This window comes from Peromyscus californicus, unplaced genomic scaffold (assembly GCF_007827085.1).
Source record: "Peromyscus californicus insignis strain IS unplaced genomic scaffold, ASM782708v3 Scaffold_13__1_contigs__length_99412109, whole genome shotgun sequence".
NCBI classification, from domain to species: Eukaryota; Metazoa; Chordata; class Mammalia; order Rodentia; family Cricetidae; genus Peromyscus; species Peromyscus californicus.
The window spans coordinates 29,300,521-29,372,609 of NW_026294424.1; the positions used below are offsets into that span (position 1 = coordinate 29,300,521).

At 41.8% G+C, this 72,089-nt stretch overlaps 1 pseudogene; it reads left to right on the forward strand.

Annotated features, from left to right (window-relative positions):
• The first annotated feature begins 38,810 nt into the window (after positions 1-38,810).
• Positions 38,811-39,297, forward strand: LOC128109029 (vacuolar protein sorting-associated protein 29-like; annotated as a pseudogene).
• Positions 39,298-72,089: the final 32,792 nt, after the last annotated feature.

Sequence of the window (72,089 nt, forward strand, 5' to 3'; positions counted from 1 at the left end):
TTGGCTTAAGCCACAGAAATATAGGATTCCACAGTGTTAGTAGCTGTAATAGGATAGAGTCTGTTCTCTTTGTCAAAGTTGCATGCTAAGAAGTATGGATCTTAAATTGAGAATGCACAGGATTTACCTCCCCATAAGCCTCATACAAATAAGTGGAGGCCTCCCTAACAAATCTTTATCCCTTTCTAAGGTCCAGGGAAGCACACTATATGTGGAAGCCGTGCTTTCTTGCTGCAGGTAATAAAGATCTTTCTTTACTCTTGTTGCTGGCTGTGGATTTTGGCTTTGCACTCACAAATGTTTGAACTCTATGTGTTCATGTAGAGTAGTCTGGGGAACTGGAGGTCAAAATCAAAGCAAGAGAGCTGGTTCCTCCTGAGGCCTAAAGTTGACTTTGTTCATGCCTTCCCTCCTAGACTCTGGTGTTTGCTGGCAACCTCTGATTTTCCTTGACTTGTCACATCATCCTGCTCTGTGCCTTCATCTGCAGGCAGCTCTCTCTCTCTCTCCGTGTTCTTTCCACTTCCGTGTCTATATCCACTATTGTAAAGATAGCAGTGATATTGGACTAAGGTCCACTTTAATGATTGCATTTTAACTTGATTATCTTTTTAAATGCCATCTTTAAAAAGTCACATTCTGAAGTACTGTGAAATAGGTCTTTAATGTATTGGAAGGAAGAGCACCAGTCAACCAATAAGAGACAGAATGAAAAACCCATGTCAGGAGGATATTAGTTTAGAGCCTGTGGACACTGATAGAGAAAAATCCAGAAGCAACAGTTATAGAAACCACGATCTGAGTTTTAAAAGTATCTCAGTGGTAGACAACTTTGCTTAGCATGGCCTGGAACCATTCAAGGGTTCCTTAATTATTCTTCTGATCTTCATTCTCTTCACATTTCCTTCAACCCTCAACATATTGCCAAGTTTATTTATTTTTTTTTTACCATATACACAGGTAATCACAGTCACACATACACTCAGAATCACCTATGGCCACCTGCTGTTACTCTAAGTATAAGACATAAGGCTATTCTGGGGGAACAGCTGTCCACATTTTGCACATCAGGGAGCTCAAGCCTGGTGACATCAATCAACTTGGCCAAGGTCTCATTTGCTAAACATATCACTCAAGTCTCAGTCTTCTCCCTTGTCTGTCTTACTCCTTGATACCTAACAGGAAGAAAATTCTAAGCCAGAATGGTCAGAATTGTTCAGTAAAGTTAGGGAATCTGAGAGCAGAAATGTCTGGTTAACCCAACAAAATGAACCTAGGCAGCAAGGAACCCCCCCCAACACACACACACCCAAAAGGCAGCACATAACACTGCCTTCCTGGTCTTGTGTTACATTTCCGTTGGGCCAACTGCCCCATGGAGTATTAAGAGGCTATGCCTGGTGGCTAATAGAAAGAGAAAAACGGAGACATGAGGTCCAACGGTGATTTACTAGGAAAACATCTGTGCAAATTACAGGCTAGGAATGTGTCTCCTGTGTCCTCCACCAAGAAAAGAAAAGGAAGGAAGGAAGAAGGAACCTGCCAGTACCCTCATTACATTTTATTTATATCTTAAAACTTTGAGGATAATATAGAAAGTGGAAACAACCTTGACTAATAGGGAACTGTCATTGTAATGATTTCTTAGTGGCGTCTATTTGAATTTCAGGTGGGCATGAAGAAGGAACAATGCTCATGGTTCAACTCCAGTACCACAATCCATGCATATACAGCACATCTCTATTGGCCTCTAAGCACACACACACACACACACACACACACACACACACACACACACACACACAAATTCCAAGACAAATTCTGCTTTGTGATGGGGCCAGGTACAGAGTTGGCCCTGAGAACAAAGCCCATAGTTCTCCCACCACAAGCTCATTCAGTGTCTGTCATACAAATGGGACAGAAGAGGGCCATAACATTTCTGGTTTGCTTATCTTTCCCCCTTCCTCCTTTCTTCCTCTGCTTTTGCCTCAGGTGTGGTGATATTGTGTTCCCCAATATATTGTGCACCCTAATAAATTTATCTGGGGTCAGAGAACAGAACAGCCATTAGATAGACATAGAGGCCAGAAAATGTTGGCACACACACCTTTAATCCTATCACTTGGGAGGCAGAGATCCGTGTGGAACTCTGTGAGTTCAAGGCCACACTGGAAACAGAGTCAGGTATGGTGGCACACACCTTTAATCCCAGCACTTGAGATCTCTTGTCTTTGCTTGGGAAAGACACACGCCCTTAATCTCAGGAAGTGATGGCAGGAAGCAGAAAGGTATATAAGGTGTGAGGATCAGGAACTAGAGGCTTTTTAGGCTTTTTAAGCTTTTAGGCTTTTAGCAGCAGTTCAGCTGAGATCCATTCGGGTGAGGACTCAGAGGCTTCCAGTTAAAGGAAACAAGATCAGCTGAGAAGTTGGCAAGGTGAGGGTGGATATGGCTTGTTCTGTTTCTCTGATCTTTCAGCATTCACCCCAGTACCTGGCTCCAGGTTTGTTTTTATTAATAATACCTTTAAAGATTCATGCTACACTCAGAACTGTCACTTTTTTTTTTAATCAAAACTTAGGACATTATTTGGGCCAGCACTGTTTCTAATCAGTTAATTTGTTCCAAAAAAAAAAACCTCACCTAGCGATGTTAGTCAGACTTAATAACACAACTAATAGCTCAAACTCACGGAACAGCAAACAGGGAAATTATGAGAACCTAACCTGACAGCCAAGTTCAGAGCATGAATTACATTTGCTTTTATGTGAACCTGCTGTAACAATCAAAGGAAGGCAGTACACTATCAAGACCGGCCAAGAGTAAGATCTAGAACAGCTGCCAGGACTACCCTACTGTAAGGCCGACTCCAGCCAAAGGTCAATCAACACATTTGTCTCTTGTTCACCTGCTCCAGGAAGGTGAGTGCATCGCAGAAGACAAACGATTCTACTGTGCTGACTAGGCTCCACTGCTGTCTCCATTTAGAAGCAATAATTAGGCCAGCTAGTCTTTTAATGTCAAAATTGGAAAACATGACTTCATGTGGATCTTTAAATGTTAATGACCAATAAAACCAGCTGTAGCACCACATTTGGTTCAGCTTATTAATGTGCTATGTTAGATGAGCTGAAGTGAAAAGGGATTCCATTACCCAGCTTGAGAAGCCCTTCCCTGTATGAAATGTTTGTATCCAAGAAGAAACACAGTCTCAATGTATTGATCCATTTTAGGTCTTAGTGGTATTACTGCTATTTTTTGTTTTTATTTAGGTTTAGTTGGGTGATTTGGTTTGGATATGGATTTTTTTCCTCTGTTGGTCAGGTGTGTGTGTGTGTGTGTGTGTGTGTGTGTGTGTGTGTGTGTGTGTGTGAGGAGGGGATCATTTTGGCAAAGACAAAATTAAGTAAAGATTCTAGGGGCCCATTACATCTCTAGGTACACAGTCCTGGCCTCCTGGAACTCAGACATTCACCTAGACTTCTTGCTAAAGACCTACAGTTTTAGCTGAGCATAGTGGCACATGATTGAAATAGCAACACTCAAAAACTGAGGCAAGAAGATGGCAAGTTTGAGGTCGCCCAGGCCTACATAGTTTGCAGATAGCCTAGGATATATGGTAAGACCCTCTCTCAAAAACTAATCCATATTTTCAATTAGTCATATTAATTTTCCTGATTCACAGAAAAAATAGTTGATGTGCACTAAGAGCTATTCAGGGTCTAAACAATTAAAGAGCTAATCCAGAATTGCTTGAGAAAATGCTTAGGAATTACTTAACTGTGTTAGCCACAGAAGCTATAGTGCAATTTAATAAGCAAGAATGGTTCAATTAGTTTTTTTTTTTGTTTTTTTTTTAAATTTATTTTGCAATACAATTCAGTTCTACATATCAGCCACGGATTCCCTTGTTCTCCCCCCTCCCGTCCCCCTCACCTTCCCCCCAACCCCCCCCCCATTCCCATCTACTCCAGGGCAAAGCCTTCTCCACAGCCACAGACTGAGGTCAACCTGGTAGACTCAGTCCAGGTAGATCTAGTCCCCTCCTCCCAGGCCGAGCCAAACAATCCTGCATAGGCCCCAGGTTTCAAACAGTCAACTCATGCAATGAGCACAAGATCTGGTCCCACTGCCTGGATGCCTCCCAAACAGATCAAGCCAATCAACTGTCTTACGCATTCGGAGGGCCTGATCCAGTGGGGACCCCTCAGCCATTGGTTCATAGTTCATGTGTTTCCATTCATTTGGCTATTTGTCCCTGTGCTTTATCCAACCTTGGTCTCAACAATTCTCGCTCATATAAACCCTCCTCATTCTCGCTAATTGGACTCCCAGAGATCCACCCAGGGCCTTGTCATGGATCTCTGCATCCAGATCCCTCAGTCGTTGGATGAGGTTTCTAGCACAACAATTAGGGGGTTTGGCCATCCCATCACCAGAGTAGGTCAGTTCGGGCTGTCTCTCGACCATGGTTCAATTAGTTTTTACCTGAGCAAGTATCTATAGACCTATTGTGATAGTTGATGTTAATTATCAGCTTTACAAAATCTAGAGTCACCCGGGAAATGAACCTTTGGGCATGCCTGTGAGAGTATCATCTTAAGTATATTAATAAATGTGGAAATAGCTATTTCAACTGTGGGCAGACCATTGCTTGGGCTGGAGATCCTGACTGTGTGAACAGAGGAAGGGTATTGAGCTGAGCTTTGCCTTCATCTCTCAGTTGTTGACTGTGGATGTGATGTGACCAGCTGTTTCAAGAACCTTCTGCCTTAGCATCTTTGCCATGATGGACTGCACCTTGAGCTGCAAGCTAACACAAGTCCTGTCTTATACAGCTTTTGCCGTACTGTTTCATTACAGCAACGGGAAAAGGAACTAAGGTGTCTGTTGTGTTTCCACAATGTTCTATATGCTGACAGTAGGGAGCAGAGTAAAAGAGATGAACTTCTGCCTCAAGGAGCTTATTTCTAGTCCATAAAAAGTCACAGACAAGATAGACCATAGGCAAACACATAAAAACCAGGCAGAAAGCTAGTTGATAATAGCACGCGCACACACACACACACACACACACACACACACACACACACACACACACACCAATAAATCTATGCAAGAGGTAAGAGAGTGCTTTAAATAGACAAGTTGAAAAGGAGAAGCCAGACAAAGATTATAGAGTATAATTTGTTTAAGGAGAAGGTTATATTATGCACTTGTATAAGGAAAAGGTGAAAGATTCAAGTGACTAAGAACATAGCAAATGATAGCTGGGACCATACTCATTAAGAAGCCACTGCAGACTACTGAAGAGTTCAAGAAAGTGTTGAGAGTTTAAAAAACAATTTGCACTGTAAATAGGTGAAGGGAGACAGGAATAGAAACAGGAGAACAATTGAGAGATCTCTAAGCAAGAAATGACATGGCAGCTGCTATGGTCTGAATGTTTGGGTTTCATTCTACCCTCAGATCGTACGCTGAAACCCTAATTACCAAAGTGATAGTATTGTAAGGTGGCACCACTGAGAGATGATTGGGTGATTCGATTGAAGCCATCCTAAATGGGATTACTACAGGCATATGCAAAGGACTCCAAAGGCATAGTAAATAATGGCAAAAGTCGGCAAATGGGTCCACATGAAATTAAAAGCTTTATTCTCAAAAAAAAAATCAGCAGATTAGAAACGGCCTATAGCAAGGCAGAAACTCCTTGCCAACTATACATCAATAGTAGATCAATATGTAGAATCTAGAGAGATCTCCAAAACCATATACTGAAAAGCAAAGTCATCAAATTAATAAACAGGTTAATAAATTAAGTAGACTAGACTATCATCAAAAGAAGAAATGCAAATTTTCAACGTCCTAAATCATTAGGAAGACACAGATTAAAACTGTACTGAGATTCCATCTCGCCCTAGGCAGAGGCTATCATCAACAAAGCAACACAAGTTGACACGCACATGGGTAAAGAATAACCCTCACATACCACAGGTAGAAATGTAAAATGTGCAGCCACTATGGAAATCAGGATTGAGATACCCCGAAAACTAAAATAAAGCTACCATGAGTCAGATGTATCACTCCCGAGTATATATCAAGAGTCTACATCAGAACCAGAGAGATACTTGTACACCCAGCTTTACTGCTCCACTATTTACAATAAGTGAGACATAAAACCTGCTTAGAAGTCCATCAACAGGTGAATAGATAATGAAAATAGAGTAGCTATACACAATGAAATTTTATTTAGCTCTCAGGATAAAATAAACACTTAACATTTTCAAGAAAATACTATAAATCATTATGTTAAGCAAAATAAGCCAGATTCAAACAACTATCACATTTCATCTCATATGCAGAATCTAAATTTAAATATATATGGAATGTGTGTAAAATATATATGTGTGTGTGTGCACATATCTGTATATCACATGTATGTGCAAGATCAGAAAAAAGAAAGGGGACTATGAGAGGGCAGAAAGAGGTCAGAAAGGAGGATGGGGAAAATAAAGAATAATAAAACTTATGACATGAAAGGAACTATTTTTTTTGGCAGGGGGAGGGGTTCAAGACAGGGTTTCTCTGTGTAACTTTGCACCTCTCCTGGATCTTGCTCTGTAGACCAGGCTAACCTCCAACTCACAGAGATCCACCTATCTCTGCCTCCTGAGTGCTGGGATTAAAGGCTCGCACCACCAAGACCCGGCTAGGAACTATTTTGTAAATGAAGAGCCTAGCAAGAGAGGTGGACGGAGATGGGGAGAGCAGCATGGAGGTGAATAAGAACAAAATATAACTATATACATGTGTGTGCATGTGGGTGGGCGTACACTCACATGAATGCATGTGTGCTTAGTTTTTGTCAGCTTGATACAAACCTAGACATGTCTAGGAAGAGGCCATCTTGAGAAAACGCCTTCATAGGGGTTGCCTGTAGGTAAGTCTGTAAGGTATTGTCTTGGTTGATGATTGATGTGGGAGGGCTCAGCTCACCATCGGAGGTCCCGTTCTAGACAGGAAATCTTGAGTTCTAAAAGAAAGCAGGCTGAGCAAACCAGTAAGCAGCATCCCATGGCCTTTACTTCAGTTCAGTTCCTGCCTACACACACGTTCCTGCCCTGACTTCTCTCAGTGATGGAGTGTGACCTGAGAGTTGTAAGCTAAAACAAACCCTTTGCTCCCCAAGTTGCTTTTGACCATGGTCCTTATCACAACAATAGAAACACTAAGACAATATGTATGAAAATGTACCATGAAATTATGCCAACTAAAAGCATCAATTCAAAAGAGATCTTACAGAGCTCATTTGTCCCATCTACCTCCTGAGATAACAGCAAAATGTCTCCCATCTAGGGAGAAATGGCCCTCAGCAGACCTTAATTCTGCTGGCATCTTGACATTGAATGTCTGAAGTGGTGAAAAATAGTTTCTGTTCATTGCATGCCACCCAGTCTGTGGTGTTCAGTTATGGCTATGTAATGGACTGAGGTAGTGGCTTAGCCAGGGTGGAAGGGATCATAAATGGCTGGACTAACTCTACCTTCCTGTGGTAACACCAACGGGAGGTGCTGCTACACTAAAAAAAGGGGATAAAGATCAGAGTCTTCTCTGGGAAGGAAACAAGAATAATTTAAGATTTATCAGTGGTCTGGTCTCTCAGTTTACAAGTCACTTCCCCAGGAATTACCTCATTTCGAGTCATAAAGACCTCACTTCTCACAATGTGATGATCAGATGAATATCATCAAAACTGCCTGGGACCCTGTTAAAAATAGGGTCTCGGGCCCTCTCCAACCCCCACTCCCTACCTAGCCATTTTTCAGGGAAGATAATGGTGACAGTGTTAATGTTGAAAAGGATGACATCATAACGATGACAATGGTGACCATAATAATGATACAATTATCTCCACAGGTGAAATAATTTTTTTTCAGAAATCACACAAACCAACACTCTTCCCATGTCTCCATGTTCCTTAGCTAGAAGGTCCTGAAGAACGTATTGCCTGAACCTACACCATGCAACAACTCTCTTCAGAAACTTCACAGTTCATTTAGAGTTACAATTTAGAAATGAAAGATATGCTTCTGGAAGGAAACCAAATTCATCTAGACTGTGAAAGTCGATAAAACTTAGATGAGGAAAAGAATAGAGGAAGAATTGCAAAGCAAGAATGCACTCTCTCTCTCTCTCTCTCTCTCTCTCTCTCTCTCTCTCTCTCTCTCTCTCTCTCTCTCTCGTGTGTGTGTGTGTGTGTGTGTGTGTGTGTGTGTGTGTACGTACTATGGAGAAGAGAACCACATGGAACAAAGGCCAGCCTCCCTCTTAGTGATAAATCATTCTCTCCATCACATTCTGCCCGCAGACATATTGATCCTGAGCTAATCAAGTAGAAAGAGTCATTGGGGGATAAAAAACAACGGTCTTAAAAAAATAAATCCCCTTTCACACAACTACTGTTCCGGAGCAGCAAGCCGTGCCCAGCTGAGGGCAATTTTCTCAAAGGGCTAGCTGGACACGCTGAACGGAAAAGGTGGGCTGGGTGGGACGCTGGGGGTGGGAAAGGTAACAAGGATGCGGGAAGACAAAGCCTCCTAGAGCAGACCTGGTGCTCGCTCCTGTTTGTTTTTCAGCCCGCATTCACTGCACTTGGATCAGTGTAACATCTGGGCTCCGTGCAGGCCTGATTTAATAATGTGTTGGGAGCTGGCATTTGCTTCAGTCCCCCAGCAGCAGTAAATAGTGTCGGGAAGACGTGCACCAGACCTAATTTGCCCCCTTCTTTTACTGAGAGAGGCACATTAATATTTAATAGAAGAAAAATAATTCATGCAGATTTGAAAGCAAAACCCATGAAAAGGCACATTAAAGATCTGGGGTGGGGTAAGAGGGACAGGTTGGTTTCAGGAAGGCTTCATTTTTCCCTCTAAATGAACTAGAACTCACAATTTATTTGCATGGAGGCAACCTAGGCAAATTTCGCCCACCTGTCTCCTCCTGTGTTTTGGTTCTATGGCTATAAACATCTCCTAAGTTTCCACTCAGACCATGTTTATGCCTCCTCAGTCTGTTGATGGAAACTCAGCAGCAAAGCTGAGGCTAGGGATAGGCATGCTAGGAAGAGTGTCAGTAGGAGCTGTCTTCCTGTCTCAGAGCTTCTCAGGATGACTTCAGAGTCTGGGGTTAACCGCCCCCCATGTCTGTTACCTAGAGAACAGGCAGAAGAAGACTGGGTGCTTGGGTTTGGTCCTCGTGGGAACATATTATGTGGGGACACTAGCCTATGTGCTACATAGCAGTACTCCACCCAGCTAGGTCCTAGAGAGAGAGAGTACAATGTGTTTCCAGTGGTTCCTCGTTTCTCAGCTGTCTATTCTGCAGCTACTTGGTGGCTTGGGCTCTCCAATTGAGTTTCCAACCTAGACTTGACATCCATAGAAAGAAAATGTATTCCTAGGCTTTTTCCACCCTCACTATGGCCATCAGGAATTATCAGTTGTATATCCTTGTCTAGGCTTCTTAAGAGCTTGTTTGGGGGTTCTAGCAGGGTATCATAGCTACCTTTGACCAAAGACCCATCCTCTTCTTTTTCCCTATTTAGGGAAGGTTCCCCTCTTCCACTGAGTATTGCAACTTCAGGAGGGACACACATTGGGACAGAGAGCAAGGGAGGGGACACCTGTATACCCAGCCAGATCCACCCTGGCAATCAACAGGGTGACAGATGTTACACACAGCCAGATCCTCTTCACATCCTTGTCTTGGCTGCTTAAATGTACAATTGCCCATTAATCTACCCTCTGTGTTCATCAACTCACTGGAGTGATTTCCAAGGGAAAATGCTGTTTTCTTTTTAACAAAGTCCCCTCGGCAATCATGCTGACCTTTGCTGATAGGCTCACATGGTAAGACTTTCAGGCACCTGTCGGGGTCTCGGTATCCTTTGAATTATACCATGGTGAGTCCCTGATCCTGCTTCCAGCAGCATGTCCTATAACATGTTGTAGTGTCTCATACAAGGCCCTCCATACTGTCTCTTCTCAACTCAAATCACTTGACAAAGGGGATTCCATTCCTCTGCCACACCACTTCCTAGAAATTACCTTCAAAAGTGTCTTTCATCCAGGCATGGTTGCTGATGCCTGTTCCAGCACTTGAGAAGTGAAGGCTAGAGGATCAAGAAATCAAGGTCATGCTTAGCTATATGGCAAGTTCAGGGATATCTTTGGTTACAAGAGATCCTGTCTCAAAAAAAAAGAAGAAGAAAGAAAGAAAGGAAGGAAGGAAGGAAGGAAGAAAGAGAGAGAGAGAGAGAGAGAGAGAGAGAAAGAAAGAAAGAAAGAAAGAAAGAAAGAAAGAAAGAAAGAAAGAAAGAAAGAAAGAAAGAAAAGAAAAATACTAAAGATACCTCTTATTTCTAGAGCTTAGAACTTCATTATGCTAGTTAGTAGCATGCACCAATGTGTTTGGGAAGAAGACCAGAGAGCCCTACTTTGTTCCTTGAGTCAAAGAGCAAATCAGCAAATCTCCTAGGCTAAGAACAGAACTAAGCATGGTAGACTGTTCAGTCCTCTTTCAAGCGGGCAGGAAATCCTCAGTTTACTTCAGTACATCAGCAGCTTTTGGTTTATGTTTTGTTTTGTTTTTTTTAAGATTTGTTTTTTATTTCTACGTGTTTGTGTGTGTGTGTGTGTGTGTGTGTGTGTGTGTGCATGTGTGTGTGACACACACACACATGCACACACAGAGGCCAGAAGAGGATATCAGTTTCCCTGCAGCTGGAGTTATAGACAGTTGTGAGCCACTCGAGGTGGGTGCTGGGAACTGAACTCCAGTTCTCTGGAAGATTGCAAGTACTCGAAACCACTAAGTGGGGCCATCTCTCTAGCACCCAGCAGGTTTTCATAAATTAAATTTTACCTCATTTCCTATAAAAACAGTTACTGTAAAGAGTTCATGTTCAGGCCTGAGATCCAGACATCTCTTTCTCTCTCTTTCCACAGTCTACCCTCTCTTCAGGACATAACTGAAATTGCAGCATGGTGGCCAGAACCATTTAAATAATCGTAAGACAACAGGGTGTTACAGAGTGAAAGCATGTCTTTATTTTTTTTTTCCACGTAGACTATGTGATTTTGGGAGGAAGGGGCCTTGGACGTATTTTTCCTGTGATTAGACCCACTGTAAGCTGCACCTGACCAAGAATGATTTCCAAATTGTTCTTTCCAGGGCTTTCCACTTAGCAAATATTTCCTGGTACTAAATCACCATAAGCCACACTTTATGTCACTGTGAATTTGCTCAAAATTGGTTCTCCGCACCTGCTAGACTCCACACGAATGGTCTCTCAGCATGGATTGGACTATTGAATGGTAGTTCGTTCATTAGTTAGTCAGTAATTCATTGTTTACTATTTAAATCTAGGATGATGTCAAGAGAAATGACTCAGGGACGTAAGGTAGAAAGAAAAACCCGCATCCTCAGTGAAGGTTTTTTGCCATTAAAGCAAACCTTATTTGAAGTTTACTTATTTTCTTAAATCTAACAAGAAAAAATTGTGCTTTCAGAATGGGCTGCTGTCCAGCCAGAGGCCCAGTGGAACAATTTGCTGGGAGACTAGACCATCTCAGCTTATCTCTGCCTCTAAACAAATATTCAAGAGAGAGCTATAGATCCTCTAGGGCCCAATGTCAGCAGATAACCATGGAAATGGAGGATTAATTATCCCTTCCTGTGTTTTATACTATCAGATTTAATAGACATTGGAAACCCAGACATTGATAAAAATGACAGGATGTCAGGTCTAACATCTGTTCTCTGCACCCTGCAGGAATGCATAGCATTAATATTTAATAAAAAATAATAGCCCTGGTTTAGACTCACCAGCCATTTCACACTGTTCTTCCAGGACATTCATTTCAGATTGTATAGACTTACAAACCTTAAATACATATGTCTCTCCCATGAGCCACACTCCTCAGCATTCACAGGAAGCTTGACATTTACCCTTGGTGGACCGCATGCTTTCCAGTCACATGACATTCATCACTGCCTTCTGCTCAGTGAAGGCAGCTGTCACAGATTAGCAATGGAGCACATGAACCTCGATAGAAGGACAACACGTGAGAAGTCCATGTGCATTTCCAGGACTTTGCCACACCAACTGTTCCTTGTTCTTATGGTTGTGAGTTCTGGGTTGGGTAATGCTGGTCTCCCAGTTTGTCTCTTAAGCCATCCTTTCCATCTACGTCCCAGTGAATGCAGTGAGCCACGTAGGATTCCCATGGGCACCTGTCACCAGAGTGCCCCTGCTCATATTGTACACCCACTTCAGCATTTTCCTCTCGGCATCTGCAATACAATGGGAACTCTAAGCAAAGTCCATGGAGAAATAAATAAGTAAATAAAATTGGATAAATAATTTAAAAGGAAATGAATTGGAGGGGGGATATGAAAGTGGAATGAATCCAAGCATTACATGCATGTATGATTATTAAATAAAATACTTAATAAAAATGCTAAGGGAAATGAAGAACTCCCCTGAGAAGATGCAACACTTTTTCCCACAGTACCATCACCTTTCTGCTTTCTTTCTTTCCTGGGATTTATATTGCTGGGCAAATTTAGGCTCAGTCTTACGCTATTCCTAACCCTGGGATTTTCTAATGAAATTCCTTACTTCCCAGAATGAATGCAAAATATCTTTCCCTTTCATAGTAGGCTCTGGCAAAACTAACTCTGCAGTAATTAATCTTATGCATCTCTTGAATCAATCAAATTTTCCAGAATCTCAAGTTGAAGGAGGTAGGGATAGAACGGCCAAGGCCAACTCCTCTCTTAGAACAATAGCATAGATCCTTTCACATGAAGCCTGCCTGGGCCTGGTTATACTCTGGTGCCACTGAGGAGATGGAAGTGATAATAACTGGAGTTCATACATTGTTGGAAGAGTCTGAGTGGTGACTTGAGTTCCATTTTTCCTCCCTCTACCTCATTCTGACCAACTGAACTCACCTACGTTAATGAGTGCAAAAAATGACAAGGTATCCATTTTATTAACATCTACAGAAATGTCAATCACCGTCTATTCCTGGATCAACCTCTCTGATAAACTGGACAGGAAAGCACAGCTTGAACATAAATTAGCAGGCTGGTTCTTCATCTTCCAATCTTAGGGATCGATACATAAGGAGAGTCTAGTCTAGAGAACCCATTCTAGTCAGAGAACTCACGGCCCAAGAGGGGGCAAAGATGCCTACCTGACCCATGGATGTAATAAGGTTCTAGCCCTTTTATTTGTCTGTTGGAACAAGATCTTGCTGCACTACTCAGGCTGGCCTGAAACTCCCAGGCTTAAGAAACTCTCTCACCCCAGCCTCCTAAACAGTTGGTACTACAAGCCTCATGCCATCATACCTGGCTTTGATAAGGTTTGGCTCTCTCACCTATTCTTCAACAACAGAAGAAAATCTATTCCAAATTCTAAAAACATCAAAAGACAGTGAAGGGTTAATCTCCTTGGATGACCACAGAAATAGCAGAGACAGCAACTTCACATGCCCACCTGTCCTGGACACAAGCATCATGCCCCACTGAGCAGATACCCTGAATTTGGTCTTCTAGATGTCAGCATTTCAATGAATGTTGAGCTACCCTAATCCTCAGAAAGGACTGAGGGGGTTGGGAAAAGACCGAAGTGTCCACAGCCATATTTTCCTTTTCTCAGTAAGAGAAGTCTCTTTCTCTATTCGAAAAATGTGACAGGATATCATACTTTCATATCATTTATCTATTTAGTTGTTTGTTTGTTTATTATGTATGCAGTGTTCTGCCTGCATGTATGCCTGCATGCCAGAAGAGGGCACCAGAATTGTAGAAGGTTGTAAGCCAGGCACCTGCATCCCAGAAGAGAGCACCAGATCTCATTATAGATGGTTGTAAGCCACCATGTGGTTGCTGGGAATTGAACTCAGGATGTTTGAAAGAGCAGTCAGTGCTCAACTTCTGAGCCATCTCCCCAGTCCCACTACTTTCATATGACTAAGAAATCCCGGAACTGAATTTCTGGAGTTTTGTAAAAGACATAGTTAGGAAGGACTAAGGATTTTGTGACATCACACTGAGAAAAAATATCTCAAGATAGAAGAAAGCAATGTTTGTACATTTGAAGGACATTTTGAACCATAATATCCCTTACCTAGAAGAGGAAAGGGCCCCCAGAGAAGCCTTAGCCTGGAATAGACAACCAGCTTCTTCCCTTGAACCCACTACCAGTAAAGAAGCACCTGCCAAGAAAGGGAGTCCCAATTCCTTCATTGTTCTTCAACAGAATAGTTGGGAACATCCCCAAACATGTGAAAAGCACAAGGAAGACCTAGTTCTAATGGTAGTTAAGGAAACCCTGATGGGGAATTCAGGGAGAGCACCTGGGGATACAGAATATATCCCTTACTCTCGCCCTAAAATCCAACAATGGCTCCGAGCTCAGGGAGCAAAATATGTTCCTTTTAGTTTGTGTAGCACATTAGACAACTGTCCTTATCACACTGTACAGATAAGTGAAAATCAGGCAAAACAATGCCTATTGCATAAAGGTGGCTGCTTTAAGCATTTGAATTTTGACAAGTTTTGACTCATCATTTAGGAGGGTTTTTTTTTCTGCAGACATAGTATGATATTGTGATCAAAACATTTCAATATCATTGACATAAAGAACTCATGAAATGCTGAAGTCCTTTGGAGTCTCTGGCTACTTCTTTGGGCTATTCTAATGTTGACATTCCATCACTCTTTGTCAACACATATGCATAAAGTGTAGAGTGCTTAGATTTCATGGAGCTCTCTCTGTCGCTCCCCCATACTTCAACACAATAGAAAATCCATCCCAAATTCTCCTAGATAGTAGAACAGTATACAGCTGCTAACATAGTAAGGCTTTGGCCTGCCTATTGTAGGTCATCACTATTTTTGCATTTAATAGGTTCTGAAGAGTTACTGGTAACATGAACAAAAAGGTATATTTTTCTTTTTTGATAAGTTTTCCCCAGTATCTAAAAATATTTAATATCCACGTTTTCTCTTAGCTTCGGGTTATTTTGTGTCAGTTTCTAAATTTTCAGTCTCAAGTTCCTCTACTTCAGCTTCTCTCCAGACACTAAAGGATCCTGGGAGGTTGATAACAGCTAACATTGAGTACCATACTGATACACTTTGAATTTCACTAATAGTTTTGTCTAATTCTACAGGTGTGTGATGAAGAAGGTATAAGTATTAGTTCCAATTTGAAGATGAAGAAGGTGAGACAACCTGGGATCTCAGTGCAAGCAATAGAAGAAACAGGATTCAAACTTAGATTCCCTGAAGATCACCTTTAATCAAAAGCAGTGCGTGTCCATAAAGACCTGTAGGCAAGGCATGCCCCCATGTCTTGTATAATTCTGACTCAAACAAGAAGTGCTTTTAAGTCTCAACACCTCTGTGATAGGTACTGTCAACTTGACACACTTGAGAAGAGGGAACCTCAACTGAGGAATTGCTTCCCTCAGAGTGGCCTGTGGGCATGTCTCTGGAACATTTTCTTCACTGCTAATTGATGTAGGAGTGCCTACCCCACTATGGGTGATGCAACTCCTAGGCAGGAGGCCTAGGAAGGGAACTTGCAAGGCAGCAAGTAGCCTTGCCTTATGACTCCTGCCCTTACTTTCCTCAATGATGACTGTAACCTGTAAGCCAAGAAATGCCTTTCCCCCCAACTTTCTTTGGGCATGGTGTTTATCACAGCAACCCAAAACCAAAACCAAACTAGAACAACACTGATCTTGATTGACTCAAATGTGACACCTGGGTGCTGAGCAGAAAGTAGGAGTCTCTTGGAAAAGACTTGAGACTAAACCCTTTTTTTTTTCAAATCAGGAAAAGCTGTGGGTTGGGGGCTTGTAATAAAGACCCAGTCGTCTTTCTTTTTCCCTCCCATAGAAACCGAAAGTATGCTGTCCATCGAAAGGTTTTACCTCACAGGTGAGGATTAGATGGAACAGGAAGAAAGCAAACTGTTCCTTCAGTCATGACAACTAAACGTGAATTTCCCAACAGTCCTTGCCAGTGGCAAGAGAAACGTGGATCCCTGTGCTGTCCAGTGTCTGTCACCAGCCAGACACAGGGTGATGGTGCCTCACATTTGTAGAGCATTTTCCCTTTCCAAATCAGCTCCAGATTTCATCCGTATAGCCTTCTCACTAAAGGTGCAACAGGAACCTTCGGCTCATTCTTCAGATGCACGAACACAGTGTCCAGGCTGTTCTTCTGTTGTACTGAAATGCTGCATTGCAGTTTTTCTTAAGAGGCAATACTTGACACGAAACATGTCTGATTCTGTGCTCTCTAGCTCCCATTCTGGTGTTTAACATTAAAAATTCTATTTTTGTATCACACACATGACAGGGTGATTTAAATAAGCAGTGGAAATGAACAGCAGCCATGCCGTTCATTTCAAGTTACAAAGTAGAAATTAAAGTCAAGATGTTGATTGGCTTAAAATTTCCTCTCACAGAGGATTATGGCCAGATATAAGGGGTCCCAAAAGCAGAGAAGCCAGAGACTTTTCTTTCTGCCAACTTCTCTTACTTTGTCTTTTGATCTCAATCAAGATCAGGGATCATTTCAGTTAAGCGTTAAAAGAGATATTTGGTCTTTTGTTAGTTTAAAAAAATGATTGTGGCTTTTCATTCCCCTTCCCTTCCTATGTTTAGTGATGTTGCCCCTTCCTCTGGGACCTCTGCCCCTCACATTACCCTTCATGCAGGACTCTGCCTGGGTCTGTTCACTTCCTTAGTTCTCATCAGTCAAGTGAGATCTTCAGAGACAAGGGGGGCAACCCAAGCATTTGAAAGAAAGCACTCTAAAAGACTTAGCTCACAATGAAGTGCAGATGCTTATTAACTTCCAGTGTCCTCAGCCACCAATGGCGTTCTTAGAAGATGAAAATGGCTAGCCCTTGTGCATCTGTACTGCTCGCCTTACTGAAATTGCCTGAAGTAAAAAGAAAAAAGAATTCAGGTGATAAGCTCATATTCTGAAACAAAATGTTTTTGCTACTCAGAATAGCTTCTCTGAAAGTGTAAACCATAGCATAGTTATATAGAGATTATTATATCTTCCTTTCTCCTCCTTGTTTCTGGATTTAGATGTTCAACATGCACACACACACACACACACACACACACACACACACACACACACAGCAGCAGCAGCAGCAGCAGCTAGGATGATAGCGTGTAGCCTTGGAGAAGATGAGACCCTCAAGGTCTCCTTGTTCAAACTGACTCATAGCCAGAGTTTATAAGCCTAAAAGTGCCTTTTAGAATTCTCTGTGACAGGAAAATAACACATGTAAATTACCCTAGTGAAACTAAGTGCCCCACAGAAAGAGAATACAGCATACATAGTTTATCCTTCAATAAGAAGAAAATAGATTACAAAATATTTTAATAATTCTTTTTATTTTTCAAAATTATAATTATATTGTTTCCCCCTTCCCTTTCCTCTCTCCAATCCCTCCCATGCACCCCTCCTCTCAAATTCATAGCCCCTTTTCTTTAATTGTTCATATATATATATATTATTCATATATATATAGTCTAAATATATAAATACAACCTTCTCAGTCCTTATAATGTTACCTGGATGCAGCATGATCTCAAGGCTGACCATTTGCTATTGGCTAACCAATTGGGAGCACTCTTCTCTGGGGAAGACCATCCTCCCACTCTCAGCATTCCCCTTGCCTGTAGTTCTTATTGAACTTGGGTGCTTCTAGCTTCCTGCTTTCACAATAGCGAGTCTGAAAGGATGAACAGTGCTGGTTGGTCGGCAGAAGAGTCACGGCCACGGCAGAACCCAATATTAAGTTTTTAGAGCTTTAATGGAGGGAAGCAGGGGAGGACCCCGGTCTGGTCAGGGAGGGAAGCGGGGCAGAGCAGACCGCAGAGAGGAAACAGAAAGAGAGGGGTAGGGGTCCACATCTGACTTTTTAAGGCAGAGATTGAGTGACCATGCAGCAGTAAGCAGTCGCCCCAGGCCCCTGATGATGTAAGACGTTACACCCGGAAGAGTGAGAGCAGGATCCTAACAATGTCAGTTGGTATCATTGTTCCTTCAGGTCTTGTTTAGGTAGCCATGTTGAATGAAGTAGGAATCTTGGAGGAGAACCTAAACCACTATTTTACTAACCCATCATGATTCCCAAATACATTCTAAATATTTATCCTTATACTGACAGATAACTGTAGCTGTCAATCCCTCACCGAAGTAACTTCTCTTTGCGACAGATGGAGACCACTACAAAAACCCATAACCCAACAAAATGCAGAAAACAAGAGATGATGTGGTGCCCAGTCCCAACTGATGTATCCAGAAGACAATTCCTGTACCCAAGGCTCGGAGCAGAAAGAGTGTGAGAGTCAGAGAAGCAGTGGCTTTTCTTTGAGATGTGTCTCCTAGAAATGCCAGAGAGGTATAAAATATTTTAATTAATACTTTCAAATACTATATAATTCATTTTTCTATACCATTTATATTTTTCAATCTTATACTGACAAGTAAATTTCAGTTCAATTAGTGCACCAGAGACTAACAGCTAGCCAGGAAATTACTAACCTGGCAAGCAAATAGGCTTGTGTTTTATGTTAGTACTGGAAATGCATTTCTCTTTTCCTAAAGCTTTGCGAGCCAAGATATGATGGAAGAGTGCAAAGACACAATGGAAGAATTAGGTTGACAACTCACTGCCTCCGATATACAATATATATTCCAGAGAAACTGAACTGAGCTAACTAACTATACGGTAGTGATTATAGCTTCTATTTATTGAGTAGCTCAATATACCATATGCTAAACATGCTTATTCCATTTAATCATAAGAAAGATACGTAATATATATCAGTCAGGAAATAAACATTGACTAGGCTGTTGGGGTCCCCATGAGCATCACAGCTGGTAGGGATATAAACTATCTGAGAGAGATGAAGAATAGAATTCAGGTCAGTACCACTTTAGCAGGTGCTGGGTCAAATTTTCTAGAGTCTGACCAAGTGGTTTATTTTCATTACACATTTCAACTCAGTAAAATTTTGGGGAAATGTTTCCACATGACAATTATCATAATAAAGCTTTAAATATGGCTACAGAGAAAAGTCTCTTGCAAAGCACATCTCTTTAGCGAAGCACCTGTTACAATATGAAGGGGTCCTTATTCACAAGTAACAGTGTTCAGGATAAGGGCCTGAGGAGGAAGGATTTGTAATAAGCATGAGGATGAGTTCTACTGATGGAGGATGCAGAGTACATGGGACCTCTTTCATAAGGATGTGTTCTAATCACTGAGAGACAAAGCTGAGGATTAGGGTCTAAATAATGTTCAGGAGGTAGGGAATTCCAGTGAAGGCTGCTCTACAGAATAGCAAAAGATCCATATTTCTGTTTTTTATGCCAATACCATGCAGTTTTAATCACTATAGCCCTGTAGTAGAGCTTGAAATCAAGGATGGTGATACCTCTGGAAGTTCCTTTATTGTACAGGATGGTGTAGTGGGTAGCCATTCCAGCTTTGACCTGAAAGTGCTACCCTCATTGAGGCTTCAGTAACTGTCATGCCTACAAGGTGGAGCCGAGAGAGGACCCCTGAAGACCCGAGATCTGGATGGGCCAGCTCTCTTGGTTCCTGGATCCTGGATGCTGGAGGTAGACTGAGCAGAGTTCTCCAGAGAACATCACTGGACTGTGCTTCATTTCTCTCAGACCCTGTAACCTATCCCTTCACTTGTAAGTTACCCCACAAAATAAACCTCCCTTTTAACTACATGGAGTTGCCTTAATATTTAAACCAATAGGATGGTTTTAGCTGTCCTGGGTTTTTTGGTTTTCCTTATGAAGGTGAGTATTGTTCTTTCAAGATCTGGAAAGAATTGTTTTGGGATTTTAATAGGGATTGTGCTGAATCTGTAGATTTCTTTTGGTAAAATGGTCATTTTTACTATGTCAATCCTATCAATTCATGAGCATAGGAGATCTTTCCATCTTCTGATATCTTCTCCAATTTCTTACTTCAAAGACTTAAAGTTCTTGTCACATAGGTCTTTCACTTGCTTGGTTAGAGTTACCCCCAAGATATTTTATATTATTTGTGGCTATTGTGAAGAGTGTTGTTTTCCTGATTTCTTTCTCAGCTCATTTGTTGTTTGTATATAAGAGGGCTGCTGTTTTGTTTATATCTGGTTTTTTTTTTTTTTTTAGTTAATCTTTTATCCAGACAGTGTCTACAACAAATGGTGCTGATATAACTGGATACTTGCATGTAGAAGAATGCAAATAGCTCCATATCTATCACCCTGCACAAAACTCAAATCCAAATGGATCAAAGACCTCAACATAAATCCAGATACACTGAATCTGATAAAAGAGTAAGTGGGGATCCCTGGGCACCAGCCACACCGGGGAAGACCTGTCCAACATGGCCCCAGGTTCTGGCCACCGGGCAGGTTCCCTTCTAGCCCCACCAGGAAGGATCCCCTTCTCCAAGACCCCTGGCAGACCCTACAATCTCCATGCCCTGCTCCCACGCCCACCCGCCTGAGCCCCCAGCCTCTTCCTGAGACTTAGAGGCTGGCCCCCAGCTCCCATCCTACCCTGGACTTCCCTTCTGGAGCAGAGAGAGAGAGAGAGAGAGAGAGAGAGAGAGAGAGAAGAGCTCCCATCCTGCCCCGGACTTCCCTTCAGGACAAGACCTCCCATCCTGCCCCGGACTTCCTATTTGGACAAGAGAGCTCCCATCTAGACAAGAGAGACAGACTTCCTGAATCTGTCAGCTCTGTCTGAACCAAGTGTGCGGATAAGGCCAAGAACGAACCACAAGGAGATGGGCAGACGTCAAGGCAGAAACACATACAACAAAATGAATAGCAATACAGCATCACCAGGACCTAGTCCTCCTCCAACACCTAGACCTGAACATCAGAAATTGGAAGAAGCAGAAGAAAACAGCCTTATGAATGACATCATGAAGAAGCTAGAGGCTTGTGTAGAGGAAAAGACAAAAAAATGGGAAGAACACTGTAAACAACTAGAGGAAAGGGCAAACAAATTAGAAGAAATCAATAAAGTCCTGGAAGAAAACAATAAAGTACTGAAAGAAAATCAAGAAAAATCAATGAAACAAATGAAGGAAACAGTCCAAGACCTGAAAAGGGAAATAGAAAAAATGAAGAAGACACAAACAGAGGGAATGCTGGAAATAGAAAATCTGAGTAAATGATTGGGAACTTCAGATGCAAGTATAATCAACAGAATGCAAGAGATGGAAGAGAGGATCTCTAGCGTTGAAGATACAGTAGAAGAAATAGATTCATCAGTCAAAGAAAACACTAAAGCCAACAAAGTCATGAACCAAAATGTCCAAGAAATTTGGGACACCATGAAAAGACCAAACCTACGAATAATAGGGGTAGAAGAAGGAGAAGAATACCAACTCAAGGGCACAGAAAATATATTCAACAAGATCATAGAAGAAAACTTTCCCAACTTAAAGAAGGAAATGCCTATGAAGATACAAGAAGCCTATAGAACACCAAACAGACTAGACCCCCCAAAAAAGTCCCCTCGCCACATAATAATTAAACAACTAAACGTACAGAATAAAGAAAGAATATTAAGAGCAGCAAAGGAAAAAGGCCAAGTGATGTATAAAGGCAAACCCATCAGAATAACACCCGATTTCTCAATGGAGACTTTGAAAGCCAGAAGGACCTGGACAGATGTAATGCAGACACTAAGAGACCATGGATGTCAGCCTAGACTAATATACCCAGCAAAACTTTCAATCATCATAGATGGAGTGAACAAGACATTCCATGACAAAGCCAGATTTAAACAATACTTATCCACAAACCCAGCCCTACAGAAAGCACTAGAAGGAAAATTCCAACCTAAGGAAGTCAGATACACCCTCGAAAACACAGGCAATAGATAAAGCCACAGCAGTAAACCCCAACGAAGAGAAGTACACACACATCACCACCAAAAAATAACAGGAATGAACAATCACTGGTCATTAATATCCCTCAATATCAATGGACTTAATTCACCTATAAAAAGACATAGGCTTACAGAATGAATATGAAAGCAGGACCCATTTTTCTGCTGCATACAAGAAACACATCTCAAATTCAAAGATAGACACTACCTAAAAATAAAAGGCTGGGAAAAGACTTTCCAATCAAACGGTCTTAAGAAACAAGCGGGTGTAGCCATCCTGATATCCAGCAAAATAGACTTCAAACTAAAATCAATCAAAAGAGATCAAGAAGGGCATTACATACTCATCACAGGAAAGATCCACCAAGATGAAGTCTCAATTCTGAACATTTATGCCCCAAACACAAGGGCACCCACATATGTAAAAGAAACATTACTAAAGCTTAAATCACATATAAAACCCCACACATTAATAGTGGGAGACCTCAACACCCCACTTTCACCACTGGACAGATCTCCCAAATTGAAACTTAACAGAGAAATAAAGGACTTAACTGATGTCATGACTCAAATGGACTTAATCAATATCTACAGAACATTCCATCCTAACAAAAAAGAATATACCTTCTTCTCAGCACCCCATGGAACCTTCTCTAAAATCGACCATATACTTGGCCACAAAACAAATCTAAACAGATACAAAACAATTGGAATAACCTCCTGTGTTCTATCAGACCACCATGGTCTAAAGTTGGATTTCAACAACAACAAAAACTACAGAAAACCTACAATCTCATGGAAACTGAATAATACCCAACTGAATCACCAATGGGTTAAGGAAGAAATAAAGAAAGAAATTAAACACTTCCTAGAGATCAACGAAAATGAAGACACCACATAACCAAACCTATGGGACACTATGAAAGCAGTACTAAGAGGGAAATTCATAGCACTAAATGCCCACATAAATAAGTTGGAGAAATCTCACACTAGTGACTTAACAGCACACCTGAAAGCTCTAGAACAAGAAGAAGTAAAGTCTCCCAGGAAAAATAGACGCCAGGAAATTATCAAAGTGAGAGCTGAAATCAATAAAATAGAAACAAAGAGAACAATACAAAAAATTAATGAAACAAAGAGTTGGTTCTTTGAGAAAATCAACAAGATAGACAAGCCCTTATCCAAACTAACTAAAAGACAGAGAGAGAGCATCCAAATCAACAAAATCAGAAATGAAAAGAGGGACATAACAACAGACATTGAGGAAATTCAGAGAATCATCAGGTCATACTTCAAAAACCTCTATTCCACAAAACTGGAAAACCTAAAAGAAATGGATAACTTTCTGGATAGGTACCACATACCTAAGTTAAATCAAGACCAGATAAACTATTTAAATAGTCCAATAACCCCTAACGAAATAGAAACAGTCATTAAAAGTCTCCCAACCAAAAAAAGCCCAGGACCAGATGGTTTCAGCGCAGAATTCTACCAGATCTTCAAAGAAGAGTTAATACCAATACTCTCTAAATTGTTCCACACAATAGAAACAGAAGGAACATTACCAAACTCCTTCTACGAGGCTACAATTACCCTGATTCCTAAACCAAACAAGGATACAACAAAGAAAGAGAACTACAGACCGATCTCCCTCATGAACATTGATGCAAAAATACTCAATAAAATACTGGCAAACAGACTCCAAGAACACATCAAAACAATTATCCACCATGATCAAGTAGGATTCATTCCAGGGATGCAAGGGTGGTTCAACATACGAAAGTCCGTCAATGTAATACACCATATAAACAAACTCAAAGAAAAAAAACCACATGATCATCTCACTAGATGCAGAAAAGGCATTTGACAAAATCCAACACCCCTTCATGATAAAGGTCTTGGAGCGATCAGGAATACAGGGAACATACCTAAACATAATAAAGGCAATTTACAGCAAGCCAACAGCCAACATCAAATTAAATGGAGAGAAACTCAAAGCAATTCCACTAAAATCAGGAACGAGGCAAGGCTGTCCACTCTCCCCATACTTATTCAATATAGTACTTGAAGTTCTAGCCAGAGCAATAAGACAACATAAGGAGATTAAGGGGATACAAATTGGAAAGGAAGAAGTCAAGCTTTCCCTATTTGCAGATGACATGATAGTATACTTGAGTGACCCCAAAGATTCCACCAAGGAACTGATACAGCTTATAAACACCTTCAGCAACATAGCAGGATACAAGATCAACTCAAAAAAATCAGTAGCCCTCCTATATACAATGGACAAAGAAGCGGAGAAGGAAATCAGAGATACATCACCCTTTACTATAGCCACAAATGACATAAAATACCTTGGGGTAACACTAACCAAGCAAGTGAAGGACCTATATGACAAGAACTTTAAGTCCCTGAAAAAAGAAATTGAAGAAGATGTCAGAAAATGGAAAGATCTCCCATGCTCATGGATAGGCAGGACTAACATAGTAAAAATGGCAATCTTACCAAAAGCAATCTACAGATTCAATGCAATCCCCATCACAATACCAACACAATTCTTCACAGACCTGGAAAGAATAATACTCAACTTCATATGGAAAAACAAAAAACCCAGGATAGCCAAAAGAATCCTGTACAATAACACAACCTCTGGAGGCATCACGATCCCTGACTTCAAGCTCTACTATAGAGCTACAGTAATAAAAACAGTTTGGTACTGGCATAAAAACCGACATGTGGACCAATGGAATCGAATTGGAGACCCTGACATTAATCCACACACCTATAAACATATAATTTTTGACAAAGAAGCCAAAAGTACACAATGGAAAAAAGAAAGCATCTTCAACAAATGGTGCTGGCAAAACTGAATATCAACATGTAGAAGGCTGCAAATAGATCCATATCTATCACCGTGCACAAAACTTAAGTCCAAGTGGATCAAGGACCTCAACATAAATCCAGCTACTCTGAACCTGCTAGAAGAGAAAGTAGGAAGTAGTCTTGAACACATTGGCATAGGAGACCACTTCCTAAATAGAACATCAGTAGCACAGACACTGAGAGAAACAATCAATCAATGGGACCTCTTGAAACTGAGAAGCTTTTGTAGAGCAAAGGATACGGTCAACAAGGCAAAGCGACAGCCTACAGAATGGGAAAAGATCTTCACCAACCCCACATCTGACACAGGACTGATATCCAGAATATATAAGGAACTCAAGAAATTAGACATCAAAATGCCCAACAGTCCAATTAAGAAATGGGCTATAGAACTAAACAGAGAATTCTCAACAGAGGAAACTCAAATGGCCGAAAGACATTTAAGCTCAACATCCCTAATCATCAGGGAAATGCAAATCAAAACAACTCTGAGATACCACCTTATGCCTGTCAGAATGGCTAAGATCAAAAACACTGAAGACACCTTATGCTGGAGAGGATGTGGAGCAAGGGGAACTCTCCTCCACTGCTGGTGGGAATGCAAGCTTATACAACCACTTTGGAAATCAATATGGCGCTTTCTTAGAAAATTGGGAATCCATCTCCCCCAAGATCCAGCTACACCACTCTTGGGCATATACCCAAGGAATGCTCAACCACACTGCAAGAGCACTTGTTCAGCTATGTTCATATCAGCATTGTTTGTAATAGCCAGAACATGGAAACAACCTAGATGCCCTTCAACTGAAGAATGGATAAACAAAATGTGGTACATATACACAATGGAATACTACTCAGCAGAGAAAAACAATGACATCATGAGGTTTGCAGACAAATGGATGGATCTAGAAAAAATCATCCTGAGTGAGGTAACCCAGACTCAGAAAGACAAACATGGTATGTACTCACTCATAGGAGGATACTAGATGTGAAACAAGGATGACTGGACTGCTACTCACATCACCAGGGAGGCTACCTGGAAAACAGGACCCCAAGAAAGACACGGGGATCGCCCAATGACAGAGATATGGAATGAGATCTACATGAACAGCCTGGACATGAGTGGGGGTAGTGAAGGGCGAGGGTTGAGGGAAAGAGAGTTTGGGGGAGTGGGAGATCGCAGCTGGATCAACAACAGAGAGGGAGAACAAGGAATAGGAGACCATGGTAAATGAAGACCACATGAGAATAGGAAGAAGCAAAGTGCTAGAGAGGCCCACAGAAATCCACAAAGATACCCACACAACAGACTGCTGGCAATGGTCGATATACAGCCCGAACTGACCTACTCTGGTGATGGGATGGCCAAACACCCTAATTGTTGTGCTAGAAACCTCATCCAACGACTGAGGGATCTGGATGCAGAGATCCATGGCTAGGCCCTGGGTGGATCTCTGGGAGTCCAATTAGCGAGAATGAGGAGGGTTTATATGAGTGAGAATTGTTGAGACCAAGGTTGGATAAAGCACAGGGACAAATAGCCAAAGGAATGGAAACACATGAACTATGAACCAATGGCTGAGGGGTCACCAACTGGATCAGGCCCTCTGAGTGGGTGAGACGGTTGATTGGCTTGATCTGTTTGGGAGGCATCCAGGCAGTGGGACCAGGTCCTGTGCTCATTGCATGAGTTGGCTGTTTGAAACCTGGGGCCTATGCAGGATCGCTTGGCTCAGCCTGGAAGGAGGGGACTGGACCTACCTGGACTGAGTCTACCAGGTTGATCTCAGTCCACGGGGAAGACTTTGCCCTGGAGGAGGTGGGAATGGGGGGTGGGCTGGGGGGAAATGAGGGGGGCAGGAAGGGGGAGAACAAGGGAATTTGTGGCTGATATGTAGAACTGAATTGTATTGCAAAATAAAAAAAAAAGAGTAAGTGGGAAATAACCTTGAAGACACTGGCACAGAAGACAATTTCCTGAATAGAACATCAATAGCACAGGCACTAAGATTGACAATTAATTGGTAAACAGGACTTCATGAAACTGAAAAGCTTCTGTAAGGCAAAGGACACCATCAAGAAGACAAATGGCAGCCTACAGAATGGGAAAAGATCTTCAATCTCACATCCAACAGAAGGCTGATTTCCAAAATATATAAAGAACTCAATAACTAGACACCAAGAAAACAAATAATCCAATTTAAAAATGTGGTACATACCTAAACAGAAGAATCTCAAATGACTGAGAATCACTTAAAGAAATGTTCAACATCTTTAACCAACAGGGAAATGCAAATCAAAATGACACTGAGAGTTAATCTTACATCTGTCAGAATGGCTAAGATCAAAAACATAAGCAACAGCTCATGCTGGAAAGAACGTAGAACAAGGGAAACGCTCCTCCATTGCCGTTGGGAGTGTAAACTTGTACAGTCACTTTGGAAATACATATGGAGGTTTCTCAGAAAATTGATACTTGATCTACCCCCCAAGGCCCAGCTATATCACTCCTAGGCATATGCTCAAAGAATTCTCCATCCTACCTCAAGGACAATAGCTCAGCTATGATCATAGTAGCTTTATTCATAATAGCCAGAACCTGGAAATAACCTAGATGTCCCTCAACCAAGAAATGGATAAAGAAAATGTGGTACATTTACACAATTGAGTATTACTCAGCTGTTACAAATGACATCATGATATTTGAAGGCAAATGAATAGAACTAGGAAATAGTCTTCCTGAGTGAGGTAACCCAGACACAGAAAGATAAACATGGTATGTATTCAGTTATAAGTGGATATTAGTAAATGATAATCAAGCTACAATCCACAGACCCAGAGAGGTTAAGTAACACGGACGGCTCAAGGGGGGACACTTGGATCTCCCTAGGAAAAGGAAATAGAAGAGATTTTATGAATGGTCTGGGGGCAGGTTGGGATGGGAACATGAGAGACCAGGTGGGGAAAGATAGAGGGGGAGAGTACCGAGAGACGACTGTAAAAGAGGTGCATTTTGAGGTGAGATAGAAACTTGGGGCAAGAGAAACGCCCAGAAATTTACAAGGATGATCCCAGCTAAGACTCCTAGCAAAAGGGGATATGTAACCTGAATTGGCCATCTCCTGTGACCAGGCAAGACTTCCAGGGGAGGGATTGGCACACCAACACAGCCACATAAACTTCTACCTACAGTCCATCCTGTCTATGGAATGTACTAGGGTAACAGTGGCACAGAGATTATGGGAGTGGCCAACCAATCTGTTCCAGCCACAGACCCATGCCAGGAGTGTGAGCCCACCCCTGACACTGCCTAGAACTCTGGGACCAAGAGGCTGGATGGCCCAGAGACCTAGGATAGAACCAAACATGACTGCAGAAAGAAAAAAACAAAGTCAGTGTAATGATACCTAGCGATATTCTGTTATACTCATAGATTGGTGCCTAGCCCAATTGTCATGCGAGAGGCTTCCCCCAGCAGCTCATGGAAACAGATGCAGAGACCCACAGCCAAACATTAGGCAGAGCCTGGGGAATCCTGCTGAAGAAAGGGAGGAAGGATTATAGGAGCCAGAGGAGCCAAGGACACCACAAGAAAACTCACAGAATCAAGTAACCTGAGCTCATAGGGGCTCACAGAGACTGAACAGACAACCAGGGAGCCTGAATGGGACTGACCTAGGCACTCTGCATATATGTGACAGTTGTGTATCCTGGTCCTCCTGTGAGACTCCTAACAGTGGGAGCAGGGGCTGTCTCTGACTCTTTTACAGGCTTTTGGGAGCCTATTACTCATACTGAATTACATTACCCAGCCTTAATACAAGGAGAGGTGCTTAGTCTTACTACAACTTGATATGCCATGTTTTGTTGATATCCATGGGAGGCCTGTCCTTTTCTGAATAGAAACAAAGGAGGAATGGATGGGGGAGGGAGAGGTGGGGGGAGAAACTGGGAGAACAGGATTTTGGAAGGGAAAACTGCAGTCAGGATGTAAAATAAATTAATAAAATTTCTAAAAATAGCAAAAGATCACCAGGTTGTTAGACAACATCCATGCCAGCCTTCCAGGTGAGCAGACATCAGTCATTTTCTTCTCTTGAGGAAAAGGTATGTGTTTTTAACAATTCTGGTTTTTCTAATGCTTTCTATAAGCTGTGTCTCCTACACTAGGCACAATAAGCAATTTTCCCAATGTTGAGTGACTATGTCACAAAATTAGCCAGGTTTGTCTTAATTTCAAAAGGTTAAACACATTTTGTAGAAAATACAGATCAAGTGTTCAATTTCATGTGCATATTCTACTTCATCTAAAATAATTATGTGAGAAGTTTGAATGTTTGTTCTGTTTTACTAGAAAGATAATGGACTATCTTGGACATTCTTCATTCAGAAGAAACTTCTGGAACTAAAGACAAACTGAACCTAAGCAAATTTACTGAGAAGATCTTGACCACTTACAAATGGTTATCAGCATGTATGGCAGTAAGTGCACCATGAACACTCCCTCTATCCAACACATGAATCACGGGATTAGATACCCACTCAGAGCAGAGCTAACTAATGATGTAATACTTACCTTTTCCTCCAACAATGTGACAGTTAATAGTGATTAGAGCCATCATTGAAATGGGCATTTGAGGATTGCTCCAAGGCAGAATTTAGCTAAGGGGCTGATCCAATTACACTGATCCAGCAAAAAAGATCCTGAAGTTTTAAAAGCCATTTGTACAGCATAATTACATCACCAGGCTTTTCCTTCAGTAGACTCACTGAATTCAAAGCAAGAAACAGATAAAACACAGAACTGAGCTTACCTTGTATTCTTCAATTAATGTACACAATTTGATTTCAGAAAAAGCATTAATACTATTAACCATGAATTTTTATGACACAATGAGCAACAGAGATTTAACTTCATTTTCTGCGATGGTTTATTTTGATTGTCAACTTCATAGGATCTAGAATCCCCTTGGAGATAAATCTTTGGGTAGATCTGTGAGGGATTTTCCAGATTAGGCTGACTGTGATGGGAAGAGCCACTCCAGCTTCCAGACTTGAATAAAAAGAAGAAAGCAAGCTGAGCGTCATCGTTCATAGCTCTCTGCTTCCTCACTGTATATGCAACGTGAACATCTGGCCACCATGTCTTCCCCACAGTGATAAAATAGATTCCCTCCAAGTGTAAATCAGAGTAAACCTTTGTGCCTTAGCCTTCCTGGGACATAGCTTGTCATAGCAACAAGAAAATCACTAAGACAATTACCTTTGAAGCAAAGGGGCTGGAGAAATGGCTCAGGTATGACATATTTATATAGGAAGAACTCACTCTTGGGCCAGTGAGATGACTGTTGGGGTAAAGGCACTGTCAGTAGAGGCCTGGAGTCCTGAGTTTGAACCCCAGAGTCCACATACAGTTAAAAGGGAAAAACCAACTCCACAAAGTTGTCTTCTAACACACATGCAGATCATGCACACAAATATACATACACAATAATAATAATAAATAATCTTTAAGAGAGCCTAACTCTTAGAGAAGTTATAGTCAGGCAGGAGAGATGCTTAGATGTAAAGACAAGAATCTAAAGATCAGACTAAAAAGATACCTGGAGACATAGTCTTCCAAAATTAGTGTTCCTTTTTTAAATAAAAACAGATCATTTTAGTAAGAATTACCTGCCAACATTGTTATAATGTAAGATGTCACCTCAAAATTGCAGAGTCCAAGTCTCAGGGAAGCAGAACTAACAAGATAAAGCCTGCATCACCTAAAATTTCAAAACCAATGTATAAAACCCTATAAGCCACAAATTGCTCTTCAAATACATTGTAATGACCAAACCACCCACCTATTCGTTGAGATAACTTAGGTGGGTGTTCATTGACCGGGCTCTGTTTTGTTGACACAAGATCTTGCTACATATCGCAAGCTGACCTCAAGATCAAGCTCCTCCTACTCCAGCCTCTCCAGTGCTGGTATTATAGGGAAGTGCTACCAACCCTTCACTAAGTGGTTTATTTTGATTTGTTTAAATCCTGACAACAGAAATCCATTATAAAGACACTGATATTCTTCACCTAGGGATGGGTCCTTGTATTATTTTCTAAAACTGCTCACCTGGATGATTTCAATGTGATGGAACCACACAGTATCTGTCCACTAAGAACAAGCCTGCCATCAGAACCAAAGCTCAACCTGGTAGTAATTTAATCATTTCCCCAAAAATAGTTAACAGCTGTGTAGCATCCACTTCAACATAGGACTATGTGACTCTAATTCTTAGATAACAAAGTCAGGTGAAATTCACACAAAGAAGAAACGCAATAAATTCACTGTTTTGTTCTTCTTCAGCTTTATCTTGACATATTTACTCATTTCAACAAGAATGATAGCTGAATCTTACTTTTTATGTCTACTGAAACATGACCAGTGAACACATGGATTTCTTTTCTGTCTCTTCTACAAATCAAGTTAAAATTACAGTAAAAGAATAAGCTCACATGGGGGCTGGTAGAAAGGAAAGGGCAATGGTATATTAATTAGATGTTAATTGTTTTAAATGTTAAGAAAATAGAGGAATTAAAAAACCAGAACAAGCACACACGAAGGAAGATACAGAATGAGTACCATGCAAGAACTCAGAGCTCTAAGACTGTGACTCACTGTACTTGCAGGAAAAAGATGGGGTTCATACAAAAGGAGGAAGGGAAGAAGAGAAAAACATGGGGGAGTCATCTGGGAATGAAGAATCATGTTTGCACATGGGGACTGTCAAAACAGTGGAGCGAAACTGGCCCTCCTAAATTCCTAAGTATAGTTATGTATAGTTCATGCCTTGGGTTAAAGTACCAAAGAAAACAATTACAATCAGTTACTGGCTCTGCACAAACTCCCTTTTAGCAATGGAGTAAATGGGACTGATACAATACGAACAAGAGGAGTCTGCACCATTTTCCTTATTTGGATGATTTTGACTAATTTATACTGCAGAGTTGAGAAAGGAAGAGAGGTACCTTGGCACTGAAAAAAAAAAAGTAACAGGATTTGGGGGTGGAAGAAAGGAGGTTATGACACAGACTTACACTGTAGCTCAGGCTAGCCTGCAGCTTGCTAGATAGCCCAGACTTGTAACTCTAGTGGTATTGTTGACAGCCTCCATCACAAGTGTAAGCAAGAAGTTTGTCCTCACAAAGAATTTTAAGAGTAGAGGCTAACCTCTAAGATCTTCTTCATAATCCTTTGCATAGATATAACTCCTTCCCAGCAGAGCTCTGCTTATTCTTCTCTCTCACCCAAGATGTTGCTTCTTCTGCTTCACTCTGCTAAACCAGGAAACCCCTGCAAAAATGTAGCAATCTCCTCTGGCTGCTCTGAAAAGTTGTTACTTTTTTCTGCTCTGTCCCCCTACGGGAATAATAGCTCAGCAGGTTCTTTTGTTCTGCACCAGCAAAAGAAGATCTTCCCCAAAACCCTTTTAAGAAAGAGATTTACTTGGGAAGGAAAAGCCCAGGAGAATGGCTGCCTCTGCCAGGGTTGGAAAGGACAGTCAACAACTGAACAGGCAGAGGGGCTTATATAGGGCTTCTGAGGGGCAGAGTTTCTCCAGGGAGATTTTATCCTCAGGGATTGGTTGGTTTCATTGGTCATTTGATCAGTGTTTTTTTCACTGGCCCGTTTTAGTCAGGGAATATTTCTTTCTCTGGCTCTGATTCTAGGAACAAAGTATGTTTCTTTGGCTCTGGTTTCAGGGTCAGAGTGTGTTTCTTAGGTTCTGGGCTCAGGGCTAAAGTGTTTCTTTCACTGGCTCAGGTCTCAAGACCAGGGTGAGTTTATTTTACTAGCTCTGGTTTCAGGGCCAGAGTGGATTTCTTTGACTGATCCCTTTTTTTTTTTCCCTACAGTGATTCCAAAGTTTTATACCTAATGTATTTTCTGTCGTAACTAAGGAAAAGTAAACATTAAACTTTATCTCCATCAAAGACCCCAGAATGATGCAATATTATATAACAACAGAGACATCTGGCTGCCTGGACAGTCACCCAAAGTTAATCCGCAATGTTGGGGCATCTATCTTCAGCCTATAGGCCTAGAATATCTGGCAGGAAATTTGAAGGACTTTCTTGCCTTGTATTGGCAAAGTTCATCAGTTACTTTCCTCTGTGTCCTGTAGAATATCTGGCAGACTCTTCTGTGAAGCAGGAATCTTGAAGGACTGTCCCACCTTGTCTTGGCAAAGTTCAACAGTCTTTTTCCTGTGTACTTGCCACATTGAAAGCAAACTCCATATGAAGTTTCTTTGATGCCCATCATCCTTTTATTAAGTAAATTGGTATTGCCAAGAGCAAATGTGTCTCACTGTCTTGAAAAATCATAGGTTATTAAACATCTTAAATGCCATATTCTATAGGTCTTTGTGTTAGGGCCTGGGAGAAGCCCCCAAGAAAGACCAACAGTCACGTATGCAATCTAGCAAGAGCATTTATTTCCAGCATGATGGGGTGGTAAATAGTGACCCTGAAGGGAGGTTGTAGACTCCTTTTTAAGCAGAGTTAGGAGAATTCCAGGGAGGAGGGATTAATCTGGTGCTGATTGGTGGAGGAAAGATTAGTCTAGGAGCTGATTGGTGGGAGGTGGTGGTAGGGGGTTTAGTGTCTAGGGGCTTGGTGATGAGAGAGTAGGAAAAGCTATCTTTAGCTAGTAGAAGTCTGGAGGGGGCATCTGCTGAACCAGCAGAAGGGGCTTGGGGTGCCTGCTGAGCTAGTAGGAGGCTGGGGGCACCTTTTAATTGGCTGCCTCTAAGTTTTGGTTTTCCTGAGAATTGCTTGCTCAGCTCCAGCCCATTCTAGTGAACTGAAACTAAGGCCTGATCCATGTCAGGGTTGCCAGGGGAACCTGTTATGGCTCTGGTTTGGCCACCTGGTCCTCTCACTTTGAAGCATTTGAAGACCTTTAATCTGTCCAAAATATACCTGTTTAACCTTGAAAACATACCCAATGTGACCACAAGTTTGATTATTATAGACTAACTACTAGCCTTGTTTCTTAATTGTACATTACATTTTTTAATGAGCTGCACAAACACAACATCCCAAATAGGATTAGAAACAGATAAACAGTGCAATAAAAACAACTTCAAATTTGTATCAATATACCAAAATTCATGCCAATGCAAAATATCTGAGATTAACAATTGTCTTTTTACCCTATATTCCTATATTCCCCTAAATGATAACAAACATCCATAACCCACCAAATAATTAACAACCACTCACACCACCTCTTGGGAATGTGGGCATTGTCTTCTCTAGACTGCTTCCTGTTTCTGTGGGCAAAGGCTCCTTTAGAGGTCCCTGAGAAAATTGAGATAATGGCCAAGTCCTAGGAAGACCAATGGTAACCTTTGTTGATATATACCACCTGTCAAGATTCAAGAGGTCTCCCTTGATCAAACCTAATCCATATTAACCTGGAACAAGTTCACAGCCTCTTGTTTCCTATGGAAATAAAAGAAAAACCTCCTCTCCAAAGCAATGCATTTTTTTAGTTACATTTTAAAGTTAAGGCATTCTTAAAATATCTAGACTGGTTTATTTCAGCAGTCCTTTCAACCCCATATCTCTTAGCAGCTGTTGTTTGCTTATCAGTAAACAAAAAAATTCAACATCAACACAACACTATATAGGATCGAGACTCCCTGTGTATTTCCCATCTTACATGGCCTTTTCTTTTATATTACTTTTACTCTCTTTAAAGACTTGGCTTTATTATTTTTAAACTATTGTTTATATAACTATCTATACCCTTCTCTTGTCTTAAGCCTATGCATATTGTTAAACACACTGGAATATGTTTAGAAGTTTTCCTTTACTGTGTATCTTTTAGCATTTTGACCACATGAGCCTTCAAACTGCTAAGCTGCATGACTAGGACCTCCCCTGGGGCTTTGGTGGCTGGCTCTGTCCCACCTCTCCAGTTGTGAAAGCCAAGCCTATGCCCACAGGCTAGGTCCAGAGGTTGGAGGTTAGTTTGACCAGGAACTGCATTCCAGTGGTGGGTGTTTTTTATTTAACTTTTTTCTTCTTTTTTTTTTTAACTTAACTTATTGACCACTCAAGGGCTGGCTGTAAAGCAGAAACTCTTAAAGGAGCTGTGTCTGGGTTTTGTTGTTGTTGTTGTTTGTTTTTCAGCTTTCTTGGGCTCTAGGTGGCTATTCCAAAATGTAGTTTTGTTTTGTTTTTTACCCTTTGCTCTTTGGGGGCCCACCACCCAGCTCCCAAATAAATACATAGAGACTTATTTTTTCTTATGAATGCCTGGCCTTAGCTTGGCTTATTTCTAGCCTGCTTTTCTTAACTTAAATTATCCCATCTACCTTTTGCCTCTGGGCATTTATCTTTCACTATTCTATATGTCTTTTTTTTTTTTTTCCTTCTTAGTCCATTGCTGGCTGTGTGGCTAGGTGACTGTGTGGCTGGGTGGCTGGGTGGCTGGGTGGCTGGGTGGCTGGGTGGCTGGGCCCTGGCATCCTCCTCTCCTCCTTTTCTCTCTCCTTTCTCCTCTTTTCTCTTTCATTTATTCTCTCTGCCTGCCAGCCCCATCTATCCTTTCTCCTACCTAACAATTAGCCATTCAGCTCTTTATTAGGCCAATCAGGTGTTTTAGACAGACATAGTAACATAGCTTCACAGAGTTAAACAAATGTAATATTAAAAAATGTAACATCTTTGCATTACTAAACAAATATTTCACAGCATAAATGAATATAACCCATCTTCAACTCATATTCCACTATAGGAACTGAAATGATTTCATCATGAGTCCTAGATGCTAGACACAGAACTGCAGAATTCAATGTTTGCCCTGTTTCAGTTTTCCTTCAGTCCAATCTTTCCTTGGTGTCCCCCAATCCTCCCTTTCGGAATGCAAATGTTTACTTGTACCATTGTAGGTTGAAAGTATATAATTTATTCTTGATGTTACAGGGACTCTCTCAGGTTCAAGAGATTTCCTGAGTCTCAGAAGAAAAGTTACCTTTCTAAATAGTAATAGGGCTCTTAAAGACCATGAAGGGTTTTGATGTTAGACTGGATACATTTTGCATTATAAAATGGCTGTGAGCTTGTGGGAACCAGAAGTGGAAGGTCACGGCTTTAATGTGATATATTTGTGGACGAGGTAGTTAGCTTAGTTGATGAAGTGCTTTGCACACAAGCACAAGGACCTGAGTTCACTCTCTAGCACCAATAAGAAAAGGTTGGCACACTGGCATAGGCTACTTACCCTTGCACTGGGAAAATGAGAGTTGGATCACTTGGGCTCACTAGCAATCAGGTCCTTTGTCTAAGAAAATAAGATGGACAATAGCATATTAATCTCACTGGACATGTTCATGGCCTCCATATGCACACACTCACACAAGTATGTGCATGCCTGCAATTCATACACACACACACACACACACACACACACACACACACACACACACACACGAGGGGGGGGGATATTTAAATACCAAGTTGACAGTGGATGAACTTGTGATAGTTAAGAATATTAACCACCAACTTAACAGAATCTAGACCTTCTGGGTACACATGTGAAGGAGTTTCTAGATTAGGTTAATAGACATAGAAAGACTCACCCCAATCATGTTAGGCAGCATGCCAAGGACTAGGGTTCCAGATGGAATAAAAAGAAAACGGTAAAGTGAGCCAAACACCAGTATTCATCTTTTTCTGTTTCCTGAATGCAGATGCAATGTGACTTTCCTAGCTAGGTTTCTATTACTATGATAAACATGATAACCAAAAGCAACTTGGGAAGTGTAGTTGGAAGTTTTCCTGTGTTCTGCCCAGTCCCATGGGTGCTCAGACCCAAATAAACACACAGAGGCTTATATTATTTTCAAACTATGGCCATGGCAGGCTTCTTTCTAGCTAGTTCTTTTATCTTAAATTAACCCATTTCTATAAATCTATTCCTTGCCATGTGGCTTGTGGCTTATGGGTACTTTACAACTTACTTCTCCTGGCAGCAGCTAGCAGTGTCTGCCCCACTCTTCTTTCTTCTCTCCTATCTGTCTTGGATTTTTCCCACCTGGCTCCATCCTGCCCTGCCATAGGCCAATGTAGCTTTATTTATCAACCAGTCAGAGCAACACATATTTACAACATACAGAAATACACCCCAGAGCACTTCCCCTTTTGTATCTAATCAAAAAAGAAGGTTTTAGCTTTAACAGTAAAATTACATATAACAAAACAGTTATCAAGCAAGTTGATACAACATTTTGTCAGCAGTCAAAGGTAAGAACAGTTTCTTGCCCAAATGGCTATTTTTGCCAAGAAGAAGATTGACTCTATATGGAATGTGTTTGATGCCCATCCTCCTCTCTGAAGTAAATCGATGCTGCCAGGAGTAGACATGTCTCATTGTCCAGAAAGTCTAAGTTCTTAAGACATTTTAAATGCCATATTTTGTAGGTCTTTGAAGTGTTTGAAGATTACCTACCTAATTGAAATATATCTATGTATACCTAGAAAACTTAACTAACATAACTATAAGTGTCACTATCATAAATGACTAATTATTAATCTTTCTTAAATACACATTAAAATTTTAAATGAGTTGCATAAACATATCTTAAACAAGAGTAGAAATATACATACAATATAACAAAATTAACTTTAAATCTGTAATAAACTAGAATCTACAGCAACATAAAACATTTTAAACAAGTTGTTGCTCTTTAAAAGTAGAAATCTAAATCTACCCTTTCATCCTATCGTATCTTCAGCATCATCCCTTTTCTTCTTTAGAAAGAGATTGTATTTATAATGAACCTGCTTTAAAGAAAAATAAACATTCATAAACAATATTTTGGGAATTTGGGCATAGCTTCTCCTACTACTTCCTGCTGATTGAGGGTGCTGGCAATCTTATGGGGATCCTGAGAAAATTAAGAATTATGATCAAGTCCTGAGAAGACTGGCCATAACCTTTGTTGATCGGTACAATCTGTTGAAGTTCAGGAGGTCCAGCTTGATCAAATATGATCCATCTTAACCTGGAACAAATCCATAGCCTCTTGCTTCCTGTAGAAACAAAAGCAGAACCTCTTTTCCAAAGCAACAGGGAAGGAATGTCTTTATTTTACCTTGTGGCCTACAGTCCACCATGGCAGAAGGTAGGGCAGGAATTCAAAGCAGGAACCTGTAGACAAGAATTGAAACAGAGACCATGGAAAGACACTGCTTACTGGCTTACTCAACTACCCCACAAGGGGATGAGCCCTTCCATGTCAATCATTAATTATGAAAATGTCCCTACAGACCTGCCTAGAGGCAAGCATTTCCCATCTCCCTTCCCATATGACCCTAGCTGTGTCAAGTTAACAAAAATATAAACAGCACAATTACCAATTGCCTCACATTCCTTGCTGTTAGGCATTCTCCACTGTGATGGGCTATTCCCTAGAACTGTGAGACAAATCAACCATTTCTCAGTTGAGTGGCTTTTATCAGATACTTCATTACAACAGTGAGTAAAGTAACTAATTCAGAAACACATCAAACATCCAGCCAACTTACTATTGACTCATTCCCTAAATAGAATTGGACAATGAAATATCAGAAGCTTAAGAAAGCCTCTAAATTGAGAAACACAATCAAAAGAAATGAATAGAGTAGGAACTCAGTGAAACAGACCATGTGAAGAGAAGAAAGAAACTGAAGACAAACTTTAATTACTGTCCTTGCCTAAATAAGACATGCCGCATCCCATATATAAAATAAGAAGTTATAAAAAAGAATAATTGAGAAATGAGCAGGTTACCCAGAAGTCTGAGGAAGAGAGAGGCAGCAAAGCCTGGTTGGTACAACAGTTTGCCAACTAAATTTTAAAAATGGTACCAAGAAAAAAAAAGATTCAGTACATTCTATGCACTGAAAGCCTTTCCACAAAAGAATGTTATGAGTATCTGAAGGCTGGCTGGTGTGTTCATACTGTGAGAGAAGACTTTGATGAGAAACCAAATTATCTGGAACAGAAAGTTACAACTGTGCGTAAGTTCAAAATCCATGGACACAAAGTTATTCGATGGAGAGATGTGGCTGTCTTAGCCCTGTTCCAGTTTCATGTTGACAAACTTTTCTCAGGACACACACACACACACACACACACACACACACACACACACACACACACTTGAGCATGAAAATAAATTCTACATTAACCCAGGTTCTGCTACTGGAGCATATTATGCATTGGAAACAAATACAGGTCTGTCACTCGTGTTGATGGACATCTAGCCTTCTACAGTGGTCACTTATGTCTATCAGCTAATTGGAAGTCATGAGAAAGAAGAATGAATTGAATACAAAAAGTCATAGAGCCAGGCTGCTGTGATAATTTTCCACTCTTCCCATCTTTCTGTTCAAATGAAATAACTTAACATCAAATTATATCACTTTAATAATATTTTGCAGTAAAAACGATCTTTTGTTAATACATAGTTACTCTAGGTTGCTTGTAAACTGTAAGAATATATTTAGTTTGCAATATATGGTTTTATCAATAAAATCCAGCGCATAGTAAGTTACGCCCTTTTTCATACAGCAGAATGGGAAGAGCGAACTAATAACCCAGGATCAATGGTTACTTCTGGTGACCCCTGTGAATTAAGAGTTCAGAAAATCAAGACCCCAAAACAAGATAGTATCAACCCCTAAGCCTACAATGTTTTCCCTTTCAGTATCAGAGGGTCTGAGAGAGGTTGAAATCGAATCAAGTCTTCTTTAGAAAACAGAGTGGAGACAAGTAGAATCTCCATGCCTCACCCAAGGCGACAGTTAATTAACAACAGAGACACAACTCGAACCCAAGACTCCAGCCCTTCTCTTCCCCCCTGCTCCCAATTTTGGGCTTTTTCTTCCAGGTTTATCAAAACAGGATCAGTGGTTCTGATGGTTCCCTGCCAGGAAACATGCCAATTAGGATCAAAGGACATCTGTGAAGTAATAGCAGTCTAATTCACCATTGGCAGGAATGTATGTTCGGGGAGAAAATTGCAACAGACTGCAGCAGAGCGATCTGCAACACATTGATTGTTTAGAACAGAAAACACCTCTTAGATGGCAAGATGGGAAAGAGGAGCCTCCAGCCCCTACCCATCCTGTGTGAAGCTCTGCCACATGATTGGTTGGCCCCCCAAACCCTCATGCTCCTAAGTACATCTGCAGCCACAGTGGAGGGAGGGGGATCTGGGCTCAGCTAAACTCACAGTAAATTTACTTTTTTCAAAACAGAGAGAAGAGCTGGCAAGACTGCAGAATCAAAGGAGCATGATGTAATCAGTTCCTTCACGTTCCAAAACCCAACTGCAGTCCGTGATCTCTGTAGCTGTCTTGGCAGGCTTCCCAGCCTGTCCAGCTGTAGTCAGAGTCAAGGTACACATCTTCAAAGCAAGAGCTCAGCACTAGTTCCCTCCATTGACTGAATATGTCTTCTTGACGGCAAAGGTTGTGTTAAATCAGCACAGAGGATCAGTCTATTGCAATTCTAGCATCTAGACTAATTACCAAGGTTTCTTAAGGACTCACTGAGCAAAGCCTGTCATTGTGGTGCACAGATGTATTTCCTGCACTTGGGAGGCAGAGACACAAAGCTTAAGAGTTCCAGGCCAGCCTCACCTACATAACCAGTTGGAATCTAGTCCAGGCTCCATCACATCCTTTCTCAAATATTGCCTGGAGTCAATAAAGTGCTTGTTGCATAAGCATTCTGAGCATACTACTTGGTCTAAATATATAGTACAAAATTGTACAATGGCCATTTCAGAAATTTTTGAAATGTCTGTACTAATCCCAAACCAAAATTGATTTACAGTGAACTCAAGTCAGCAGCTCAAGTATCTATTTCTAATGAAACGTTGTAACACAATACAATGCAGAGATACATTAATTTGGTACTTATACAACAGGACCCCAGACGTTTGCACAACTGATTGCCATAATGGAAGTACTATTTAGGCTTTGGAACCCAGCAGGTAGGCAGCACTAGCTGCCAAAATGAAAACAAAAACCTAACCCATTGAAATCCACAGCTCCAGGAAAGTATCTCAATGTATTAACCTTGCTTTATGGCTTCTATAGTTCTGCTTCTGGCTAATTGTTCTTGCTAACTGAGGTGTGTCAACCCAGGATGTGGTATGCTTAAAACGCACACTAAGAAAGCTCTGGGACAGCACCGGGATACCAAAAACCCAGTATAATCACTGCTAATAGACTTTCTACTGACTTAAACCAAGTCGTCTTCTCTAGTGGCTACCTCATAACACATGCTGAGAAGAGTTGATAGGAAAATATTGTCTTTGTTTTCCGTAATTAAACTGTTGTTTCCATAAGAGCACAGCACTATGTGTACAGTAAAGACACTACAGTTCATAGCATACAGTAGGCTGGAATCTGAGCAGAGGCATTTCCATTGTGCTCCCTGTGCCTACATGCATGGAGGCACACGCAGTGCAAAGTGCACATGCTGTGTGTTCCAAACCAGTGCTGCAGGGAAACGCCTCGGATCCACTATGCATGAGAATTTGAATTAACATTTGGTCATTGTGCATTCAGAAACAACCTCTTATTTTTGCCAGTTTTTGTGAACCCCACACTTACCTGTCATGACTCGCAGTTTAGGGAGCTGCAGACTAAGGAGCTTTCCCACCATTTCCAGTCATACTGTAGGCCCCAAATCATCAGCTCCTCTAGGACAAAATCAGTTTTCAAATCGCAGACTCCATCCTTACAGTTTGGGTTTTCAAGGCTGCAGTGGAGAAAATGGTGGAGTAAGTCAGCAGCCCACTGTGACGTCACAGCCACTTTCAGGATCGCCAGGTCTAAGATTTTCCTGATCAAATGCAATTAAGAACATAAACTGAGCTGGGTCTCAAGGTGTAGATCTGTAGTTCCAGAGCATTAGAAACAAAGATCTCAAGTTTAAGGTCAGCCTAAGCAATTGGTAAGAGCTTGTCTCAAAAGAAAAGGTAGAAGGAAGCTTTAGGATGTGGTTCAGTGACAGAGCACTTACCTAGAATGCTCAGGGTCTTAGGTTCAATCTTCAGACCCACAGAAATAAATAATACATCTGTTAGAGCAGAATTTCTTGTGCTCTAAATACTAAATACTAAATACTGTCTTTACCTTTTAACCTTGGACCATGACTAGTGCCTGAGTCAATAACTTCTATTTACCATATGTTGCTGTTATTGTTATGAGTAAATTGAAAATCAAAATATTGGTCCTTCCTACACCACACAAAAGGGATGGGGCAGAATAAGATAAGGGTTTGAAAACTCTTTAAAATATTAAAAATAATCACATAAACAAATATTAGTGTTATTTTTAAGTCACACATTCTAATAATATGGCATGGCATTGATTAAAAGACACATTATTTTTCACATTTTAACATCGCTGAAGTTGAATGCCAAAGAACCAAATCTCATTCTACTGCAGAAACAGAAATCTGAGAAATCTGGGTAGAACCAACTTTAAAGAAATGTTTCTTACCACTTCAGTCTTGTTATCTGCCTTGGATGTTTATTTGTGGAGGTAGTTCTTCCCAAAGACTGTTTGTCTGCTCTGTAGATCTCACTTCTCTCACCCTAACATGAAATCTTCCAGATCATTCTAGCCAATGGGATACAAGCAAAAGTGATCATCTGGGACTATTATGATCTGGCTTCTCTATATTCACAGCTTCAGGTTCTGGGTCTCTCTCAACCTGTTTCAATCACACTGAGGAAATTTAAGAATATATTTTAGAAATTAACACACACATGGAGGGAGAAAGACAGTAAGCATCATGTGCAGAATGGGTTGTAATAAGCCTTCTGTTTTGTGTTTTGAGCGGAAGCCTCTTGCCTGGATTAGTTAATGCTCTAATTTGGGTAGAATTTATCAGCTCTGTTCATGATCACGTTCTCAAGAGTTTAATTAGCTATTTAATGAAGAAATCTACTTTGCTGTGCAAACTCATGCCTCGTTAAGTCCTACATAGAAACTGCTGCAGGCAGAACCAGGATTCTGTGCTCAGGGTTTATGTAATCCACTAATTGCCATTTGATGCCCCAGTCTTTCAGTGGAGGTCTAGAACGTGAGCCCCAGATTCAGAACCCCCAAAGTTTTTGGCTGTGCTCTTGACAGCACACAGCATATTTAACCCTTTACCTTTGCTTAGGAAAGAGTCTGAGCTAGCCAGCCCAGCCTCTCGGGATCTCTATAGCACTCAGACAGCCAATGGTCTCCTTGGTCTTGCCTTTCGACCAAGTGTTTTCAGGCAGTGCCTCCGTTATGTGTTTGTGTTCCTTGTACATGGTTCTGGAAACTGTCAGTCTGTGTTCAAATGAACCATTTTCTCTAGTTTAGTGAAGACATCTTAAATTTTATCTCTACTTTCCTCAATATGAACAATAACATCTGGATATTGCTTTTAAAAATCAGATATTCTATTATTTTATGAATATTTTAAGTTGCCTAGCAGGCAGAAACAAAGCCTATCTGTGATAAATATCTACCTATTGAGTGTCAGTCAATCCAGGCTCTATCAGCAATATAATAAAAAACAAAGTTAAGCGAACAGGGACAGTTGTATAGATGTTCAAATCAAAGGCCTCAAGCAAAGCTTGGGTAGATTGCATTTAAATCTAGAGTTTGGGAGAACCTAACACTATGTTTCTACTAAATGGATACAGTATTAAAATGACTTCAAATGACTCGGTGCTATACCCACAGATCAGTGCATCTCTCAACACTCACCAGAGAGGTTGCTTCCTGCAGTAGAAATAACCCAAAGTCAGGCAGCATGCAGAGCATGAGACTGGAGTGCTCAGCCCAAAGGGGACATTCATATCTCACCAGTCCCCCTAAGGCTCAAGGACCTCCATGGAAGACGGACAGAAAGACCGTAAGAGCCAGAGGTAGAGAACAACCTCAAGAAACAGCGTCTCCTGGACACAACCAGGCAGCTACACAGATAAAGCCACCATGATTGTGGCAGCACACCCAAGACCTGCACAAGATCAAGCAAAAGGAAATCCCAGCACGGGTCAGGAATGGAGGACATAAAATCCCGCCTCTAACTGGGGAGCTACCAGCAGCTGACAGCTGCTGGGAGAGCAAGAGTCCGTTCCTTTAATGCCGTGACCCCTGGTAGGTCCACCATACTCCAGGCCAGGCCTCAAACCCAACAAGAGTTGAACAACAAAAACTGGACCCCATAGGGGGAAAAAAAACAAACTCAGAGTTGGGGGATGGGGAGTGGATGGAAGAAGTGGTCTGGGAAAAGTCAAGGTAGGGAAGTGAATAGGATCAAAAACATTGTATGAAATGCTCAAAGAATTAATAAAAATGTTATTTAAAACATAAATCTGAATTTTATTTAAACATAGATAGTTTTGTTTAAGTCTCACTCTAGTTATGTAAAGTCTAATGTAAAGAGAAAAACTAAGGATTTGTTTAGATTTCTCAGTGGACAGATCTCTTCAGTGCTAAGGGCTGTTCTCTAAAGTCAGGCCATCTCAGCCACGCATTTAAGGCAGCAAGGAGCAGCAGTCTCGAAGGCCAAGCCTAGTTCAGCCAAAAGGGAGGTGGGATCATGTGGCGCACTCTGTCTGGTCTGAGGAACATGGGTAACCTCTAAATCAGTGTGTGGCAGCCTCAGATCAAATACCTTTAAGTCAGAGTGACTGGAGCTCATTTAGACCCATAGAGAAATGAGAAAGTCCAGAGGATTGAAGAAAATGCAAACCAGCCAGCCTCATGTGTGTTTTTAAGAGCCTGGTTTTGCCAGTGTCCAGTAAAGAGTGAGTCTGCCTTGATGAGGAATGAAAAGCAGAGCCATTACAACATGGTGACTTTGTTAACTCCAGAACATGGACCCAATTAGGTAAAGGCCTTAAGGAAGGTGTGCCTTTGTATCTTTATTCCAAGTGCAGAGTACCAGGAAATTCAATAAATCCTTCCCTTTGAAAGGGGTCTATGCGGTTCCAGCCACTTATGAGGAACATACTGGCTCATTAGCAACTCTGTTGGAGACAGAACTGAGAGGACTCACCAGGTAAAAGCACTTTGCACACAAGCCTGATGACCTGAGTTCAATCCTCTACAGAACCTGCAATGGAAGGAGAGAGTTGACTGTCCAAAGTTGCTCTCTGCCCTCCAAAGGCCCAAGCACCCACTCTTACAGTGCATCATACACACCCATAGTAATGAAAAATAAATATTTTTTTAATTTAAAAGTTACCATGTTGCATAAAGCTTATTCCTTTGCAATGGTAGCACAGATGTGGGACACTGTTCTTCCAGGGCCCTTTCTGGATAGGACAAGTCTCTTTGAGAAGTTCACCGAAGTGGGAAAGAAAATCGCATTTAGTTACAAGTAGCGTGGATCAGTAGTAACAATGGCAACTTGTTTTGATTATGGTTTTTCCTTTCTTTCTTTCTTTCTTTCTTTCTTTCTTTCTTTCTTTCTTTCTTTCTTTCTTTCTTTCTTTCTGTTTGTCTGTCTTTCTTTCTTGTGCAATAGAAGTCCAGAGACATGTAATCTAGGCATGTATGGAAATCCACAGTATTATCAGGGTCCCAAATTCCTTCCCTCTTCCTTTCCCGCCACTTTTAACACATGGTTCCCATCCTCAGGGCTACAGCCTGATGATGGTCCTTTCTGGCTTGGAACACTGGTCATTATCACTTCCATATCCAGGAAAGGATGATGGGGAAGAAAGAAGGGGGTGGGGCGGGGGGAGGGGGAGGTGACAGCTGTCTGCACCACCGTTAAAGAGGAAATCACTCTCAGCGATTTCCATGTGCATATGCTTGTCCACCCTAACCTGTGAGGAAGGATTTGAGCTGAACATCTGCAAATGATTTTTTTTCAGTAAGGAAGTCAGGGGAACGTCCACTGACCGGGCAGCCAGCTGTCTGTCATAGCAGGAGTTCCATGGGTCTTGTGGAGCCTGCCTGGTCACAGTGCCCTCCCTGGAAGTGGCACCCTTGCCACACACAGTTAGAGCCTACAGTGTCTTCCCTGATGCAGGCAAAGAAAAGGAGTCTTTCGTCACATAACAGATGGATGGCAGAGAAGTTCAAGTTGGTTGGAGATTCATAGCAATGGGGTGGGGAGGATTAGATGTTGGCATTGGATGCTTGAAAAGGACATCAAAGACAGGTGTAAAATAAAAGCAGTATTGGAAATATTATCACTGGGGTCACCAGTTTACCAAGGATGACAGAAGTCTTAAGTCTTAGTTCTCCAAGTTACCTTGGGCACTGGACTCTCCACTGTATACTGTGCCCTTAATGTGGGCCAGGGTCAGCCATTTATTGTGTTCAATTCTCGGGTGATCCTGCACTGACAGACACACTGAGGTTTCTCAACTAGGGCAATAGAATGTTAGAAGTGCTAGATGGCTTCCTCAAGTCACGCAGTGAGAGAGTGGGATTTGAACTCGCCTCCTGACGTGAGTCTTCGCTCTCCCTTGCTGTATTCTGGCAGTGTAGTGGTGGTTTAGGAAAGACCTTGAGATTCAGTGAAGCTTATTCTGTAGATGCTTATGATGCTGTAAAGTTTTGCTGCTTCTGTTCAACGGTCATTGCGCATTGGCCCCTTTGCATGAATCCTAAACCCACACAGGGTGTTCAGAATGGCACATGCCTGGCCTCTTCTCCCCATTGGGTCACAATGTGAACCTCTTTCCTCCCCAAGTGCTACTCTGGCATGGGGAAAGGCATAAGAAAAGCCATCAATATATTCTCATGTAGTTTCCTGATGTAGAAAAGATGAAGTCATAGCATATGGTCAGATTGCCAGCACTATTAATAATCAACCTCATATAGTTAAGCACTGATTAATTTCTTTATAGAACTGAAACAAACAGCCTTAACTGTCTCTGCTCATGACTATCCAGTCAGATGTATAATGTATGGAAAATTGAAACTAAAGATTAGGTGTGATCCTATTTCCTTGTGGTGGAGGGTAGGTATAGTTACAATCGTAACTAAATGTGTCTCACATTCTGTTTGATGGTGAATCAAATATTAACCTGGGGATAAGACCAATTCTCAAAATAGATGGTTTGGGTTCAAAACCTGGAAACCTTATTTAAAGATTGATCAGAGTTTATGATAGCCATAATCACCTCGAAATTGGTTGTTGCTACAGTCAATGAACTGAGTCGTGTAGTCTGAGCCTCCCCCTAAGGTCTCTCGGACCTGTAACAAGCTGAAGTTAACCACTGGTTTATTTAAAAAAGAATAGTGTGCCTAAGGGCTTGAACTGGGAAAAGCAGAGGTCTGGGTGTTTTTACTAGAGGGCACACTGACTTCTCAGCCATCCCCCCACCCCAGCCACATTCCATCTCAATTCACAAGGTTCTGCACCTCCTACTAGAGACAAGGCTGGAGTAACCCGTCAGAGACGGCATTTCCTCCTCCAGGACCGGACATTGCTGCTCAAAGAGAGACCTAGGACGTTTTCAGCAACACAGAGTCTTCAGCTCCATGTGGGACTTGCAGAGTTGGTGTGCATTTTAGCAACAACCTCTATTTAAAAACAACAACAACAAGAATCTAAGTTAAGTGTTTCCTCTTGCTTCAAGCCTCTGCATGTAAAACTCAGACCTTATCTTGCAGGTTTCTCTGAGTGAGACTCTCCCAAGCTCACAGCAAGTCGTCAACCCTGCCTCTAACCGGATCCCTGTGGAGCAGGAGAGCACACACTAGAGCATTGCACATGTGACACTTAGGAAAGAACAGATCTGTTGTGGAATATTATTTTAACTATGTAAAGTTGTGTTACATTTGTTTGTGCTGCAGAATATGACTTTAACTGTGTAAAGGTGTGTTACATTTGTTTAATGATGTAAGAATGTGTGTTTAATTATGTAAAGATTGTTGCATCTGTTCATCTTGCCTGCCCAAGGCACCTGATTGGTCTAATAAAAAGCTGAATGGACAGTAGTTAGGCAGAAGGAGGACAGGCAGGGCTGCCAGGTAGTGAGGATAAGTAGGAGAAAAAAGAAGAGAGAGAAGAGGAAGAGAGAAGACAATGGAGGCAGTGAGGGACATACCTGGGGCCTGAAGCCAGGCAGACACAGCCAGACAGAGAAGCAGTGAAAGTGAGATAGAAAGAGAGAGAGAGAGAGAGAGAGAGAGAGAGAGAGAGAGAGAGAGAGAGAGAGAGGAGGAGGAGGAGGAGGAGGGGGAAGGCAGGAAAGAAGAAACGAAGGAAGAAAGAGTAAGAAAAGGTTAAAAGTCCCAAGGCAAAACATAGATAAAGAGAAATAGGTTAGTTTAAGTTAAAAGAGCTAGCCAGAAACGTGCCTAAGCTAGGCTGAGCATTCATAACTAATAAGTCTCTGAGTCATGATTTGGGAGCTGTTTGGTGGCCAAAAAGAAACCACCTGGTCCATAGATCTTTAGTAAATGCCTGCCTAAAAACCATTGTCCCAAAGGTGTATCTCCTTCCAAGGGAGAATTTCTTTGAGAAAAGGGAAGGGAAGCTAGGTGAGAGAAGCAGAGTTGTGGAACAGCCTGCGGTGGCCAAGGCCATCCATAGCGTTTGAACTGTTACCAGTCAAGAGGCTCACAGCCCTGAAACAATGCTGTTCTGTCCTAAATGCCAAGTGTGGAGGTTCGGATGAGGATACGTTCCCTCCATCTATATGAGGCCGGCGTCTTCTCACTCACTATCTGAAGGACAGCATTCTTTCTCATCCGGCCTCCAGATTTCCCAAGCCCAGATTCCAGTGCTTGCCAAGTGAGGAGGGTTTCGTTCTATGGTCTACTTCAGTCCTAATAAGCTGGTGTTGTATTTCTTTGTTCTGTTTCCTTTAATAAGTATCCGCGGCATAAACATTTCCTCAAAAGCTTAATGGGTGCTGAATAACAGGCTGCTGGTCTGATGGATGTGGAACTGCTCTGGAGCTACTGGCTGGAGGGTAGCATTCATGAGCCCCAGAGGACTGTGGGAATGATGTCATGGGTTAGAGGCTACAGAGCAGTTGGAGTAAAGAGATTTTCCTACAGTGTAAGGTCTCTTGAGAAGCCAATGAGTAAAAAGGGAAAAAGAAGTGGACATATGCAGGTTAAAGAGAACACTGGAGATTAAAGAACTATTAACCAAGCCAATCCCCGTCCAGGCCCCTAAGTCCATGAGCCTGGGAATCAGGCACAGCAGGAGTGTGCATATAGCAAACCTCCAGGATCATATTCCCCACTTGAAGGGAATTCCCAGCCACCACCACCCCCCGACACACACACACACAAACACACCATCTGTGGATTTGGCGGGTATTAGATTCACTTGGTGGCCACGACACTGTCTTTCCAGGTTTACTAGAATTCAGTGTTTACTCTAGGGAAAGTAACCCCTGAATGACCCTTTATTTCACTCCCTAAATGGCAGGATCTATTTTCGTTTTCCTTGTAGCGAGGCTAATCACATGGTTCTGCGGCTGTTCACCTATAAGACCTCTGTAAAAACCTGAAGTTATAAATGAGACGTCCCATTTCAGATCGTTGTAGTGAGGTTGTCTCACGCTGGGTATGCCTGGGTGTGACTGGTGGTGGAAAATCCCTGTGCTCCTGAGCTAGGCAACCAGAAGTCAACCGCAGAGAGAGTACACACTGCTTGGTAGCACAGGTGAACTCAGGCAGTTCTTTCTAAAACTTGATTTTTTTTTTTTAACAGTTGTAAGATGATGTACTCATTAGGAAAGTAGTTTCTGCCTCCAGGGCTCTGCTCACTCCAGGGTGGGTTCACATCTCTTTTAAAAGTGCCTCGGTTCTGTTGGTGGTGATTTTGACTTGCCGCCGGGCCTTCAGCTCTCTGCCCTCTCACTTCCACCTCCTAAAGTCTGGGATTATGTTTGTGCACTGCCACACCCAGTGTCTCGTTCTTCATATTCACTCACTGGAAAATTAACAATTCCCTCCATTCACATGGAAATTTCAAAGCAGCATTTTCCCTGTATGAAGCTTTCTGTTCCCAACAGCATGTCCAGATCATCCAGAACTGTGATAATAAACACAATACTATAGCAGTAATATAATTAGATGTGGAAGCAATTCTTTCTAATGATAGATGTTTGCACTTAATCATTAGCCTTCCTCCTCTCACACAAATGTACCATGTCCTAATAAGTCATACAAAAAGTGAGCAGGGGCTAAGGAGATAAGTCAGTAGCTGAGCAAGTATAGGGACCTGGGTTCAGTTCTCCAGGAGCCATATAAAAAGTTCCGCATAGATTCACACCTGCACTCCCAGCACCAGGATAGGGAATGGGAGCTTGGGCATAGATTCACACCTGCAGCTCCAGCACCAGGTAGGAAATGCGAGCTTGGGCATAGATTCACACCTGCGACCCCTGCACCAAGTAGGGAATGGGAGCTGAGACAGGAGGATCACTAGGCCTTGCTTGCTGCCAGCCTCGCTCTGGGTTTGGTGAGAGATGATGGGGGACTAATGCAGAGAGTGGTAGAACAGGACACCCAGTGTCTTCCTCTGGCCTCTGCACCCACATAGCACACCCCTGTGCACACACATGTACATACAGCATACTCAAGAACAGTTAGTCCACTTTATAACAACATTTCAGTCTGATTACAAATTCTCTGTCTCAGTCAGAGAACTCAGCTCATACCTTATTACCATTACAGCATTTTCCCCCAGTCACTTTAAATATGCATACAATTTTTAGAAAAAGATACCACTTTTTAGCCCTCTTTTTACTAAGGAATATATATGGAGCATTTATCACACCATTAAATTTACCTCTTCAAAATTATCCAGAATAGTTACATGATATTACATTAAATGTTTACAATTTTAGCAAATCTTCTTTTTTAATTATTTATGTTGCAGTCATTGCTTCAATGCCTATCCTCAAAGGTAGGAAGGGCATTGCTAAGGTTAACGTTTTATGGGACAAAGTTGGCAAACTGTCCTACAGATGAGTTGTTACAACCACACTCCACATTAATCTAAGACAACATTCCAGTGTGTGCTCAGTCTTTATCTCCATGTTTTTATCAACTCTAGCATTTCGTTCTCCTCTCTGCCCAATTACTACACAAGGAAGACTTTAATTAAATTTATTTTATGGCTGCTGAAGTTGAACCTATTTTATTTATTTGCCCACTTGTGTTCATTCTTTGTGAGTTTTGTGACTATTAGAGCTTTGTTTCTTAGACTAATAAGATTGTGATGCACATTGAGGGCTTTCACCTTAAACTGCCATAAAGATTATGTGTGGGTTTTTTTTTTCATGGTAATTTGTCTTTTAACTTTGCTGATATGTTGGCATACTTAAACTTTGGAGGTATTTTGTAAGTAAATCATCCTCTCCTCCTATCTTTATTCTTTTGATCAAGCCTTTCTCTGTCTTGTTATCACTTCTTAGCTTCACTAACATCTTCTTCCTTCATATTGACTGGCTTGTGTTTTGCTGCTGATAAACTGCGTTCAACCCGTGTGAAATCGACTTTGTCAAGAGAGAATCCTCTGACTTTTCTTAAGTAGTTAACCAACATCCACAGCTTTAACTACCAATGTGATATGAAATCACAACTTTCTTATTGATAGTGGGGGATGTAATTTTGGTGTAAGGGTCAAAAGCCTTGGAGGATTTAGAGTCAGGTAGTCCTATCCTTTGTACCTCCATGACCGTAGGCCTTTTAACCATGTAAGCATCAATTTTCTCATTTGTAAATTATCATGAGTCTGATTTGTTGTCAAATCAGTAAGGAACAGCTTAGATGGTTTTCAGTCAGACCATGTAGATGGGGGTGTCCAAACTGTTGGCTCCTTTGGGCCACAGTGAACAAAGAATTGCCTTAAACAATACGTTAGATTCACAAACACTAATGAAATCTGATGAGAGAGAGAGAGAGAGAGAGAAGTACAAAAGAATAAAATTGTGCATGTAATAATTTTTGTGGTTTCTGCCACCAGATAAGCCAAACAGTCCTAACCTAAGAATCCTAATTATGGACTGTCCTGTCTAGTCTTTTAGAACCATAGAGCATGTAGCAAGTTTGTGACAATAAGAACAAATACATATGAGTAATGAAATTTCATTGATTTTTAACATATTATTTTGCATAAAAGAAAAAAAGAGTACAATGTAAAGCAGCCAGGACATTTGATAACATATTTTAAAACTCAAGCATTTGTATCTGCTTTTATGGAGGTAGCTGTGAGTCTTGGTGAGTTCGCACGGTGCTCACCAGATATTTTGGGTTAACTGTCACTGTTTGTGTACTTCATTCTTGAAAAGAGTTGTTCACACATGTGGATGCTGCCAAGAAAAGAAGCCATGAGTGTTGCTGGAGAATTTCTCTCCAGCTCCCACCAAGTCCCACCAGTCCCGGAGCCCACTTATAAAATAAACACACAGACTCTTACATTATTTAAACTGCTTGGCTATTAGCTCAGGCCTATCATTGTCTAGCTCTTACTCTTATATTTAGCCCATTTTTATTAATCTATACTTTGCCACGTGGCTCGTGACTTACCAGTACTTTACATCTTCCTTGTCCTGGCAGCAGCTCCAGGCAGTCCCTCCTCTGCCTTCCTGTTTCCTCTTTTCTCCTCTCTGTTAGTCCCGCCTATACTTCCTGCCTAGCCACTCGCCAATCAGTGTTTATTTATACAGAGCGATATCCACAGCACATAAGTAAAGCATGACCACCAGGCTAGGGATATTTGTCTCTGAAGCAGAGGACTTACAGAAATAACACAGTCAGTGTTTCACATTAGGTGTTGGCTTGTAGCTGTATACACTCTATTTGCAAATGGGCAGGTAATGTTTGTATCAACTGAAGTGATGCTTCATATGTACCAAAATGCTGATTTCTTTCCCCTTCATCTTGAAGTCTGTTTTAAAACACTCACATCAAATCAAAAATGTAGGCTACATGTTCATCTCTGTTCTTAGGAATGTGATTGCCCAACATGTCAAGCAGCACAAAAGTGTTTGCCTTAACTTGACCTTGAAGAAGCTTGGTTAACTCGCTTAAAAGAGTAGTTAAATTTACTAAACGTTTTTAAACCTGGCAAGTCTGATGGCTTTAGCTTTAGTTCTACTATAGACTAACTGGGGAGGCTAGAACTTGAAAAATAAAATGAGCTTAAGCAGACCTTTTAAGTCTCTAAACTAGGGCATCAGTTTCCAAAGCTTCCACTGTTCATTAATGTTGAGACCCCAGGATTTAGCTACATTATTTTCTCAGCATTGAAACCAAACTTGTTTGTTTGTTTAATGTGTATGGGTGTTTGCCTGCGTGTATGTCTGTGCACCATGTGCATGCCTGGTTCCTATGGAGGTCAGAAGAGGGTGCTGAATCCATGGAACTGGAGTGACAGACCATGGTGACCAGCCATGTGGGTTCTGGGAATTGAACCTCAGTCCTTCATAAGAGCAGCCAGTGCACTTAACTGCTGAGTCATCTCTCCAGCTCTGAAGTCAAGCTGTTTTCTCCCATCATATTTTGTATCTTTCAAACTTCTTATCTTTGAAATACATGCACACAAGTTTTCGTGACCCTGCAGAAAACCATCCTGTAAAAATGATAAATCCGTAAGCTAGTTTTCATCAAGTTCTGTCACAAATTTCATTTTTGACACAATAAATGACTTGCTACTATGTCACAAATCATCCAATCTTTTCAGCATTTGGCCTCAACTTAGCCATCTTACTTAAATGATATCTCATTGCCAGCATTATCATTTTTGAGGGGTTCCTGAAAGCAGGGATGATTCAAGCTTTGGCCCTTGTGAAATTCACACTCTTGACAATTTGCTTGACATTATCCATTTTAACACGTTGTACATAAATCTTGAAATGTGCTCTACATGATCTTTCTCCACAGCGCTCCCAGCCTCCCTCTCTCTCCCCTCCCACCTTACACCATGATGCGGCAGGGAAGAGCAAAATCCACGACCTCATCGCTGCTCTTCCTGCCTGAAAAGCACACTCTGTGCTCCAGCCTCCTCCCTAACTCAGAAAAGTCTGCTTCCCCCCGTGCTCATGATGTTTTTCCTGACAGGGAAGGCTGGTATTGCACTAGGAAGCTGCTATGGTTTGAACGGACCCCTTGACTCATGTGTTGGGACAGCTCTCCTCAGAGCAGCCCTATTGAGAGATGGGGCCTACGGAGGGTTCCTGGGTCCTGAAGACACAGCCCGCATGGAAGGCAGATGTGTGATCACAGGGGTGTGCCCGCTGTTTAGAGAGCAGGTCGCTGTGCCAGCCGGCTGGCCCTTCTCTATTTCAGTTCGCCCTTTGTCCTTGTGCCTCGTTACGATGCAGCGCAAAGGCTCTCGTCATGAGCGATTGCTGCGTCCCTGGGTTTACCAACCTCAAGTATCATGAGCTGAATAAATATCTTTCTCTGTGAATGACCCAGACTGGTATCGTAGCAGTTGCAAAGTGACTGTGGTTGAAGGCCTCCACAGTTTGTAGTTCAGGAGAAAGGGGAGGTAAAGGAATTCTGAGTAATATATGAGTTTTCAATAGGTGTGCAGTTAATTCAGCTGTGCCCCAAATTCAGATGATTTCTGACAACCAGAAAGCTCTGCCTGGCTGAAAAGTCAAACAGTTACATCTGAGGCATGAATTTGGATCTCTGTTATGAGTTCTGCACCTCACTCTTAAATCACATTCTATTTCCTCAGCACTGAGTGGATCAGAGGGAACTTGGTGTGTAATAGGAAAAAGTCAGTATTTGGAGTTAGGCATAACTTCTAAGCCAGTCAGATGCCTGTAAATCCCTGTCAGCTCTCTTCCAGCCTGCTAGGTTCAGCATCTACTATGAACCATATGCTATGGGAATAAAATCAGTAAGTCTATTTCCTTGGGTAGCACACGTTCCCATTCTTCTCTGAATGTCTGTCTTCTTTCATGAGATGGTAAACTTCTTATCTGAGAAAACTGTACGTGCCACTACTACCTCTTTCAACCCTTCAGAAGCCTAAGTCTTATGATGCAAACAGTCACCCCAATGCATTGTAGGAACTGAGACATGCCATGATTCTTTGACACAGATCTGTCCAGATGAAGAAAAGCACCTCCCCACATAACCCAGAGTCCTTGCTCCCTTGCCTTTCCTCCATGGCACTGTGTTCTTTTTGGTGTCAACTCAGCTCCATGAGAGTGCAAGGAAAGGATTGGACTTGGAGCATCCAGCCCTTTCATCACACCAGATCCTCTCGTGTAGAGGAGGGAGATGCTGCAGGAACGCCCACTCCTTGGGCAACCAGCAGGAGCATGAGAGCATGGCCCTCTGGTACCATAGTGTTAGGACGTTATAACTAAGTGCTTTGATTTCCTTATGTCCTTTTCCTGAGCTTATACTGTCCACCATTTTTAAATATTGACTGTTAGATCCATACATAGGGCTTTGTTTTCAGCATCTCTGTATCTGTTGCATTAATGGCTGCAAAGAATCCTCTGGAAGCCAAGCCTTCCCAGCCAATTACTCTGGGGTCCAAGTGGCTCCTTCATTTTGGCAGATGGTACCCATGACTTCCTTCATCTTCTAATCAACAGGAGATTATAAGCCACTTCCAAATTGCTTACTCCCACTGTGTATATTCCAGCCTTCTTCCTCTGGCTGGAGTTGAGAGAGCCAGGGAGGGAGGTATCTCTGCCTCTGCACACAACCATAGTCTGATGCTCCTCTCTGGGATACGTATAGGGAGTTGCTGAGCCAAGAGTTTATGATCTGGCTTAGCATGAATGTACAGTGAGGAAAGCTGAGTACAAAACCAAATGTTCCGTGTGTTCCTAACTCCATGTGTTTCAAAGTGCCTGAAGCAGGAATGTTATGGAATGGGGGAGAGACACGTCCCTCGTGACAAATCAAGGGTTCATCTCTTTAGCTTTGGATGACAGCCAGGCCTTCAGCAATCAGCTGCTTCCAGTCTCTCCTATTTCCTAATTGTACTCCTATTGACAAGGCTGAACCTTTTTCACAGTATAGTAAGCCTTGATGGTAAAGCCACTCTGCTCTAAGGCTCCCGCTAAAGCTTGTCTTCACTTCCAAGGGTAATGAACTCTTTTATAATCAATGCCTTGCTTTATGCACATTCTCTACGGCTTCCAGGAACTGCCTGGTAATTATGCCGCTCAGTATTGCATGTCAGGGGTTTGCTTTGCCTTTTAATATTTTATGAAGAAATTCAGATTTTGACAGTCAAAATATTTAACCCAGAGGACCCCAAACCCAGACTATTATTTCCTAAAGTAGCCATCTAGCTGCACACTTGTACGCCACGGGCTTCCCCAGTGCATACTCATGTGCTTTGATACTCTCTGAGCAGTCCCAACCACATGCTGCCCAGATGGAAACCTGGCTGTATCATTACATTATATTGAAATAACCCAATACCACCTGTTTCTGTTGGGGCTCCTGCCAACATTTTCCCATAAAACATTTATTTTGCTAATATTTTAGTTGGTCACCACAGAAGGACACTTGAAGTTAAAGATTTACCATGTGTTGCAGCCACTCACAGCCAAGAGAGGCAAATAGACAAACAAATAAATAAATCAAGACAAATCTCTCGGAAACCAGGCAGCAGAGTTCGAGAGGAGCAAATGTCAATCTGTTCTCTCTGACCATGATGCCTCACGTAGGCATGATGTAAGCACAGGCAGGGGAATTCCAGAGCAAGGATTCCTGGCAATCTTCACGAAATGAATTATTCTAGTGTCTCTGGTGCTCATCTTTAGATCGTAAAAGTGTTTTCAATTTTGTGAGGAGAGTTTCCTCTTCCTTGGCAAGTTTTTCTCCTCCAAAATAGCTGAATTTGTAAACAGGATAACAGGATATAGAGTTCACTTGGTGAATCTGCCATCTAAAAGCACTCTTGCATAGGCTCACACGCGCGCACACACATACACACACACACACACACACACACACACACACACACACACACAGAGATTGCTATCAGGCCATGAAGAACAGGATGAGTAGTGGAGGGTCAGCTTTAGAAACTGAGCCAGGCAGTGGTGGCGCATGCCTTTAATCCCAGCACTCAGAAGGCAGAGCCTGGCAGATCTCTGAGTTCAAGGCCAGCCTGGTCTACAGAGCAAGATCCAGGACAGGCACCAAAGCTACACAGAGAAACCCTGTCTCAAAAAAAGAAAGAAAAGAAAAGAAACTAACACTGAACATGACATTCAAGGTCATTAGAAGTCCTCAGAAGCAGAAACGAGGTTCCTTGTCTTCTGGGTTAAGAACCCAGTTGGAACCTCTTCACTCCACTGTCCCCTTTAGACAGTTGTCCAGTGTCCCATCTCTCTCTTTCTGTGCTCTGAAGCTGCCTCAAAGTCTGACCACAGACTCCAAAATGTCAAGCCATTGATACAAAGGTGTCTTGTCCGGCTGGAACTGGAAGGAGGATTCTCAACACCCAGCTGCACATCATCCGCTGCCTTGTAAACTGAGACCACAGAACCCAACTTCTAAGCTGGTTTGAACTTCACTGGTGCTTTTGAACTTTCTGCTGCACTCATAACATCTCCTCCGCAGTGTGACACCGAGAACCTTCATATCTCCCAGAATTTCAACTTATTGCAAAGTAGCCATGCTTTCTATCATTATACTTGGTGATTCAATGACCAAAGTGGTAAACCTACCCTGGTTAATTAAGAAGTTAGCACCCTGTTTCCCCACCTCCAACTTCTACACAGAATGATTACTACCAGCCAGAGAAAGGGGAAGGAAATAGCATTAAGTCAGAATGCCACCCATAGAAAGTGTCCATTTTTCTGCTCAAGGACCCCTTATCACCCAAATGCCCAGCCGGCACTAAAAGTAACTTACATTTTAGATATTTGTTTTAAAAGCCAACTTGTAACTTGTAATGCCTATAGACATAGATTAAGGATAGCAGAAAAGCAATATACCTCTCTTAGCAGCTCCTATTCATGTTTGTATAGTCTCCTTAAAGACAAATAATCACATAATTAAGCAGTCTACTGCTCAACGTGTGTCTTCTGTGCAAAACACGCTGACACAGTCAATCCTGGTGTGTGGTTTGGTTCGGAGTATGAAATATTAAACAATCCCTTCATAATGAAAGCACTTGGCATTTAGATTGGTATTTCCCTCAACAGATATAATTGTTAATCAGAGCCGTGTTGAAGGTGGCATAGCTAATCCAAAGGTGGCCTGTGAGCTATGCAACTGTTACGTCCTGGGGCCAACAGACAGTAGCCGCTGATTGTAGTTAAAAGAAAAAAAAAAGAGACCTTTAGTTTTCTGTCAATACCAGCCTTGATTTTTCTTTCCTCTTCTAAAATTGTGGATCTAGATTCTTAAGAGCATCCCAAATTCATAAATATCACTTGTGGTTTTGTGTTTCCCCTTAGAGATCAAATGTTGGCAAGAGCAAGATGCAGCTTCCAGACTTGGTTTAAAGCTGACGGAATACCTACCCTGTGTTCTATCTGGGAGTTCCGCCTTGAACATCAGTCTTTGGTTCTGACTGGCCCCACTGACCTCCTTCAGCCTTTTTCTTCCAGAGGAAATGTCAGATGTGAACACCAACAGCGAACACACACAGGCCACTGATGGACACCAATACCCACCAACCTCTCTGTTTGCCTTCGTTAGTTACTGATTAGACTGTTTCCCTTTCCACACTTAAACAACTCTGAATCATGGCTCTGATTTCCAGACTCCTTTTCAAGAGCAAAAACACCCTTTCCCAGTCTGATCGTGGGAAATGTGAAATGTTTGCTGATGTTTAAAGGCTTCTAATCACTCTTCCAGCCTCTGTCAGGGAACCCATAGTACACAGACTTATCCTAAGAAATGCTCCAGGAGATAGTCATGTGTAATACAGTCAATTCCAGGCTTTGGAGGGATTTGAGCACCAGCATGTATCCCATCCTTCCCCGCTGTGTTCTCTTTGTGTTCCAGACTCAGATGAAGTCCAGGGGAACAGTCAGAGCCTCCACGATGAGCAGAGTGATGAAGATTTCCCCAGTGTGACCGCAAGCTCAGCCTGCCCGACCTCTTCCTCCAATGTGGCTGTCCCACTCGCATGGCAGAGTCATGGACACCCCATCCTTCTGAAGGCTCCCTGGGTCCAAGGCTGGGAAAGACATCTCCTGGCTCTCTTCTTCCCTCCCCTTCCCTCACACCACTGAGAAACTCCTGTAGAAGAAACAGGAAATTAGAGTGGATCAAAAGAAAACAAAAGTAAGACTCTACGGGAAGCACAAAACCAAGAAGGGAGCCCTACCTGAACTTTTGAGGTTTTTCTTCATTGAACGAGTCGTGCTGACGAGAATCGATGGCATTTTCAAACGTTTTCCTTTCATGTTTAAAGTTTTATATTGGTCTGTAAGCTTAGAATTAAAAGAGCATGCTCACTTACCTCATTTTATATTGTCATGATTTATCGTTCTAAAGGAACTAAAGACCACTTTGATCAATCTCTAAAGGGACCAGTTTTTCCTAGGCAAGAGTTTCCCAAAGAGTGGATCTCATTATCATCTACAGCAAGCTGACCCACAAGCACATACATATTCCCACATAAACCGACACACACACACACACACACACACACACACACACACACACACACGAGAGAGAGAGAGAGAGAGAGAGAGAGAGAGAGAGAGAGAGAGAGAGAGAGAGAGAGAGAGAAACCATACACAGGCAGAAACAGAAAAAAAACCACACACACACACACACACACACACACACACACACACACACACACACGCATGAGAGACCACACACAGGCACAAACATAGAGAAACACACACATTAGGAGTTTTTAGAAATGCAAGTCTTGGGGGCCTGGCCCAGACCTACTGAGTCAGAAACTCTAGGGCAGTGGTTCTCAGCCTTCCTAATGCTGCGACCCTTTAATATAGTTCCTCGTGTGGTGGTGACCCCCAAACATAAAATTATTTTTGTTGCTACTTCATAACTAATTTTGTTACTGTTATGAATCAGAATATAAATATCTGATCTGCAGGATATCTGATAGGTGACCCTTCAACCCCACAGGTTGAGAATCGCCCTCGGATAACCCAGCCACGGTTATCACAAGTGTTCCAGGATATTCCTTTGTGCCCAACCCCCTTGAAAACCACCACCCCTGCCTGCCAGAGACTGCCCGCATGGTATCCCAATTGCTTCGTCTGAATCAAACGTTTAATTGCATTTTGAAGAATGATCTGTAGATTCTCTCTTTCTCCCCCTCTCTCCCTCTCCCTCTCCCTCTCCTTCCTCTGCCAAGGGGGAGAGTGGCAGTTAGATTTCTGTGCCAATGCTTAAGGCAGAGACTCAAGAGCATTCCACAAGAAGACATCGTTCCCCTCCCACACCACCTGTGGTGCTGCCCTGCTGATTTCGGGTGCCTTCCTGGTCCCTCTGGTTCTGTTCTAGGACATCCTGCACTGCCTATCCATAGCCTCTTTTTAAAGCTGGAGCCAGTGCCAATCATTTCTTCTTTTGGAAACAGAGTTTCCAAAGCTCTGTTTTCATTTGTAGCCTCTCAGTATGCGGTGCCTCTCACCTTATGCCAGCATTAGCTTCTGAAGCCCTGACTCCCGCATCCCCTTCTTTCCCACTTTCTTTTCCACACAAATGCGGTCTTCCGCTCCACAGCTCTGCCCCAACCCCATGCTCACTGTCCTGCTTTCTGTTGCTTTTGCTCTCATCTCCTGTCTGGTCCTCGTTCCCCGAATCTGACATCACCCATTTTGGGCTTTGAGCTTTTCTTTTTCCTGCAAAAGACGTATTTTCTGCCCCGAGGCCATAGTCTTCACTCTGCACTACCTAACCACTAAAGGTGCTTGCCAGCAAGCCTGATAACCCAAGTTGGATCCCTCGGACCCATATGATAGAAGAATACCATACTCTTTGGTAATTTGCCCAGCGTCACAAACTCCCATAAGTTGTCCTCTGACTGTGGTACATACATTGTGACACATACACACAATCACACGCACGAGCACGCGCGCGCTCGCGCACACACACACACACAAGAACACCACACATATAGTTTTTTTGTTTTAGTTTGTCTTTGCAGAAATCCATAATTCTTTGTATCTTAATTGAAATAGAATTACATCACTTTATCCTTCTTCTCTTTCCTCTCTCCAGTTCCTCCCAGGTCCCTCCACAACTTTCAAGTTAACAACTTCATTTTCTTTGATGATTATTGGTGTGTGTGTGTGTGTGTGTGTGTGTGTGTGTGTGTGTGTGTGTGTGTTTTACTAAATATGTAAGTACAGCCTGTTGAGTTTCAGGGCTGACCACTCTGTGCTGGACAACCAACAAAGACAATCAGTTCCTGCGAGGGGCTAACTCTCCCTTCCCACAGTCATTGGTTGCCTATAGTTCTTTGCCTAGAGGTAGGACTCTGTGAAATTTTACTCCTTCCACATAAACATGTTCATTGATAGAGTCATTGTTTTAGTCGTATTTCTGCACTAGGAGAGACAGTCTCACAGCAGACTTCCTGCTGTTCTGACTCATAAACAGTCTTTCTGGACTGTCATCTGTGATGTTCTCTGAGACATAGATGCAGGATTTGTGGTATAGATGTGTCTGCTGGGGCATTTGTAACCTTTAATCTTGACATAAGCTAAAATAAAAACATATTTACATGATTAAAATAACTGGTTTGAAAGAGAAAAAATAGATAATGGTTCAGGTAACATGAGGACATAAACGCTGTGGAGGTTGTCACGCAGCAGGTGATGGTGAACTGTGCAGAGACCACGAAGGAGGAATGTTAAATACTATGGGGAAGGTCTTGGGCAGAGATGAGCATATTACTGCAGACACAGTGGAACTGACAGTGAAGGAGACAGGAAGCATACATAGTCCAGGAAAAGATTTTTCACTCTTCTATTTATAAAATCCAGTACGTCTTCATCCTAAAATGACCAAACAAGCAAAAGCTTAGTTACAAGCATGTAGAGGGATCCCTAAGGGCCAGAGAGAGGTGTAACCCAGAGTCTCCAGATGGAGGACAATGACAGCATTGGAACATAACATTTGAACACCATCAAAAAAACTCCAATGTCAGAAAATGCAGGAACTTGGCCATCATCCAAGCAACAGAGTGGTTTGTGCTTGCCCGGCTTGCCGTACCTTATCTAGCACGTCTCATACCAAACCTTTAGTATGATTTTATAAAGTCTATGTTTTGATTTCAGAAACTCCAGGCTGGTCACACTGATTTCATGCCCAAAAGATAAAGTACTGACATATTTTGGATATGATATCATAGTCAGAGCACAGGAAAGGATTATCACTGGACAGATAAAAGGAAAACATCATGAAAGAGAACAGAAACTTTCCAACCTAACATGGGTAAAAATGTCTATGCACCAGAGAAAGGAAACCAGAAATGTGTGCCTGCGTGGTTCTCATTTTCACAAGCTTAAAGAAGAAAACACATATGCAGAGGACAAATGAATTGGTCCCATCTATGGAGACCCATTCCACTAACCCTGGAAGAAGTTCATTTTGTATTTGTCCTGTCTCAGGACCAGTTAACAGGTGTCAGTTAGTTGCAACATTGTAGCACTTCACACTGTAATCTCATTCTGTCTTCTCTGTCACTTCATAGATAGTCAGTCATAAAACTGGGGAGTATGGCCCACAGGCTCAAGCAAGGAGTGGTCACGTCATGGTACTAGAACCCAGAGCTAGAATGAACTTGACAGAGATTGAACAGGGCAAGTAACCTTCTGCCTCTAGAAGGTTACTTCTGAAAACGATTCTGTGTTCAGCAATGGTGCTTCTTCTAAACTATTACGATTCCAAACTTGAATTTCCCTATCATATTGATTTCCAACAAGGCCTACAAATGATGCTCGAATTATACATTGAGAGATGGAGATATACAAATGCCCACTCATTAAACTCCTTGGAAACAATAGCCTTTCACAGTGGATCCTTACAAGGAAATTTTATTTGAAGAAAATAATTAAAGCAGGGTAATGACTTTTGAGATCTTTACTGATTTCTGCTAATATTCACTCTTGCTCACTTTCCCAGGGAAAATGTATAGATGTTCTCTTATTAAAAATAATCTAACCCCAGTCCACCCCAAAGTGGGATCAAATGGCTTCTATAGGGAATGACACAAAAATGGGGTCATTTCTGTGAAACTCCTAGGGATGCTATTAGTTTTTTAAGAACACTGGAATCAAGGGACTCCAACAACATCGATGCCCCATGCCATGCAGCTGGGGCCGGAGATCTCAACCTAAGGCATCCGGAGCTTTCTAGCTCTAGCCTCAGAGAGAACTCTAGCAACATTTCCACACCAACTAGGAGCCCTCCCAGCAACGTTGAGGACTATTATGATCTCTTTATGATGAGGAAGCATGGTCCTGCCCAGCACCATGATGGATTGAGCAGGACAAAGAGACCCACACAAAGGCTGGAGTGGTCCACCTTGGGATCCGAGGAGAAAACACGGGCCCACCGAACATCAGGTAGACGGGCACTACTATGGTGAGTAAATGTTTGGTGTAGTATGGGAAAGAGACACAGGGGAGAATGGGCGGGCTGACAAGCCCTGCAACTACCCAGGCCATGAACCAGGGTTATAAGTTGACCCAACCCAACATCCACCCCATCTATGATCTGTGGGAGCACTAGAAGGGGACAGTCCTGTGGACCCAAAGCTGCAAGATCTCCATGACACAGGACAACAACAGGATATCCAAGAAGAGCTCCAGTGAGGGTCCCGCATCAATAGTGTAGCAGAAATCAGAGGCCTCAAACCAAACCAATGACTCTTTGCAATGAACACTTCCAAGTAAAGATATATGGACAAAAGGGTTTACTGCGTGACTCACTGTGTCACACTGCAGCTTCCATGACAAGATTTTTCCTTTTTCTTTTTCTTAAATTTTATTCTATTTGGGGGTTGGAGCTGCAATGGCAGAGGGTGAATATGAAGGGACAGAGAAATGAATGGGATCGAGATGCATGGTGTGAAAGACACAAAGAGTAAATAAAAAGAAAGTTTAAAAAAAGAAAATAAAACAAAAAAGAACAATGGAATTCATTTTTGTTGGTGACTTATTAGTTCCACCAGTTTCTCAAGTAATTGCCTACATATTGAAAAATAGGTTCTTATTCAAACAATTTTGTACTTCTGGGGGAAAAGAGTTCTTTCATATTCAATAAAACTAGGATTATAGCAAAGCAAAATAAACATGAAAATGTAAAATATATAAAACACATGCCTGCTTTCTCCATGGATAAGCAACTAAAAATACATAAAAGTGGACACTGGGTCTCACAGACTGGATGGCTGTCTGAGCTCAAGGACTGAGGCTGACTTTATCTGAACATCTCTTCCTTGGCCCTTGCCCTGAGTTTCCGTGCATGCTAAATATTTTTAATCACTTCTGGAAACTGTATTTCAGGCTGCTCCTTGTTTTGTCTTTGGCGTTCTTAGCCTTAGACAGTAACAATAGGAAGACACAAACCTTGCTAAATATAGATTGTGTCTAGAGTTGATGAAAAGAAGTCCAGCTTGTTGTTCAACAGCTATCACACTGGTGTGAAGTGGTGGTAGACATGTCTACCTGTATAACCACCCCCATTTCCACCCAAGTGATAGACAGGACATTAGTAATAGACACCCCTTAGACAGGAAGAAAGGGGAGCTGAGAGGAGCTGGGGGCACAGGAGGATGAGGGCATTGGGAGCTGAGAGGAGGCTAGGGGTCACGGGAGGATGAGAGGATTGCTCACTATGCTGCTCAACCAACCATAGAAGTCAAAGCAAATGCCCCCTGGTAATGCAGTGGTCCATCTTGAAGAACTTCGGTCCTTCGGTTAAAGAGAAGGCGACATGAGAGGGGTTGGCTGGCTTGTTTCTCTGAAAAAACAAGGCCAATTTTACTTTTTTTTCCCAATGCCTTTTATTGAAGTATGCCACAGTAGGAAAATAATATAGTGAGAGGAAAAATGAGATATATATACAACTTCTTCAAAATGAGGGTGTAACTGGTGGCTGGATCCCAAAGTTTCAATGCAGTTAAAACATTAAAACACATCAGGATCGAGGGCATTATGTTTTCCTGTCATCTGTTTGTTTTCAACCACCCTCTTTAACCAACCTACTGTAGATACCCAATAATTGCTTTTTGAATGGATTTTCTTAATATCTCATTCTCTTAATGTCTATCCACGGAAGTAGGGTTATTTTAGTAATTATTAAATTTCAAATGTGTTAAGGTTATTTTAAAAATCTGGTTTGGATCAGCAATTTCAGTAAGTCGGCTTTATGCAGGAAGTTGGAGGGGAGTCTTTTCTATTGACCTTTTCCTCATATTTAAAATGTCTCTGGATCTGACAGTAGATATCAAGAGGTTTGGAAAAGGTCATCCCTCTTGCCTGAGTAGCTCAACTTTTCGTTATCTACCCCAAGGAAGTAATAAGAGGTGTGAACGAAGATTTATGTCTGCAGATGTTCATCACAGGACTATTTAGAACATCCATGGATGAGCATGTCCAGGCACAGGGTCAAGTTTAAATCAACAAGGGATCAAGGTACAGCCATGTAATGGCAACTCCGTGATCATTATATGTGATGCTTTTGCAAGTTTTCCTTTAGATATTGGGGAAGCACTTCATGATACAATGGTGCATGAAAATTACAGGATAAAACTTCTATTGATAAAGTATGGCCAAAGCCACAGTTTAGAGATAACTATAGGAAGAGGAGGAGATGCACATAAGGAGGACAAACAGCAGAGTTGGGACTGTCCTTAATGATGAGGCTAAGGTGGCTTTTGCTTTCCTCTTTTCAACATTTTCCCAACTGTTTCCCAAGTTGTTCGTATACTCAGGAAAAATTGTTATTTTGTAGTCCAGGGATGGTTTTTTTTCCAATATGTATTATGCCACAGATTTCTAGAAAAATATCTTAGTAGGTCAGGTACCATTCCATTCTGTTTCCAGAGAGAGCAAGCGAGGGTGTCAGCTGAAGCCAGGTGCCTGTCTGCTTGGCATGGTTTGTTCCTTCAGACGTTTCAGAAGTTGTCTTTCATAATGCTTCCTGTGCTCAGTGAGTCTCTCCATGAGAATCTTGCCTTGTCTGGAACAGTGCTAAGGGGACACCAGGTAGCACTGTGGACTTGCAGCCCTGCTCTGGGGACACAGTGATATATTCCTTTTTAAATTTAATTCCTTTTAAAAGGAATTCTCTTTCGATTCCCATTCTCTTAATGTCTACAACATCATCATTCTGGTAGACTAACATGTATATCATTAAAGAAACAATACCATGTTTCCTGAAAGGCTTAGAAAACCTCTACTAGATGCCTCTCTTCTTTTCCTTTGGGTTTATTGATAGTTCCAGCCAAAAGGAAAACAACTAAGTCTTAGAATTGTCAACTATTTAAGCCAGGTTAAGAAGTCTAACCATGGGGAAGATGAGTCATTCTAAGTTCTATCATTCTCAATTACACTGATTAAAATTAATATTCTAACACATCTGCCTCCAGAAGACCAATGCAATATCCTCTCTTTTCTTACAGGCTGTGTGTATTTCTACCAGATACACAGCTACTTATCATCTATATGGTGAAAAAAGCAAAAAATGCCAAGGCGTTGCTCGGGAAAGGAATGTGGACCAAGGAGGTAAGGAGAGTCACATTGCAGCACTGGCTCTCTTCTTGGGAACAGTAGTCCCCAGCCTTTCCTAGGACACAGATGTCTCCAAGATTTTGTGGGAAACTTTGACCCTCTCCTTAGGAAAGTGTTCTTTCCCATTAAATTTTGGCTGGCCGTATCGCAGACTGAAAGACACCCTAAGGCTAGTTGATGCTAGGCTAAAATTCATTCAGCAAAACCTTAGACAATGTTAAGAGCTGCTTGCTTTCTTTCTAATTTTAGGGTATTCTATATGAGTAGAAGTTGCCCCCTGTGACCTCCTGCTGTGGACAGAAAGAAAGAAGGCAGCCCAGCAATGACGTGTCGTAAGACGATAATGAGGAAAAGAAGACAGAGCATTCTAGAAACCTCTCCCTCCTCCAAAGCCTATCTGCCACTCACAGATCCACAGTCGTGAGGATGGCAGCACCCTTGCATGCAGCAGTTAGCACGTGCCACCTGTTTTCTCATGCTGTCTGCTGCAACACTCTGTGGTGCTCTCGTGGCTGCCCGTGCCCGGTGCTTGATGCCTCCGTTACAGAAAGGAGCAAACTGAAGATCAGGAATCTTATGCTTTCCACCATCACAAAGTCACCAATGTCCTGGGCAAGCTTCACGGTGGCTCTCCTTACCTCTACCCCACCCCTCTGAGGCAAACTATTAACAACCAAGATCCTTGCTCGGTTCCACCTCTAGATCGAGTTTCCCAAAAAACGTTGACGTAAGTTGAGCACCATGACGCAGAGTGAGACTTGTAGGAAGTCAGTAAGAAGTGGTCGTTGTAGCTATAAACTCCCTCCCAGTGCCTCCGGAAGCTTTGCTTGTGTGAGAAAAAGAGAGTGGAGATTTGGCGAAGAAACAACTGTAACTTTTTTTTTTTTTAAAGTCCTCCCTCTCCTTTTAAGGCCTATGCCTCACTTTGAGTTTCTGTTAAAACCTTTCCTGCGTAAACCAACTCTGCTTCAAATAGAAAAAGAAAAAAATGTGCCTATTCATGAAACAGTATGACACATTCTTAATAAAGCAGAATATTAATCAGAAAATTAATATTAATGTTAAGGGATAGAGGAAAAAGCAAGCGGCAAGAAGTATTTACAGCATGATTCCAGTTTTATTGACGAGGCTCGCGAAGACAAAGAAATGCGAGCCAGATTGCTGATTCATCCCTCGAGGGAATAGTGGAAGGACGGTGGTTACGTCACAACAGAACACATGTGCTGGAGAGGTAGGAAAAAGGTTATGATAAAAAACAACATGATCCAGTGTGGACCCCTCAGCCATTGGTTCATAGTTCATGTGTTTCCATTCATTTGGCTATTTGTCCCTGTGCTTTATCCAACCTTGGTCTCAACAATTCTCGCTCATATAAACCCTCCTCATTCTCGTTGATTGGACTCCCAGAGCTCCACCCAGGGCCTAGTCATGGATCTCTGCATCCAGATCCCTCAGTAGTTGGATGGGGTTTCTAGCACAACAATTAGGGTGTTTGGCCATCCCATCACCAGAGTAGGTCAGTTCGGGCTGTCTCTCGACCATTGCCGGCAGTCTGTTGTGTGGGTATCTTTGTGGATTTCTGTGGGCCTCTCTAGCACTTTGCTTCTTCCTGTTCTCATGTGGTCTTCATTTACAGGCCCTCCGAATGGGTGAGACAGTTGATTGGCTTGATCTGTTTGGGAGGCATCCAGGCAGTGGGACCAGATCTTGTGCTCATTGCATGAGTCGGCTGTTTGAAACCTGGGGCCTATGCAGGATTGTTTGGCTTGGCCTGGGAGGAGGGTACTAGACCTACCTGGACTGAGTCTACCAGGTTGACCTCAGTCTGTGGGGAAGGCTTTGCCCTGGAGGAGATGGGAATGGGGGGGGCGTTGGGGGGAAGGTGAGGGGGACGGGAGGGGGGAGAACAAGGGAATCCGTGACTGATATGTAGAACTGAATTGTATTGCAAAATAAATTAAAATAAATTAAAAAAAAAAAAAAACATGAAGGAAGTTTTCAGAAAATCGACGGTATTCTATTTAGTAAACAAGGTAGAGAATACAGGAGTGTTTGCCATAATGTTATTATTTAAGTTGACAGGGCTGGAGAGATGGCTTAGCAGTAAACAGCACTGGCTGCTCTTCCAGAGGACCCAGGTTCAATTCCCAGCACCCACATGGCAGCTCACAACCATCTGTAACTCCAGTTCTGGGGACTGGTACCCTCTTCTGACCTTTACAGACACTATACACATGTGATGCACAGATATATATGCAGACAAAATACCCATACACATAAAATAAAAATAAATAAAAATTTTATTTTATTTTTCATTTAAAAATTCATACAATATATTCTTATCACACTTTCATCTCCTCCCAGATCCTCCCCACCTCCGCACACATCCAACTCCATGACTTCTTTCTTTCTTTAGAAAACAGGCAAAAAATAAATTTAAAACATAAAAAGCACAAGAAACACATACACACAAAAAAATGATAAAAACACAAGACTAGAAACCATAATATGCAAGCAGAAGACCAGTATGGTAAACAATGTCCAAACAAAGTGATGTGAGACAAAAAATAAAACAATAATAAAATCTACAAGGCACCATTAAGTTTGCCTTGTGTTGGGCATGTCCTTACTGCTGGCAATGGGGTCTGCCTCTAATGAGGTTTGTATATCCAGTGAAATTTCACTGGAGAAACTAATTTTTCCTTTGCAAGTGACTGTCAGTTGGAAATAGTTCTTGGGTAGGGCTGGGAGATTGTGTCCATTTCCCTCCTCGGTCCTGGGCCCCGTCTGACTTGATGCGCAGGCACTACGCATGCTGCCACAGTCTGGGGAAGTTTGTATGTGTGTCAGTCCTGCTGTGTCTGGAAAACACTGTTCCTTTGAATCATTTGTCACCTCTGGCTCTTAGAATCTTTCTGCCTCCTGCTCCACATTGCTCCCTAAGCCCTGAAAGAAGCGGCTTAATGAAGACATCCCATCTAGGAATTGGTTCTCCAAAGTCTCTCACTTTCTTTGCATACACAGTGTGTGTGTGTGTGTGTGTGTGTGTGTGTGTGTGTGTGTGTGTGTTTGCAGAAATAATTAAATGAGTAGTAGAACCTATTTCTAAAGAAAGGAATGATGCAGGTGTAGAGGTAGAGATAAGAAAGGTAGAGAAATCTAAAGGCACATTTGGCCATCTTATTTACATAGAACTTGCTTTTCCTCTATTGAGATACATTCAAAAATCATTCTCTCAATTTTGTTGTTAAATGTTGTTTTTAAACCCAGTTTTGCTAACAAATGTTCAGCTGCTATAAGAAATGCATGTCTATAAAAGAAGCTGATGACCAGGCAGACATACAATATGATTCTGTGCAGCAAACAGCCCTAGACTGTTACCTGTAGAGAAACGAAACAAATTAATGAGCTTCAAAATCACTGCAGATCCCTGCCTGGAGAGTCTCAGGACTACAGCACAAATATAAAGGACCTAAATGGGAGAGGAATCCCAGTTATCTGAGTTATGTGGACCGAGATAAGGAGACCAATGAAGCTAGAAGTTACAGGGTGAAAAAGTAGGACCTCACAGATGACTTCAAAGAGTCTGAAATCTTTGGTAAAGAATTTGCACATGTAGGAGTAAAACTTTAAAAAGTAATGTGCTGAATGCCTGCCACAGCTCACACAGGACTGTGTGGATTATATACAGGAAGATATTGTATAGAGTCCTCATGTGGTGGTAGTATAATAGTGAAGTTTACTGAGCAGTAAAGGATTTACTGGACCTGCTCCAACAAATCTTAAATGTAAGCTTAGAAATGATGAAAGTAATATGTAAGTAATTTAATATAGTAAACACAACCAACCTGTGCTAAAGAAAGAGGAGCTAAATTAAACAGAACATTCTCTCCTCAAAGTCAAAAAATATATAGATAACTTTAAAACAATACTCCAGGAGCTGGAGAGAAAAATCAGCAGTTGAGTGTGCCTTCTTGATAATCACGAGGACCAGAATTCAGACCTCAGCACCCATGTACAAGCCAAGCATCCCTATAAGTGCCTGTAGCCCCTACTTCAAGGAGGAAAGAGACAGGAGGATCAGCGAGGCTGGCAGGTGTACAGGGCAGCCAAGAGCCCCAGGTTCAAGGAGAGAAACTGTCAATAAATAAGAGTGACAGAGGAAGGTGCACAATGCCCTCTACAAACCTCTACATAACACATACAAGGCACACATGCTCATATACGTGCATACAGGCACACACACACCCAACTTATTAAAGCATAAAAAGGGAAACAAACATAATAAAAAATGGAAATTTTTTCAAAACCAACTTCTAAAGATAGATAGAAATAGATAGATGACAGACAGATAAATAGATAGATGGATAGGTTTCACTGGAGAGGAATCAATATCCCAAAAAGAAATGAACAAACTTGAACAAACAGCAACAAAAACTCTCCTGAATAAACTGCCAGAGAAATAAAGATTAAAAATTTGAGCACAAAAAGCAAACAGAGTTCAGTAGGTTTAGAAGGAATGACAGCTACTTCAATATATCTTTGACTGGAGCCAAGAGAAAAAATGAAGAATTGAGACAGGAAGAAAAGAACAAAGAATAAATCCAAATCTGTGAAAATTATAAATCCACAAATCTCATGAGAAAAATATGAAACAGAAGAAAGGGCTGGTTTCTCTGCCAAATATTTTCCTATGAAAAGAATTTCCATAGGATGTGCCCACTTTTAACTGGGTCTAAGAATTGATGTCTTCCTCCAAAGATTGTAAGGAGATTTTCCCACATCCCCGGTACACACAGGACGCCTGAATCTGACCCACATATGACTGTCACTGGGCAACAGAAGCGCATCCTCCATCACCTTTCCGTAAGCTCAGCACAGACAGACCCACTTCCTGTGAACAGATGCAGCTCTGCCTGTAGACCTAAAATGTGACAAAAGTCCTGGACCATTCGTAACAATTGTCACTGTGTCAATGCAGAGATCAAAGTCGGGTGCCACCACCTCTTCAGAGAACCCTGACAATTTACTGTTTCTCTTGTAGAAGATACCCAATAAAAGCCATTGGTGTCTCTTCATAAGTTCTACCTAAAGTTGAAAGGAAAAAACACTGGATTGACTGAAAACAAACAAACCTCAAGCAGAATAGGGCAGAAAGTCACAACGAGAAAAATCATAAAGACAATTCTAAAACCTCGCTGATAAAAATGAAAACTAGCCACCAAAGACACACAGAGACAGATGAGAACACACAAGAAGAGTTAGGGGAGGAGGTGAACATGATCAAAACACACTGTATGAAGTTCTCAAAGAACTGATAGAAAGAAGAAAAGAATGTCCACAGATTCCTCAGAACGTATACACCGTAGAAGACCTCCACTGTCTTCTTTGGCATCTTTAAACCACTACAAAAGAAAAGCAAAAGCCGTCAACACAGACCTCAAAACCAAGCATGCTCCTCTTTCAAAC